The 64821-nt window shown below is 37.6% G+C and overlaps 1 pseudogene; it reads left to right on the top strand.

Moving 5' to 3' along the window:
• The first annotated feature begins 40498 nt into the window (after nucleotides 1-40498).
• Nucleotides 40499-41208, top strand: LOC116093335 (annotated as a pseudogene).
• Nucleotides 41209-64821: the final 23613 nt, after the last annotated feature.

A 64821-nucleotide genomic window follows, 5' to 3' on the forward strand; every position in this document is an offset into this window, starting at 1 on the left:
TCTTGTTGATTTATACAGTAGATTATCCATTCCTTTCACCGCATTAGTATTTCTGATTTATGGTCTCACTCTGTAGCTCAAGATTGCCTGTAATTCAATATGTAGTTCAGAGTGGTTTTGAACTGATGTCAGTCATCATATCTTAGTCTGCCCAGTGCTGCAATTACAGACATTCTCCATCACACATGGTTTGTGTATTGACATTAACATTTTGTTTTGGTCTTTGTATCTCTTAAATTCCAGCTCTCTATCATGTTACTTTGGCATTAACTTTAATTAACATTGTTCCTTCATATGAAATTAATAATAATACTTTGTATTTTTGGATGACCAGATTTTTTTGACTATTCTATGCATGTTAAATGCATAGTTATTTAGTTTAGTTCATCATTCAAATACCAGGTATTTGAATAATAATATGAGTAAAAGAATAATTTCCTCTACTGGCAAGTTGACTCAGTATTTAAAAAATGCTGTCTATGAAGCTGGACAAGCTAAGTTTAATCACACAGACATTCATGGTAGAAAAAAGAAAAATAATTAATTCCCATAACGTTTTTAATCTCCACGTGAGTACCATTCTCACACACACACACACACACATACACGTACACACACCAGACTCACAGAGATAGAAACACACACGTGAAGTAAATAAAGTCTAAAAGAATAATTTCCTTCACTGTGTTATATTTTAAGAGAAGAGAAACAAAAATTAAACATAGTCTAAAGCTGAAGATGTCAAAAGAAAACAGATGATAGACAAGTATATAATAATTACATATATGCATATGTGTATATTATATATTGGTATATATATATATGTATATATGTGTGTATATTATGAATATGTATATATATAGAAAACATTATACATATGTATGTGTACATACTATAATATGGCCATATAAAGTTTATAATACTTACAATGATTATAAAACCCTCTCTGCTATGATTAAAACATGAACTGATATCTCTACAAAGATAATAATGGGCTTTGTACTCTGGTTGACTTTTGGAAGAAGGTTCTAGGCAGAACTTGCACAGTGCTGGCATTTAGCTGTAGGCAAGGGTTGCTGGCTAATGATTGAGGTAAATCCTACATGACTAGACAAGTGTGAGTGAGAAGGAAAGAGTGGTCAGGAAGGTCTCGAACCCTTGGATGGTGAATAGGAGAGAGACATTCATTTAAACATATGCTATTTTTACTGATGACAGTGTGATGAACTGTTAGCACAGTCACTATTCTTTTTAACTTTGGTTTTGATTATATTTTTTTTTTTGAGTTTGACTTGTGATGCATTATCCTTTTAGCGTATGTACAGAACAATCTCCATCAGTATATTTATCTTTTTCTATACTGTATATATTTCATGAACTTCATATTAAAACTACTATATTATAGGCTTGCATTTTTTTTCAAAACCTATTTTGTTAAGTATACTTAAATGTTTTAACCTCCCTTCTAGCCCACCACCCACCAAAGGCAATGGAAAGGAAAGATAAATAGGGAAAGGAGGAGAGGGCTCTGTTTAGAAAGAGTTCTTTGAGGTGAAAACAGTCTGCACTGTCAAGATATCAGCAACTTAATTAATACAAATCAGCAGATGTGGCTCAATCCACTCACAAATACCGTTCATGAATCATCAAAGCAGTTCAATTCAGAAGAAACCTCAAGACTCTACCAATTGCCCTGGGTCTGTGGAAGTGGCAAGAAGCTGGCAAAACACAACCATAATTCCTTTGGTTCATTTCTCCCTACAAAGTCACGACAAAGGATGATCAGCAAAGAATGCCAAGGTGAACCAATACCACACAGCATTGTCATTGATGACCTGAGTCAGCAAAGCCCAACAAAGACCAGCCAAGAGTGGCAAGGGGAACCAATTCCACACAACATCACCTGTTGGGTTATATTTATACCCCTTTCAAATATCACATGTCCCCTCAAGCATCTGGTTTAGCAAAATATCACATGCCCTTTTGTCAGGCTGCTTCCAGAAAAAGCACCAGGTATTCCTTCTCAGCAAATCATCCTCCCATGTGTCTGCTTCAGCAAAAACTTCCTCTCATAAGACAGTTTCCAGAAAACTATCACACGACAAAACTGAATCTCCCAAGAAAACAGAAATTTCCACTTCATCCTTATCAATTTTGTTTTCCTAGGGTCAATTATGCTTTTGTTTGGTTTTGTTTTGCTTTTAGGTCAGTGGAAATTGAAAGATGATTTAATTGTCTTGTTTTGTTCTGTTTTGTTTTTCCTTAGTGATAAATATGTGCGATGTGTATTTTCTAACACTTAAGGAAAGGATTTTTCTGTTTATCGAGTTTTAAATAAAGCATAGTAGTAATTTTCTTTCTATTATTTATTTTGTAGCTTTTGCAGTTGTTATTTGATTAGCAGTTGCTAGATGTATCTACTATGTTTAGTTGAATGATAACTTGGAGAGAAAGAAAACATTCAGTAGGTTTTTCCCTTTGTTATTTTCATTTGTTATAACCCCTCAAGTGATGTCCTAATTACTACATATACCCTTCAGTTAGAAATGATTATAAAATATTTTGTTTAGGTATTTCTTACCCTGGCTTCCAGTTGATTTTATTTTTCCTGTTTATTTTTGTTGTTGTTGTTGAACAGAAGTTTACTTAGGATTTATGAGAAATAACAACAGATATTATTACTAATTCCTGCACAAAATTACAACAGGTATGGCTTTGTTTGTTAACTGAGAAGAATAGATTTTTTAAACTAATCAAGTTTTCAGGATGATCCTCATCCCATATTCACCTTACAATATAACTCAAAAGGAGTTTTGCTTTTATTTTTACTGGAAAGGAATTGGTAGAGTTCTAACAGATGAACTAACTTGGATCCCAGACCCTGCTCATCTCCTATATATCATTGTCTGTATTTGGTGCCTTGTGGTTACTATGATGTCTAATTCTTTGTCAGGGATAATAAGTAGCAAATTATACACTGATGTTTCACTGACATCATGTTTATGCTCCTAACAAGATCCTGTGGCAGCCTTGTTTCAGGGACAGGAATATGTATATTGGGGCTACTGTGGTCTGTTTATTGACAAAGAACCATTATGATGGCAGAAACCCAACCAAGCCCTCACTGAAGTTGCAGCCAGAGACTTGGGAGCCTTTGAATGTGAGTTGAAAACAATAGGCTCGTTATTTGTGCTCATGCATGCCCTGGAGTGGAGGACAGAGTTGAAGGTTGGTCTACATGTTGGGTGAATACAGGAAGGCATTCAGTGACCACAGTGTCTGAGGGGCTAGTAGAACCATTGCTCACTTGTATTTCAGATGCGGTTTTGCACCTGGTTCTGGAAATGCTGTCATTGTCACCATCTGGGCAGCAATCACTTCCATGTGACAGGGCTGCTTCAAAACTGCTGCTCTGGAGGCAGCTGTCAATTATGACCCTGGCCCTCATCATGGGGAGGATCTGCAAGCAAGGCATACTGTTGCTGGAAGATAGGTAGGGTGCTGTGTCATAAAGACATTTATCAACCAGTCTGGCCCTCTGAACCCAGAGGACTAGCAAGAAGTGGAGACTCAAAAGGATTCAATAAGTAGTCAAAATAGCACCACATAGGGACAAGACAAAGTTCCTATTCTTTCCTCTCTACTGCTTTGTGTGAAAAAAAATTACCAAAATAAAATTATTATATTCATTTTCTTTGTTCACTTTTTTTTTCTGTAAATGCACTTGAGTAGGTGTTTTCTGGGGTCCTTTCACTATATGGCTGAGAGAAAATTAAAAACGCACCACGAATTAAATTTGCTTCTGTCTTAAAATAAAACTCTCCAAATAAGTCCAAAATATTCTATAATCATCTCTAAAAGAAAGATGCATAGAATAATTAGGACATTGCTTGAAGGATTATGACAAATGAAAAAAACATGATTCAGATTTATGACACTGCTCTCTGATGTCATAGACTCTGTTGTAGTTCTACTCTTTGTAACTGTGTTGAAACAATCCCCAAGGGTTACTGGATAGTGAGAGCCATGAGGCTCCAAGTTCTTTGCAAGGAACTTAAATCTATTGTATGCATTTTATTCATGTCATTAAAGCAATAAATGTCTAGAAAATACAACCTTTATGTGGCTTCATGGGAACTTAGTCAAAGTAGTTTGCTGTGTATAAAAGAAGAACTGAAAGTACATATCACCAAACAAACACATTCATGTGGATTTTTTTTTGTTTGTTTATTTTTGTTAAGACAGGGTTTCTCTGTATAGCCCTGGCTGTCCTATAACTCACTCTGTAGACCAGGCTGGCCTCGAACTCAGAAATCTGCCTGCCTCTGCCTCCCAATTGCTGGGGTTAAAGGCATGCACCACCACTGCCTGGCTTCATGTGGATTTTTTAAACAGATTGAATCTACAAGGAAAATACCATTTTTTTTGTTGTTATTTGATTAGTAAATAGAACATATCCCTGCTCCTACCCCCACCCCTGCCAAAATCCTATGGGAACAAAGGGAAGTGAAATTATATTTTCAGAATCATTCAACATCTTTGAGGAAGATATATTAATCACTATGCTGTTGGGAAGGTAACGTGAAGGCCTTGAGACCTTGACTTCCATTAAGGAAATTTCAGACTATTAGGATTGGCAGTTCTTGGTTAGTGCTCAGTCACGTTTGTGTAGGCATTGTGCTATTTCATAGACTTTCTGAATATAGGTACAAATTCTATACTTGTTTCACACACTAAGATATTTAGAACCACATGCCTTCTGAAATGTCTTAAGTGTTCATACCATGAGAGAAACTAACTCAAAAGACTACTTGTATGTTTACGAGTTGTTGATCTAAGCAATGTGGTTTCAAGGAGGATGACATTGGGGAATATAAGAGATTGCTGTTAATGTAATCTGTGACAAGAAATCATAAAGAGAATCACTGCATCATATAAAAGTTCCATATGCCCAGCTTGATACTGAAATAGGCACCTTCATTGGTGTACACTTCACAGTTCCCCCTCATCCCCATTACTACCACCACACACACACACACACACACATGCACACACACATGCATGCACACATGCATACATGCTCATACACACATATAGAACAGCACTGATACTGGCCTGTTAGTAACAGTGTGCCACCTAGTGTTTATAGATATTGTCAATCACAGACATGTTTATGTTGTCAGTATTAGACAGTAATAAATTTACATATTGACATGAGTTACTTCTTCATCCTGTCTCACCATGACAGAAATGTTTTTTTAAATTATATTAATATTTAAATATAAAAATTTCTACTGTAATACAGTAAAGTATGTTTCCAAATACCTAGACAAATAGCAAGACATCATAATTAGAACTTAATGGCAATCATGTAACCATTGCTTAATTTTCAGTACAAAAAAGCAATTGTTTATGATTTCTGGTTCAGAAATCTTTAGGTTTGTACAATAATTATCTAGAACCTTCCCCTTATCAAGGAAGGAATGTGAACAAGTTCCTGAAGAAGTCAGTCAAAATACACCCATGTAAAATACTAAGGGTGAGATGCCTGCTGCGGGATAGCACATAATAGAGTTTAAAAACTGGGTGATTCACACAATACAGATCAGCTTCACTACCCCACCCCCTTTATTTTAAGGGATCTCAGTACATAGCAACAATGCCTGGGTGATAAAGAGTTGTTCAAATAAAATGAATCACAATAAATACTGGATTCAGCTAAAATATTGAGATTCTAACCCACAGATTTCTTCCTGTTCTTCAATATTCAAACCTGGTAAGGACATAGATAACCTTTTGTTCCAATTCTACGTGAAATTATATCAATTCAGACACATTTTTATTCTTCATTTATTTAAATGAATGCCCAAGAGCCGAGGACAAGCCAAGACCTCATTCTAGACATGATGGAAAGCACCACTGGATGCACATGCTTTATTTTTGCCATAATTCACATGTGTGCATTGTTTAGCCCAATCAGCCTCATCGCATTCTGTGGGCTGTAACCATGGCAAAAGTATCTTTACCCATATATGTGAGGTACATCCAATGAGCAGGCACAGAGTGCAATGGATGAATCTTGGGTGCCTTGATCACCTTCCCTTGTCACCAAGACTGAGGCATACACCATTAAATTAGCCTTTGTTATACTCATTCAGGGTGCCCTTGGTGCTTACATCTTTGATAAAATGAGCCTATTTGTGTATTAGTTAGAGAGGGACGTATGATAAATAAGAGTCTTTGACCTACGTACCATTATCTTCTCGTGAATTAGCCAGAAATATGGGCCACTGTTGGTGATTTATGTAAGTGCATAATAAAATAACTACTGAGAAGATGGAGTATTCAGAAAAGTTTGCACTGGATAATTCAGTATGCCTTCAACTTGATACTGTATTTAAGCTTGATTTTAAAGAGAATTGGATCATTCCACAAAGACTTAAGGGAAAGAGTGAGAGAAACAGTTACTTACATCAAAGTATCACTTCTCAAAAAGAACAAGCAAGATGTGCAGAGAAGTGCATCAGCCTTCCAAAGATGATGAAGTGAGGGCATGTCAGGGGAAGAAGCCATACTTATGATTGACAGGGTTGATGCAGCTTATGGAACAACTCACGATCCAATGTCCCCCACTGACTGAGCTTCTAGAACCAAATAATGTAAGTATGTAGTCTATAGAACTTTCCAGCCTGGATATTGTGTGTGTGTGTGTGTGGTGGTTTGAATATGTTTGGTACTCTTAGGAGGTGTGTCCTTGTTGGAGCAAGGGTGTCTCATCCTAGCTGCCAGGGAGCCAGTCTTCCTGTTTGCCTTTGGAACAAGATATTGAACTCTCAGCTCCTTGTGTGATATGTCTGCCTAGATGCTATAATGTTTCTGCCTTGATGATAATGGACTGAACCTCTTAACATTATAAACTTATAAACTCCTGTTAAATGTTGTCCTTATAAGAGTTGCCTTGGTAATGGTGTCTGTTCACAGCAGTAAAACCCTAACTAAGACCTTGTAGAATAAAGAATGGTGTGATTGTCTTGTGTTACTTTTTTCTGCTCTGGAATGTGCTTCATTCATGATAAAATATAAGTGATCACATATATATAGGAAGGGATAAGCTCAAGAATAAAGAGGCACCTTCATTCTATCATAATTACACAAGTAATCTTCCACTTAAGTTCAAATAGCAGGAATTATAGGCAGAACCAGGAAAATTCTTATGCTAATACTTTTTTACTTTAGGCTATAGCACTCAGTGTAGTCGAAAGGCTGGGAAATCTATGCGATGTTGCCTTGCACAGTTTCAGAGTCCCCAGCAGTGTATCTTCTGGATACCTCTGCATCTTCATGGTTAGGGTTCTAGGCTGCAAGAAGAGGCACAATATAGAAACAGATTTCACGAAACAGAATTCCTGAGACAAGAGCAAAACATTAATTACTATGTAGTTTCTGCAACACAAAGTAAATATTTTAGTGTGAGACTAATGGGTTAATCCACCCTCTCCATGACCTGGTGAGTGCCCAAAAAGGATACTTTATTCATATTTTCAGTTCTTGTGTTCTCCTTCTATGTTATCCAAGTAGATACAGAATGCTGGATTGTGCAGGCTAGTAAGACTCTTCTATACCTGAGTTTGTGGCTGGAGGGACTTAATAACGTACAGAATTCATGACTGTCTATCAGCAAGATGTTATAATAAGCCAGATCAATAAGAATAGTATAAGATTCCTTGAAATCAATGCCTTCTTACAGTTGGAAATTTAATTGACTATTGGGCCAATATTTTTAGAACTGTCACAGTATCAAAGATAAACCAGGGTCTGCAAAGTTGTACAGGAAGGCTAGACTAGAGTAACAGACACAATAATTGGCAAAGTATACAAACTAACTGTCACTGTATTCTTCATGTAGTCTGCTTTTTTGTGCTATAATTTTAGAGTTTCTGAAAGGATGGGTATATAGGCCATACAGCTTGAAGGTATTTCTCACCTCCTTAGATGGACATTGGGGAATATAAATATACATTATAAGGAGGATATACTTTTGGAAGAACTTACTCTAAAAGCACTCTAATAATGTTTCTTACTTAGAGGAGATTCAAAGTTATAGGCACAAATCTAATCTGAACAGAGAAAACACAAATGGCCCAACATCCACACTTCTTCTAGAAGATCATTTCTAGTAACAACTAGGAAACAAAGATAGTGTGCACAGTTAAGGTGCAACTTCAATTTTCACAATTTCTAAAGTTTTTTGGATTAAGCAGTTTTAGTTGTGTGTTTTGAGGAATTGCGCCTATGAATAAAAGCTTTGCTAAAGAAGAGTAAAGTCAACTCGCTCCCTTGAGTGGGCTCCTGACTGTGAATGATGCTGCTTCATTATAAGAAGCAGGATAAACATTTTTGGCTCAATAAGAACACAGTTATAGCCATATGTTTTCAACTTTGCAATTTCCAATTCTATACTAAAACAGATTGAACCAACATCTACAATAATAAAATGGGTAAGCTGTTTTGTGAGACATAAGTAGAATACAATATTTACAAAATGATGTCAGAAGAACGGCACCGCCAAGGTTAACAAATGTATTTTTATGGACGCAAGATGCCAGTTTTCTAATAACTGTAGCCTAGCACTTTACATGGTAGGTAAATAACACCTACTTTCTTTGTTCATATTGAAGGTGCTCTAGGAAGCTAGAGGAGCTTGAAAGTTCAACCATAATGAAACATTCCCAAACTTATCTGTGAACTCAAAAGTCTCTGTGTGGAGATGTTAGAAATTACCACGATCCATCTCACAATGTGGCATGCTCATGAATAAAGCAGCTCAATTCATAACTGCATTGACTTAAATTAAGTCATTAAGATGTCAATAACCAGAACTGTGAAGTTAACAAAAATAAACAAAAAAAAATAAAGAAAATAAAAATTCTATTCATAAAGAATTCAGAAAGGATGTTACCAATTTTAGCACATATACTTGTTAGCCACTAAAAGAAAGAAGCTCTAGAAGTTTAAAGAAAAACTAGGATCTTCTAAGAGTCTATAAGGAAACTCCAGGTAAAGATAAAGACAGTAGGTATTCAATATATAATCAGCAATGTTTACTTGCCATTGGGATCCCTATACAATAACAAATGGTAATTGTGGTGGTAATGATATTGGTCGTGGTGATAGTGATGATGATGATGACGATGACAATGAGGATGATGATGACGATGACGATGACGATGACGATGATGATGATGATGATTGTGATTGTAATGATGGTGATCCTGGTGGTGGAAGTGATGGTGATTGTGATAATGATAGTACTGGTGGTGAGGGTGATGGTGGTGTTGGTTGTTATAATGATGATGGTGTTGGTGGCGGCGAAAATGATGATGATTACCTTTATTAGTTTCACTCGCTTCAAAGCCTAAACTTAATCATCAATTATGCATACATCTGTATTTAAAATAAAGAAATCTCTGCAACTCCTTCCGTGGGTATTTTGTTCCCCCTTTTAAGAAGGAATGAAATGTCCACATTTTGGTCTTCCTTCTTCTTGAGTTTCTTGTGGTTTGTGAGTTGTTCTTCCTGTATTCCAAGCTTCTGGGCTAATAACCACTTATCAGAGAGTGCATACCATGTGTGTTCTTTTATGATTGGGTTACCTCACTCAGGATGATATTCTCTAGATCCATTAATTTCCCTAAGAATTTCATAAATTCATTGTTTTTAAGAGCTGAGTAGTACTCCATTGTGTAGATGTACCACAATTATGGAGCAGAGACTGAAGGAAGTACAAGCCAGCCTGATATAGCTGTCTCCTCAGAAGCTCTGACAGTATCTGACTAATACAGAAGTAGAGGCTCACAGCCATCCGTTGAACTGAGTACAGGGTCCCCAATGATGGAGTTAGAGAAAGGACCAAAGGAGCTGAAGGGTTTGCAGCCCCTTAGGACGAACAACAATATGAACTAACTAGTACCCTCAGAGCTCCCAGGGACTCAACCACCGACCAAGGACTATACATGATGGGACTGATTGTTCTGGCAGCATGTGTATAGTAGAGGATTGCAAAGTTGATCATCAATGGGAAGAGAGGCCCTTGGCCCTGTGAAGGTTCTGTGCCCCAGTGTAGGGGAATGCCAGGGCCAATAAGTGGGAGAAGGTGGGGTGGCAAGCAGGGGGAGGAGGAGGCAACAGGGGTTTGTTCTTGTTGGTTTTTTGTTTTTTGTTTTTGTTTTTGTTTTTGTTTTGAGGGGAAACTGGGAAAGGAGAAATCATATGACATTAAATAAAGAAAATATCTAATAAAAAAGAATCCTTCAAGTAATATGAAAACATAAAAAAAAGAAAAGAAATCAATTGTATGGGGAAGGAAAATAACTTCATACACCCATCTACTATGATTGAATGAAGATGATTGTTATATTATTTTTTATATTCTATAACAAATTAGCATAGAAGGAGGAGGTTAAGGTCACACAAATTTCTATAAGTAGACTCTGAGTAGAAGCCATGGAACAGGTCTATAGCAAGTCCCTTCTTCAAATTTGCCAGGTTTAATATCTTAGGAGAAGCACCAGTATGAGAACACAGGTATGTATACTAAAATATAGAAACTTTTCCAAATACCATTAGATCATTTGTTAATTTATAGAAAGTTGTTCATCTATAGTTGTCTTTAAAAGGGTCATGCTTGCTATTTGAAAGGTGTTGTAGAATTGGGAATACTAGCATTGTACTACAAGATCTTTTGAAAGATGTTTTGTCATCCAAGAACTTAATTCTAAAAATGAATAGTTTTGAAAACTGTAATACATTCAAAAACATAAAGATACAGAAAAATGCAATAATTTCAAGTGAATGATCAATAAAAAATATTTTTAAAAGCAGTGAAAACAGAAAAAGATATTAATAGACCTTGGGGTTTGGTGGTCACTCCTCTCTTACCCTGGGGTATGCATGTGTGTGTATGTGAGTGAATGTGTTTGAGTGTGTGTTAAGTTACAGAATTGCAATTATTAAGTCTTGCAATTTAGAACAGAGGCTTCTTTGAGGCCAATACTTTCTTCCTTAGAACCTCTTTGTCTATTTAATAACCAGCATATAGGAAGCACAGCAAGAAATCCTGCCCAGATGCAATCAGAACACCAGAGTTCTTTCATAGTATTGGCTCAAAACAAAAAAAAGTATAAAATGGCAAAAAAGGAAATAATAATCAAATCTTTATTTTGTTGTTGTTGTTTTGACACAAAGTATCTCTATGTACCTTTTCCTGGCTTTGAAATCACTTTGTTGACTAAGCTGGCTTTAAACTCTTAAAGGCTTGTCAATGCCTTGTGAGTGCAGATATTGCAACCATATATCACTGTGCCTAATGGGCAGGAGTCAACTCTTTAAATAATAACAAAAAGAATGAAGTGGCCTGGTCAATACATAGTAGGACTGTGGAAGTATGAAATGCCATGACTGACACATAGTAGGGCTGTGGTGGTCACAGGTGAGTACATACCTCATGAGTAGATAAAGATATATACTTACTTATGCTATTGAGTACATGTACTTTCAGTCATCTGGGACTTCGGTATCTCTAGTTAAGAGGAGTACTATCAGGCTGTAGCATTTTTCTTTGAGTACCTGTAGGTCAGTAATTCCAGAAAAGATTAGAAAAGACAGCAAAAATCCTTTGAATTCAGTTTTTCAGAACAAAAAAAAAATCACTTTTCAACAGTTACTTTCTTTGTTGAAGATCAACTTCCTAAATACTCAGACATTTTAGAAGTTTGAGGTCATTTGGGAGAGAAAGCAGTCTTCTCAGGACTTGTCACTTGCTATATCCATTTGACATTATGTCCTCTCTCCCTCCAAGTGGCATCTGAATCAAGGAAGCAGATGATAAGAGAGATTATGTCCTGCAATGATCAGGTCCTGACTAGGATTTCTCCATGTAGTTTGCTCAGCTTGGATAGCCCTCGCCTATGGGATGCTTTCAGCCCTTGCTGCTGTGATGAGACTAGGATACACAATGCACGCCCTGCAGGACATGCGACCTCTCTGTCATCTGAGTTCTATTGGAACTCAGAAAAGTTGCTTTTAAGTAATTTTACCTTGATGCATGGAGCCAGCACTTCCTCTCCAAAACATGTTTATGTTCTTATACTTGATAGTAGAATTAAGTCAGTGTAGGAAATCCTGGAAGCAGGGCAAAGATAGCCTTTAATACACACAGTATTCTGCATTTGACTGTAATTTAAGTGCAGGATTCTGTTTACCAATTAAGAATCATGTCTTAGGGGACTGTTTTCCTTTTTTTTCTTTTTTATTAGATATTTTCTTTATTTCCATTTCAAATGTTATCCCCTTTTTTCATTTCCTCTCTGAACCCCCATCCCCTGCCCCCTCCCTCTGCTCACTAACCCACTCACTCCTGATTTCCTGTCCTGGCATTCCCCTACACTGGGACATTGAGATGTCATTGGACCAAGGGCCTCTCCTCTCATTGATGTCCCACAAGGCAATCCCTGATACACATGTGCTGGAGCCATGGGTCTGTTCATGAATACTCTTTAGTTGGTGGTTTAGTCCTTGGGAGCTCTGAGGGTACTGGTTGGTGCATATTATTGTTCCTCTTATGGATCTATGAACCCCTTCAGTTCCTTGGGTCCTTTCTCTAGCTCCTCCATTGGGCAGCCTCTGCTCAGTCAAATGGTTGGCTGTGAGGGTCCACTTCTGTATTTGTTAAACACTAGCAGAACCTCTCAAGAGATCGCTATATCAGGCTCCTGTCAGCAAGCACTTGTTGGCATCCACAATAGAGTCTGGGTTTAGTAAATGAATATAGGATGTATCCCCAGGTGGGATAGTCTCTGGATGGCCTTTCCTTCAGGTTCTGCTCCACACTTGTCTCTGTGTCATCCATCCATGAATATCTTCATATTTTAAGAAGGACCAAAGTATCCACACTTTAGTCTTCCTTCTTCTTGAGCTTCATGTGGTCTGTGAATTGTATCTTGGGTATACATGAGTGCATACCATGTGTGTTCTTTTGTGATTGGGTGACTACACTTAGGATGGTATTTTCTAGTTCTGTCCATTAGCCTAAGAATTTCATGAGTTCATTGTATTTAATAACTGAGTAGTACTTTATTGTGTAAATGTACCATATTTTCTGTATCGATTCTTCTGTTAAGGGACATCTGGGTTCTTTCCAGCTTTCGGCTATTGTAAATAAGGCTGCTATGAACATAATGGAGCATGTGTCCTTATTACATGTTGGAGCATCTTCTGGGTATATGCCCAGGAGTAGCATAGCTAAGTCCAGTTTTTTGAGGAACCACCAAACTGATTTCCTGAGGGGTTGTACTAGCTTGCAATCCTACCTGTAATGGGGGAGTGTTCCTCTTTTTCCACATCCTCACCAGCATCTCCTGTCACCTGAATATTTGAACTTCAAGTTTCTGAAGAAAGAAACTGAAGAAGATCTCAGAAGATGGAAAGATCTCCCATGCTCATGGATTGGTAGGATTAATATAGTAAAAATTGGCCATCTTGCCATTCAATGCAATTGCCATCAAAACTCCAGTTCAATTTTTCATAGAATTAGAAAGAGCAATTTGCAAATTCATCTGGAATAACAAAAACACACAGGATAGGAAAAACTATTCTCAACAATAAAAAAACTTCTATGGGAATCAACATCCCTGACCTTAAGCTGTACCTCAGAACAATAGTGATAAAAACTGCATGGCATTGGTACAGTGACAGGCAGGTAGATCAATGGAAAAGAATTGAAGACCCAGAAATGAACCCACATACCTCTGTTCACTTGATTTTTGACAAAGGAGCTAAAACTATCCACTGGGATAAAAGATAACATTTTCAATAAATTGTGCTGGTTCAACTGTTGGGTTGGCATGCAGAAGAATGCAAATCGACTCATTCCTATCTCCTTGTAGAAAGTCCAAGTCCAAGTGGATCAAGGACCTCCACATAAAAACAGATACACTGGAACTAATAGAAAAGGAAGTGGGGAAGAGCCTCAAGCACATGGGCACAAGGGAAATTTTTCTGAACAGAACACCAATAGCTTATGCTCAAAGATCAAGAATTGACAAAAATGACATCATAAAATTTCAAAGCTTCTGTAAGGCAAAGGACACTGTCAATAGGACAAAAATGGCAACCAACCAATTAGGAAAATATCTTTACCAAACCTGTATTCAACAGAGGGCTAATATCCAATATATACAAAGAATTCGAGAAGTTAAATTCTAGAGAACCAAATAACCATATTAAAAATAAGGTACAGAACTAAACAAAGAATTCTCAACTGAGGAGCACTGAATGACTGAGAAGCACCTAAAGAAATGTTCAACATCCTTAGTCATCAGGGAAATGCTCTTTTTCTTAATATAACCATTCTCGCCCTTTGCTCTCTTGTGGAGAGAATCTGGATAGTTGTTTAAGCTTTCTTTATATTCAGTTTATTGTGTTTGCCAGCACTCAGGTCAAAAGACTTTTGTATAGTAATGAGGATAATATAAAAGTTATGTCATTAACAGCAGCTTTCCTGAGGGATGTGATATGCTTATTAGACGTGGAATCTTATTTCCTTGTAAGCATGACAAGTCAGTGTATATGTGTATGTCTGCATTACCTGGTGCTGACTACCAATGGGAATTTGATGCCCTATGCTCTAGAGCATTTATTCCAACAGATAGCAGTAAGGCATGGCAGATGTTAAGTTTGTAAAGCGCTTACTGCTCATCTATGAGTACCTCAACGAAAACTCCCAGCCCTTGAAAGTCAGATATTGTAGTGTTTTTGTAACCATGGCATTGTGGGACAAGGGGTTATATGTCAGAGAGACAGATAGATCCCAGGACTTGTGGAAATGTTAATCCATCTGAAACAATTAATCGCAAGTTCTATAAAGAGACCATTCTGAGAAAATAAAAATGTGGAAATCCACAAAAGAAGACATGTGACCTATACTTCTGACTTCCACACATGTATACAGCAAGCACACTCACATGCAAATGCACATGTACATATATATGCTACACACACACACACACACACACACACACACATATACACACAATTGTTTAAAAATTCAGAAAGAAAAACTAGGGAGTTAATATTACACAAATTACAAGGATGTTTGTGAAAGATATATCACACTAATCATAGATCAGGCTCTAATTACCTTGTTTCTTTCTCCTTTTCCCATAATGTTTCTGCCCTGCTACAGCTTAGTGGGAGCTGAACCAAAGCAGGTTTAACACTGTGCAATTTGTTTGGTTGCCTAGATCTTTATTTTCTTCAAGAAAAAAAATTCTCTTGGTAGTTTCATAAAATAGGTACATGTATTTCATGCAGACTCAATATTAAAGCAAACGTGCTCATTGTTCTTTTCTAATTATCTTCTAAACACCTAAATCTAGACATAATTTTTCACTGGAAATGAAATAAGATCAACAAATGGGAACCTACCAACAATAAAATGACTTTCTTTCTAGGTTTATACAGAGAATTAAGCATCCATCCAGTATCAGAGTCCCTAGGAATTTTGCCATTGAGCTGAAAATTATATAAGATAGTCCTATTTTAGGGTACAGATGAAGAGAAACAATGAACTTGCCTTAGCCCTATATAGGACAAGGTCAGCAGCACCTTCATCCCAGATTTTCTCCTTTGCTGTCATGAAATGACTCTGAGGAGAAACAACCACTTAAAGATCCCTTCATTATTCAGCTCTTAAGGCCTGTAAAGATAGTCCTGTACTCTGTGCTGGCTGCATGTGGGGTCTAATTTATGATTGACATTCTGATGGAAAGCTGCCTGCCAGCATCCTTATCTCTTCGTCTCAGTTGAGTTATTGGTGAGAGAACGTTGCAATTGCACTGAGTGTGCCATTCCCATTTAGGCTGCCCAGGCATGAGGCACATACTTATAATGATTAAACGGACAGTAGCAGACAACTGTGGGCTGAACTTTTACTACTGAATCACAGAGAGGGGATGACAATGCTTTTAATGGCACTATCTCTCTCTTTCCTGGATATTTAGGTCACAAGTGAGTACAATTTTGGCAGCTGCAGCCTTTTCCCCACTTAGACATAGAAAATGTGTCTAATTTGGCTCCCTAAAAGCTCAGTGGTGATTGGCAGCACTCCATCATACACCAAGCACCTCCCTGTGAGGCATTCACAACAAGTTCAAGGTTCTTTCTCCAACACTGTGACATCTGCAGAGAATAAACTATTTTTAATTATTTTTCATAGGAGAAAACAGGTCAGGGTGATTTTACCCAAGAGATGTAGACGGTAGGACAAAGAAAGGCCATTGTCCACCTCTATTACCAATCTGCTTTTGGTGCTGCTAAGTGCCTTCAGTCACTGACAAGACATATCTTGGGTTAAGATGGAGGAAATAGAATTTAGGAGCACATGTCTATGGCAATTCAATTTGATTGGACTCCAGTAAAGTTAATGCAATATGACTTGAAATCAGAGCAATTCAATTCCACAAAACAGATTCTCCAGTTTCTAGTGGTATCTTGGTCTCCACCACTCTTGAGGGCTGGCTGCACAGGGAAGTTTTACACACTTAACTTTCTGAAATTCTACTGAGACATTGAACTTTTTTATTTTAACTAACTGAACTACCAAATGGTTTCTTCAATGATTAAGCTCCAAAGACCTCTCCTACTAGCTTTATTCTCTGTATCATGATACAGATGTTGAAGAGAGATGATGACTTTTAAATGAAAAATATTCTTGTAATTATGCTTGTGATACATGATTCTATTTATCCTGCTTAAATATCTACTTATTATATAAAATTGTTCTAGAAGTTCTTTGAAAGGTTTATATTAATTTAAATGAATAGCCTTATTTATTCAACACATGTGAATTATTGCTAGTGAAAATCTGTAAATATTTTCTACAAAGGTCATAGTGATCTAAGAAGTTGGTCAATAAGGCTTTGTCTTTGGTATCTCTAGCCAGAAGGAACATTATATTTATTAACAGACATGCTGCTGACAGTTTCAACTTCACTTTATATGAAGGAAGATTTTCTCAGACTGTCTTGTTTCCTAGGTTTTTGCCAGTGAATGTTCTCTACATTTTGTGGGTGCACATAGAAAAGCACCAAGTAACCAAAGGAGCACCCAGGAGTGACATGACACGAAATGAATTAATGGTGTAATACAACCACATTAGCAGTGGTGGATGAGAAAATCTATTTGAATGCCTTTGTTGTAGAGCTTTGCTGTCTTGGAAAAATAGACTTCTTGGGTATATTGGGAATTTCTGAAGATTTGATTCACTTGTTAGGTAGTTCTCCAATCTACTCCCTTAAGTTTAGCATGTAGATAAGATTCCTTTTAGGATGGTATAATAGTATGAGCCACACAAGTGAATGACATGCATGCCATGAACTGAAGTCGGGTCCTCTGTATGAGTAGGAAGAACTCTTAATTATTGAGACTACTGAGGGCCTAGTTTTAAGCTTGGTACAAACACGATGCAATTGTTCACTTTTGAAAAAGGATAATGGATACTGGAAGCAATGTAGTGTTGCAATTTCAGTAAAGACTTTTGTTTCCTAAGAACTGGAACTTTTGTTTCATCAAAAGGATCACTTTACATCATGTCATGACAAAGGCTACTGTAAACAGTGCAGCAGCAGCATGTATGACCACTTGAAATAAAATGTCAGAATGTTAAGATACTAGGAAACAAGTGCAGTCCATACTCAGATAGTGCGGTATGCTTCATGAAGCCACGACAGCAGTTGTGGGGCTTCTGCTCGGGATTCTGAGTGGAAAAACACACGATGAAACAATATTCTATTGAAGTAGTAGATAATGACAATGATTAAAACCACTTTGTCATTTCTTTAATTAAAAAAGTAAAATAAGCTAATTTTATCTAAGTTTTTTGTGTATCAGTTTTGGACATCTGGGGTACTTACCTTCATCCCAAACTCCAGCCTTCATTTCTGTTTAAATCAATACCTGTACCATGGAATTATCTTTTGTGATAAACTGTTCCATTTTGTATTAAGTCCAAACAATGTCACAAATATGCTTTTGTTAAAAATTCAATGTTGCAATTTTTCTTCAGTTATAATATTTAGATTTTTTTCTTCACTTACTATAATTTATCAGTGACCAGAATTAGGTTTAAAAAAAGATGAACCTTTGCAATAACATAGTAATCATGATTAAGTTTTGAATATTTGGATTTGTGACCCTCATATTTTAAAATCTGGGCTATCATCATTTTTACCTCTTAAAAAATTTTTCTAAAGGGCAAGTCTATTTAACTTGAATGTCAGATGAATACTGCTCCTGTTTCCTCTGCAGCTCAGTGTGTCATGTGGTAACATCTTCAGGTCACACTAACAGCTTTCGATAAATCTGCTGCGATAACAGAAATATTGCTAAAACCCAGGCTCTCACCTCTTGAGATCGGCAAACCCCTGCCATTGGGACTACAGCAATAGAGATCAATTCTTGCTCTCCATTTACCCATGGACAACTCAGCTGCACCAAAGGCCTCAACCATGAGTTCATTTTCCTTAATCTCATCTACCTAACCTGTGCCTCCTCATGAACCAGCCTCAGAACAACAATGACTCAGATCCTACTTAATTCTTCTTTGCTACTCATGTCTACATTTATCCAGATTGGTGTCCCTCTGCTTAAAACTGGATAGTTCATATTCATTTAATTCCAGCAGTTCCCAAAATATTTAATATTTCACACATAAGTGAGCACACACATTCTCTTTTTCTCTCTCTCTTTCTCTCTCTCATACACACACACACACACACACACAAATCATACAATCTTCATATTATGAATTTTACATAAGCTACATACTGTCTTGTGCAAATTTCAACAGCTCAATTATGAGTGTAAAGACTGTTAATTTGGTAGTAATGAATGCATGTACAACTAAGTTTACTTTTTCTTTCTATGTAGGAAAGATCATCTGACTGCTTTTTCCTCCTTTTTCTATTGTAGTTCTCAGTTATACATGCTTGTGTGTGTGTGTGTGTGTGTGTGTGTGTGTGTTAGCTAACACATTCATATTTTCATATTATTTTTTTAATATATTTCGTTTTGCCTTTGGGTTAATTTTTTGCCTACAACTTATCCCATGCCTGCTTAAACATTTTCATCTCCAGTATTTGACCCTCTATTTTCCTATTGTAATTTTCCTTTCATTGAAATGTTCTCTTTATGTTTTCTCTCTCTCTCTCTCAACAACAAAGTTAAACAACAAAGTTAAAACAGCAATGTTAAAAGAAAACTAAAAGGAAAAAGAAAGATGGAAAGACAGGAAGGAAGGAACGAAGAAAGGAAAGAAGGAAGGAAGGAAGTTAATAACACAAAAAACAAAAACAAAACAAAAAGTACACAAAAACCATGGTTTTCATTTTGTGTTGTCAAACTACTTCACATGAACCCTGTTCTAGAATATGGTTGATACGTTTAGAGATATTTACTGGAGAAAAATATTATTTTCCCTTTCCCAGCAGTTACCATTTGCAAATAGCTTCTTAGTTTGTGTGTGACTATGTTTCTCTAGTCCCTCTTTTCAGTGCTGGGAACCTACATGTTTGAACCTGTACAGGTCTTGTATGTGCTGCTACAGTCTCTGTGAGCTCATGTGCACATTAGTACTTGGTGGAAAAAGAAAAGACATTGTTTCTTGAGCCCATCCACAACTTCTGGTTCTTAAAATATGCCCACGTCTACTTGAAATAATTTCATGAGCCCTGAAAGTAAGGTTCTAATAAAGTTATTTCATTAAGGGCTGAAAGTGTCAAAGTCTCTTTTCTTTGCAATTTTCCAGTTGTGATTCTCTGTGATACTACAATCTAGCATAGTAAGAAGCTTCTCTGATGATGGCTGAGCAAGGCATTGAACTATAGGTAGAACAGTATGTCTTTAGGGATTGTGTTATTCCTTTAGCAGAATTGTAGTAGTAGGTTTTCCCCAAGGCCCTTGGCCTATCCTGTCTTGGGTTCCTGTCAGGTATGGGTTCCATCTCATGGACTGGACCTTAAATCCAACTTTAGAAAATGATTGGTTTCTCTCATAACATGCATGCCATTACTCTACCAGTATATCTTGCAGGGAGATCACTGTTGTGGCTAGCAGGGTATTTAGCTACAAATAGTATGTGTTAAACCATCTCTACCTCCTTCAAAGTCTTTTCCATCAATGGCCTCCTCCAGCCTCTTGGGTTCTGCAGACATTTACTCTAACTTAAAATCAAATCTCAATTTCCAAAGCTAGAATCCACACAGGATAGGGACTATGAGGTGTTTTTCTCTCCTAGGTTATCTCACATGTAATATTTTCCAATTTCACTTATATTCCTCTTAATTTCTTTTTTCTTTACAGCTTTATAGAACTCCTCATTATACACATTAACCACATTCTCTTTTTCCATTCCTTAGTTGATGAGCATCTAGGCTGATTCAATTTCATGGTTATTGTGAATACAGTAGCTCTTGATATGGATAGTAGACATATGCAAGTGTCACGTGCTAATGAACAGGGTTCATTGGGTGTAGACCAAACCATGTTTTCACTAAAATGTGTGTGTGTGTGTGTGTGTGTGTGAGTGAGTGTATTGTGTGTGAGAGAGACAGAGAGAGAAAGAGAGAGAGAGAGAGAAAATAGAGACAGAAAGATGGTGTGTGTGTTTCTGTGTGTCTGTAAGTCTCTATGTGTGTCTGTCTCTGTGTGTGCATGTATGTTTGTATGCCTTCACCTGTATTACATGTATGAATTGGATGAAATAGCATGAATGGAATACTATGAACCAGAGATAATTTTGTCATGAAAATCAATATATTTCAAGTATCATAAAAATCCTAGATAAGATGCTTAAATATTTAAATGATTATTTTTTGTGGATTTTGGAAAAATAAGAATGGAAGATTATCCATAGTTTTAAAAGGCTGATGCCTGTATATTAATCTCCCCATTTGTCTACACTAGCCATGGAGAGATACTTGATGTTGGTGAGATTTTTTTTTCTGAGGTAAATAGAGTTGTCTATTTCATTATTTCAGTGGGAGATCATTTTTCTGTATAGGAAAATACTCCAGGAAGGAGATGTAGATTTTCCTTTAGAGTTCTAAGGCTGGAGCATTAAGCCCATATGATGTGCTCCCTGTTACAAGTGAATTCTGGATGTTTATAAAGTGAGATATGAACATGAACACAGTGGGGTGTGTTTAATACAATGAACAGGACCATTGAGAGGCCAGGCTGGTAGGCACACAAGGACATTGGCTGTTTGTGACAGAATTGGGGCAGAGAAGAATGAGGCTTATTATTTAATGCAATGAAAAGTAATGCCCAGCAAAATCTCCACAAAGTTATCAGATAGGCTATAACTAAACAATGCTCAATAATAAGCTACATATGCCCATGTATCTGTATACATGTAAAGATAATCTTTTCAGATATTTGATGCAGGTAATACAGTACTTAAAATATGATTCACAAGCACAAAAATGTACTTCCAAAATAAAAACACATTTATAGATATATACTATAAAATTTATGATGCAAATTTATCATTTATGTAATTATCAAGGTACACTATGGGTTTCTGCGTTTTATGCAGGGGCAAAGTTTGTATTATGGCTCCATCACCTACATTCATGCTTTATGTTACATGACAGCAATGATTGGCCACTTCACTGAACTTGTTGTCTTGCAACTTTTGAATATTCCAGGATAATGCTGAAAATAAAATCATAGCTTGTCAGAAAAATCTAAGCATGGTTTTGTTTCTGACGCTGAAGTGAAATAAGAATTTTATGTTATTAGGGTAGATGACAGTACAATCTAGGGAAAGCAAAGGCTCCTGAGAATATTTAGATGTGTGTATTATCTATTTTATATGAAATAGAAGGGCTTTGGATACACCAGCACCATCACCTCACAATATAATACTTTAAAAGTTAACTCTTACTATTATTATTGAAATTATCAAGGGAAATCTCATGGTAACTTTATAAGAATTGTTTAGTGATGCTATGACAGCTATGTCGTGTTGTTTTGTATATCACAAAGACAGTCATTTGACACAGCATGAAACAAAGTATTATTGCAGGGTCTATAGAAAAACACTATTATTTGTTTAAACTTCTTCCTTACAAGTGTTGTTTTAGAAGAAAGACCCATGACCTTCAGAATCTAATATTCTGATTGTAACACTTATACTACAGGGCTAGGTGAGTTTCAGCTGTTTTGATCATATTTGCTACAAAAATATCAATAATATTTTTATCTTTCAGATTTATTGTCTTTATAGAAGTCAGTGTGAGGTAGATTTTGCTAGCTAAAAAGGTTCATTGGTGAGTCTTGAGGTCAGCTGCCTCTTATTCCAGCCACAAGATATCATGGAAAGACTAACCTACTAAATCAAGGAGACAGTGGTATTCTTAGAGATGTGAATTTTTGTGCTAAATCAAAAACAAATAAAGACTATTTTCTCATATGGGAAAAAAGAACATTAAACTCCTATTATGATTCTTTTAACATTTAGAAAATATGGCAAAAACTGTCCAAGACTACCCTGTATCTCTCAGTAGGACATTTGAGAAAACATAAAATAAGTTTAAAATTAAATAATAACTACATGGGAGAGAAATTCCATATGGACTGTTGCTGTCCTTGAAAAGAATTTCAATGTATACATGCAAAAGAATGTCACCAGTAGTAGGGATCATGTAGTTAATTCTCTGTCCTCCCACTTCCACATATCCAAACCAAAGTGGTAGTATTTGAAGATGTCTGTGGTATGTCCAGGAGCTTGACTGTGTTTACTGCTTCAGCAAACACAAACACAAGCTAATAAAATACAAATTGAGCACAATTGTTGTGAATTAACTGGAAGAATCCCCCTCTCTGCTCCAACATGGGCAATGAATGGGTAGCCTAGTATACAGTGTGTCTTAATCACTGTTCCCTTCCTGTGAAGTGATGCCATTACCAAGACAACTCTTATGAGAAAAAACATTCAATTTGTGGCTTGCTTAAACTTTCAGAAGCTGAATTCATTATTATCATGGTAGATGACATGGTGGCATGCAAGACAGGCATGGTGCTGGGGAAGTAGTTGAGAGCTAAATCCTAATGCACAGACACAAAGAGCAAGGTTGGACTTGGCATAGAATTTTGAAACCTCAAGCCTACCCAGGTTACAGCTCCTAATCATTCTCAAGTAGTGCCACTCCACAATAACTACTCATTCAAATATTTGAACCTATGGTAGCCATTTTTATTCAAACCACCACATTGTCCTCCCATGCCCCTGTAGGCTTGTAACCATATCCTAAAGCAAAAATGGATTCAACTCAAGTCCTTTCATCCATTAATTAATTTCTTTATTCAATTTATATCCCAATCTCAGCCACCCTGTCCTCCACCCTCCCACATAGCCCCTCCTTTTATTCATCTGCCTCTTCAACTCTGAGAAAGGGGATGGATATCTCCCTCTGGATAGCCACCCTCCATGGAACTTAGAGTCACTACAGGACTAGGCACATCTCCCACTGAGGCCATACAAGGCAACCCAGTTAGGGGAACAAGATTCACAGGCAGGTAACAGAGTAAGGGTAAGTCCTCAACTTCTAAAGTCTTTATAACTTTTCACAGTTTCAACACTGTTTAGAAAGACAAATTTGACGTCGTAGGGTGGGCTTGTACCCAAGGGGGTCTTTTCCTTCTAGGGAGAGTGAGTAATGAGGGAAGGGACTGGAACTGGGAGGGGAGCTGTGACCAGGTTATAAAGTAAATGAATGAATGAATGAATGAAAAAGCCTTTTTAAAATGACAAATTTCAAGGACTTTTTATGACACTCACAGCAAACTCTAAACACTAAAACCATGCAAAATCAAGGTATATTATATACTTCTAACATATAGTGGCACAGAATATACATTAACGTTCCAAAGAGAAGAAAGGGGGCATCCTGAGGAAATAATGGAACAAAGAAAAACAAAACCCAGCAGGGCAAACTCTGAATTTGTCATCTCCACATCTAATGTCAAAGGACTCCTCAGCAGAGCTTAGAAGCTTTGGCCACATGGTTCTGGATTTACAGTCAAAGATACAAAAAGAGGTTATAGGATCTCGCTCCTGCTGTGTGCCCTCCCAGTTCAGTTCCATCTGTGGTTCAGTTCCATCTGTGTCAGGTTTGTTGTTGTTGTTTTATTTTATGTTTGTGTTTTTGTTTTCTTTTTTCATACTTTCTTTCATTGCTTAATCTTTCCCTGGATTATTTTCTACAACTTGGAAGCGTATCTTGGCAGGGTGTTACCCTGAGGCCATCACTCCCTTTATTCCAGTTAGCGTCAGGCTTTTCTTTAAATGTTTTATCTCCTTGAGCCTTGGACTCAGCTCAATTACACTTCTCCATGCTCCTTTTCTTTTTAAACTGTACACTTTCCGTTTGTCCCACTTTCTTATTTCCATACTAGATCTGCATAAGAGTGACTACTAATAACCACAGGAAATAGCCTTATTAGACTATCTTGAAATCTCCTCTGTCAGTGTCATTAATCCAAAACTCTTCAAATCAACCTCAGGAAGATTTTTAGGACAATGGCAAAAAATAGCAACAATCTTTGCCAAAATATCAGAAAAATGATCTGCAGGCCATTTACTTATATCTGTCCCTCTGCAGCAACTTAAGCCATGTTCTTCCAATCTGAAATGTCTTCAGCTGCCCCAGTGCTGTCTACTCTCACCTAGGCTCCTACCAGGATATCTCATCAAGTACCCCTAGAAGCTTCCAACCAATATTCTACTTCAAAGTCCCAAAGCCTTCCAAAAAAAATAGCATGGTCAGGCCTATCATATAAATATTCCACTACGACCTAGTAACAACTTCTTTCTTAGTTACTATTCTCTTTCTGGGAAGAGATGTCATGACCTAGGTAATTTATTCAAGAGAAATTTTTAATTAGGGCTTGATTACAGTTTTATAGGCTTCTTCCATTATCATCATGGTGAAGAACATGAAGACAGGCATAGCAGACATGGTGCTGGAGAAGTAGTTGAGAGCTACATCCTGATGCACAGACACAGAGATCAAGACTGGACCTACCATGTACTTTTGAAACCTAAAAGTCTACTCAAGTGATACAGAACATCCAACATGGCCACACATCCTAATCTTCCTCAAGTGGTGCTACTCGCTGATGCCTAATGATTTAATTATGCGACCCTCTGGGGGTTATTCTAATTCAGACCACTACACAGTGTTTATATAGAAAATCTCACATATTTAAATAATAGGACTAGAAGCAATAGAGAAAGTCTGAACAGTAGTAAAGATAGTAAGAACCCAGATATACAGACAATGAGCATCATCTCTATGTCATAGGAATAAACATAATCAAATATTTTTGAAAGTCATAACCATGAGTGGGTCAGTGAGAATTGTTTCCTTATTTTCATGGAGAGGAAAATGCAGCTCCAAATACTTCACAAATGCTATTTTTGTGTACATAAAGGAATGGAAGGAGAAATAACAGATGTTCTGATTAGATTTGCATTAAAATGCTGACAGTATTTCTATCAGAACTTCAAATGAAAGGCTTAATTTGATACTAGTGACATTTGCTTCTCCTCTATGGAACACAACCCAGAAACAGACTTAAGTTAAACTACAGAGTGCATTCTAAACACATGCCCAAACAATTTTCTTGTCATTACCAGGATCTTGCTAGAAATCCTTTGAGTCATTTTTTTCTCTATGGATATATATGAAAAATAAGTATCTTACAAGAATCTACAAAGTTAATGATGAAGAAAAATAAGGTTAAGTCAAAAACCAAAGAAAATATCAGCACAAGAAGCTTCACATCTTAGAAAAACCTTACACGTTATTAGTTTCAAAGAGAAGATGTCATCTGAAGCATTCTAGGTAAGACAGGCCTATTACACTCAGTGCCAGGCTGCATGTATCACTTCGTCTACAGTGGAACATGGATGAGCAAAGGCATCATCTTTCCACTAGAAATGGGACAAATCCTTTAATGGTTAAAGAAGGAAATGTTTGCCTATGTTGTGAGAAGAATACTGAAGGAATCTGCTAAGACTGAATAGAAGAATAGCTTATTTGCAATTCCAAAGAAGATCTCAAGTTACAGTTAGAATTTCTGGAAGAAGCTATAATTTAATGAGGCTTTAAAGATGCAGAACATTTGAGAGAAATAGAATTGGTTTTGAAATGCAGTAAGTGTAGTTTTCTAAATATTACATGTAATTATGTGCAAAGATTTACAAAAATTTCAGCAGAATAGCACACTGAATGATAATGCCATCATGAGATTCATACAACTAGTATAAAAAAATGTGAAACTGTTAAAACAAAAGTACCCATTTTATAAACACTAGAAAGTTTTATAACTTATAAACACAACTACAAGCAATGACCTGGTGTTTTTTCAGGGGTAATTGCAACTACATGGATGACACAGTGAGTTTGTGAACACTCTGGCCCTATTAGAGATACAGTAGAAACGTACAACTTTAGTCGCTGAAGGTCAGAAGTTTCACTGGTTCAGAAAGAAGATGAAAATTCATAATTTCATTATGAATTTTAAAATTTAAGAGCAAAAGAGTCATAAATGTGTTGAGTAAAGCAACATGTCTCATTCTGCTGCTAAATAGATATTCCAGTAAATGACCTTACCCAAAATAAAGTGATGGAGGATATGGAAAACTCTTCACAACTGATATTGCTTTCCTCAACCCAGAGAAGAAGGAAAGTTGTGCTGAAGTAGGTGGACCCTGCTTCTGAGCAGAGCATTAGCCGACAGATGGATGCTACAGGAGAGGCTGTTCCCTGAGACACCCAGTTCCACCTCCTCAGCAGAAATGGGCTTCATAGTGTGAGTCCAGATGACTTGATTTCCACCTAAAAGAGAAATTAAGCAAACTTCTGAAGAGCAATTCACAATCCAGTGTTGTTGCTTCCTATTATGAGAGGTATTTTTACATCATCCCAAAATAATTAGATGTTGAGTAAATATATGTATATATGTGTAAATATATATATATATATATATATATATATATATATATATATTGTTGGGAAAGTGACAGCTCTATATATGACTCAAAACATTAAGGATTATTGTACATTGATGTTAGAAACAGTGAAATTGATTTTAAAAGCAAAATTGGTACTTTAACATTATTATAAGAGAAAATTATAGATGTGGAAATGATGCTAATTTAAGCAAAAATACCCAAACTTTATTCATCAATCACATTATTATGATAAGGAACATTGTTAAGTAGAGTATGTGACAGAGCAATTATACCTGACTGCTAACAACTAGCTTCAGGTCTGAGGCTAGACTCAGAAGTACCAATGCCACGTGTTCTGCCTCATTTGTGCCTCATATGACTCTGACTTTGAGTCTTCAGGTATGTGTGTCTTTAAATTAGAGTACAGTAGAAGGCAGGAAAACATTAAGGAGCCATGGAAGTGGATTCATGGTAACTGAGATAGACTACAAATGGTGTGAGTGGGGAAACAGAATAATGGAACAAGAAGAGTTAAATAGGAAGAGGCATGAAGGCCAGATAGAGAATATAAGGAATGATAACTAAAGACATTTGAAAATGTGTATGGAACTCACTGCTACTATAGGTTTCCTAAAATATATATATATATAGTTGTATACATAAAGGGGTATCACTTAGTTATATTTTAATGGGGAACAATGCCTCTCCTAGACACCATAGGCTTTAAGATAAAAAGTGATATGGGTTGTGATCAATGGCATTCTGTAATGCCCTAAAATATTACAGGCTGTTGCTGCTGCTTTTGGTGACCATCTAGAAACTGATATATGTGTCCCAAGCACTCAGACATAAGAGCAGAAGAAATCAAGCTTGTAGTTTCTTTCATATTGAAAAAAATCCATAATGCCAGAATTTTCTATGCACACTAGCAGGGAATAAAAGTCAGTAACAGTCTTACCCAGTTATGACCCTGCTTACAATAATAACCTCTGCACTGGTAAAATCTGTCTACTGATGCAATAGTAACATAATACTATGGAACTAACCAGTCGCTTTCTGACTGGATTTAAATGTCTCTCAGCAAAATAAAAACTCTAATGTTAACTTGGCAAAGACTATCCCTGGCTGCCTAGGTCATAGGACTGCGCAGACAACTCAAGTGTTATTATTCTGCTAAGTGCTCACAGTAGTGAAATGTACCATGAGTTCTTGTTTTTACACCCATAGATAAGTGTGTCTCTAGCTCTCACCAGGTAACTAACCTTCTTCGTGCAGTTCCTGGTGGTTAGTATACATATCCAGAGCTGGCCATAATTCAGAGAATCTGGAAAGATTCTGGAAAGCTCAGCTCCAAGTGGAACATCTGCATCAGACATCAAATTCAAGGCTCAGTTATCATTGAAAGGGGAAGGGACAAAAATATTAACTGATCCAGAAAGACCAGGTACCTGCCATGAAAAAGTATTTGCCTAACGTTAAGCTACTGTTCAATTATGAACCCACACGGCTGTGACTGCAACCCATGAAACGGGCACAAGATCAAGCTACCAAATTCCCAATATGAATGTTTAAGGAGAGAGAAATCTTGAAACTTACCCATGCATTATACAGTATGCAAGTTATGAATGTCATCCTTTGTACAGTTTTAAGTTTAATGGGAGATTGAACTTAATGTAAAGGAATTAAAAATAAATACTAAGCAAGGATTATAAAGAAACCTCGGGTTTTTCTTATAAATTCTTCCATGAATGGTTCTCAGGGATCTCAAACCAGAGATGCTTGCCTGGTTTGACCATGACTGTGTTTAACAGAAACACAGAAAGGCCACAGGGCAGCCTTGATGAATTTTAGCAACAGGGGCCTTCTTACAATGCTAGAGATGAAATTTATTTACCATCAAAGCTGCTACAGCATGAGACAGAGACTTCAGGGAATGTGATGTGTATGTTCCAGGGCTTCCCCATGTCCTACTCCTCCAGATAACAGACCTAACTGCTAGCAGGTGATCTCAACCTCACTAGTGACAAGTCAATGCAACAACAGCACCTCCTTGGAATAAATCGGCTCTATAGTTTTTGTGAAGTGTGATGTTTTCTTTTTTCTTTTTTAAAGACTTCTTTCTTTCTTTCTCCCTTTCCTTCCTTCCTTCCTTCTTTCTTTATTATGCATATAGCATTCTCCCTGCATGTATGCTTGCAGGCCAGAAAAGGGCTCCAGATCTTGTTATCGATGGTTGAAAGCCACCATGTTGTTGCTGGGAATTGAACTCAAGATGTCTGGAAGAGCAACCAGTGCTCTTAACCTCTGAGCCATCTCTCCAGCCCCAAGGTGCAATATTTTCTTGTTCATTACTTGTTAGAATTAATGATCTACAGCGGATGTCAATGTAGAGTTAGGTTAAAGAAGTATACTCGGATGCTAAATCCTCACATGTTGTCAGAGAACAAATATATTTATTTGTGGGGAAAAATAAGAAAACATGTCAGGCCAAGAAGGGGGTACTCCATTAGTTCAGAGTATCGCAGAATTTTCTTAATGTTTTGTGAGCATCAAAATTTGTTTTAACACTGAGAGAAAAATCATCAAGCTGAAGGCAGAACACATTTTTGGAAGAAGTATATTTTTCCAAACATCCCTGTAGGTAGCTTAGGGCTAGCTTATGGACACGTGAAGATGCTTTTTAAAGAACTTTTTACTTCTTTTCTGACATTTCTGTCTCAGTGGCTAGTCCAGTAATGAAAATGGGGTGTTGTCCTTCTATTTGTGTTGCTGTAGGGTTCACGTCTCTATCACTCTCCTCCTGTTTGCTTATGTGCTTGAAAGTACCTCTGGTGGGTAGACATAAATTTACTCTGACATATTCTTGCTCTCTGGACTCTTTCACTATCACATGATCACTGTGTTTAATTTTATTCATAGTTTTGATCTGAAGTCTATTTTATTTGACAGAAAACATTTATTCCTTCTCTCTTTTAATTTCCAGTGGAGTGGATGTCCTTTTTCATTCATTGTCTTTCTGATAAGGTGTATCTATCCTCTTAGACGGTATAACAATCAGTTTTCCATTTCTACTCTTTCCTTTACGGCATGCCAATTATTTGGGAAATTTATACTGTTTAAATTAAAGTAATCCTATTTGGTGAGGACTAAGGATTGGCATGGTGTCATAGTGTCTCTTAGTTCCTGCTTGTCCTCATTCCTGCAGGTTGTTCATTCCTGTCATCTCCTGCCTTTTCCTTGTGGCTTAGTGATTTTTCTCTCTGCTGCACATTTATTCTTTGTGTTTTATTTTTACTTCTACTGTATATATTATTTGTTTTATCTTATAATCACCAAAAGGCTTGTTAAAACTACCTTGTGATTATGACAGGTTGTCATAGTCATGTAATTCTATTTCCAGGGAAAATAAAATAGTACATTTTGCTTCCATTTTCAAACTTGTTATTGAGGTTTTTTTAAAAGATTTATTTATTTATTGTATGTGAGTACACTCTCTTCAGACACACCAGGAGAGGGCATTGGATCTCAATGCAGACGGTTGTGAGCCACCATGTGGTTGCTGGGAATTGAACTCAGGACCTCTGGAAGAACAATCAGTGCTCCTAACCACTGAACCATCCCTCTGGCCCTTGTTATTGATTTTTTGTTATCACAATCTGCAATCTCTATCACTTCTGTAATAGATGTTTCTGAGCACTAACAATGTCTTCAAATGTTATTAAACAAAGTCAAGTAATGGCACAGAATGTAGAATCCATATAATCCCCACAGCACATTTAGACACTGTGAACGTTTAACTCCAAAAAGAAATTCTAGAAATAAGTAAAACAGAAGATGGAAATATTATATCACTTGACTTCAAATTCAAATACCAAACCCTTGTCAGGAAAACAGACACTGGATATTAGGGCAGAATACAGACTCTAAAATTACCTTTATACATTTACACTAATGTATGTCGTCTCTGTGTGGTTTTATGTATGTATGAATGTGTGTCTGTTTATGGATGTGTATATAAATATGTTGGTATGTATATGTGTGTACATGTTTGTAAAAGTGTGTTGGCATGTGCACGTGTGTGTACACATGTGTATCCATGTATGGATGTATGTGGTGTATATGAATTTGAGTATGCAGAGTATGCAGGTGTGTTGTGTGTACGTATAAGTATGTTTATATGTGTATATGTGTGTCTGTCCATGTGTATGTACACATATATGTGTGTACGTGGTGTGTGTGTATGTGTGTATGCAATATTGAAGACTAAACCTGTGAAGTGGAAATTTCTGGGTTTTTTTTTGAGAGTCAGATGTGTCATGTGATGTGTTTCTGGAAACTGTCTTATATGAGAATGTTTTTGTTGTGGTAGACCTATGGGAGGATGTTTTGCTGAGAACACACACTGATGTTTTTCTGGAAGCTGCCTGGAAAAAGGGCATGTGATATTTTGCTAGAATAGACCCTTGAGAGAATATGTGATGTTTGGAAAGGGTATAAGTATAGACCAACAGACATAATGCTGTGTGGCATCGGTTCACCTTGCTACTCTTTGCTGGTCTTCATTGGGCTTTGCTTCATTGGTTTTCACTGATGATGCTGTGGCATTAGTTCGCCTTGCCTTCTTAGCTAATCATCTTTTGTCATGACTTCATAGAGAGAAATGTACCAAGAACTTCTGGTGGTGTTCTGATGGATTCTGCAGCTTCCAAGGACTTGTAGATTGTCAGAGCCTGTGGTTTCTTCTGGATGGAACTGCCATTGCTGATTTATGAATGGTATTTATGAGGGGATTGAGCTACCACTGCAGATTCATGTAAATTGAACTGCTGATATCCTGACAAGAAATGTTGGAATCTCCTCAAAGAACTACTTCTAAACAGGGCCATGTCAGTTTTTGCCCTATTAACATTTCCTTTCCACTACTTCTGGTGGATGGTGAGCTAGAAGGGAGGTTAAAGCCTTTAAGAACACTTATTAAACTAAGTTTTGAAAAATATCAGCCATCAGCCTGAGACTGTTCCACGTTTGACAGGCTCTCTGCCACTAGCTTTAGTCTCATGACAAAAGATGATTAGCAGGGGAATTTTGTCAAGGGAGGCAAGAATATACACAGAAGGACAAATAGTTTGTCATTAAACAGTGCTCAGAAATTCTAGTATCTCTTACCAGCTACAGAATTAAGTAAAACTGATTAAAGAAATCTACAAATGTGAAACTCTTAGAAGAAAATTGAAGAAACCCCACAAGACATTGATTCAGGTAAGGATACTCTTTTTTTTTTTTTTTTTTGCTATGACTCCATAAGCACAGAAATCAAAATTAAGACATGAAATTACAGTGCTAAATACTCCTCCACTGCAAAGGAAGCTGAATAAAACCTAAAGTACAACTCAGAAGGAAAAAGAAAGGAAGTGAACTACTCCTCTGGGCAGGAGTTAATATAAGTTTAAAAGGAACTAAGACAATCTAATTTCAAAAAAAATCTCTAAATCATCTAGTGGTTCGGTGAACTGAGGAATTGAGGAGACTCCAGAAGACCTACAGATGGCTTGCAAATTGAGTGATACATCACAGAAGGACTTACAGATGGCAAGGACAACTGAAAAAAAAAAAAAGGACTCAGACTTACAGATGGTAACCACAGGCACAAAAAACTTCCCATCAACAGTAACCATTGAGAAACTGCAGACCCAAACCATGATGGACATAGCTACTCCCTGGGAAGAATGACAAAAGTTCCAAAAATCAAACACACATACACACACACACACACACACACACACACACACCACACAACTATATAAAAAGAAAACTCTTGTATATAGTTAATCAAGGAAATGTATATTACTGCACTCCTTATGGTAAATAGTATGAAAATCCCTCAAAAAACAAAAAAACCCTAAAAATAGAACTGTCAATATCACTCTTCATATGTACTAAAGGAGATGAAATCATTCATGGAGGAGACTCTGTCCTCTGTGGTCACCACAGCACCACTGACATATAGATATGACATATGAATGTCCATCAGCAGATAAGTCGATAAAGATGGCAGGATAGAATACTAGGCAACCAGGAGAGTCTCATGTAACAACATATTGCCTCATTCCTATACATTCTATAGCCTGATCTCAGGAGGAACTAGAACACAATGGTGCTAGGCAGAAACTGTCTTGGCAAATGGAGGAAGATAACTTGACAGTCAGATGAGCTGACCCTCTGAGACAAGACAGTGAAAACACTTTAAAATACTACCCTTGCAATTTGAATATTTTCACTATAAAAGAATGATGAAATTTTATGGTGATAGATGTGCTAATTACTCTAATTTAATTATTATTTATATTATTTAATCCACTCATGATACTATTGTCAAATTGTATCTCATAAGCTCTTGATGCCAGTTAATAAGATAATACTTGGATTTGTGTGTGTGTGTGTGTGTGTGTGTGTGTGTGTATGTGTGTGTGTGTGTGTGTGTGTGTGTGCTGGCAAATACATTTAAGGCAAGTGGCACAGCTCTAATCCTAGAACTCAGGAAACTGAAGCAGGAAAGTCAATGTAAGTTTGATGCTATCCTGGGATACGCAACAGGCCTATACCTTAGATAAAGTATGAAAAGACAATCTTAATGCACAGTATCATTTGTAATAGCTATTTAATGCTTCTGTTTAGATCTGAGAGCATCATAGTCACTCTTGTGGAGCAAATGGGATACAGAGGTTCTTCAGAGCCAGAGAGAAAGTGACAGGAAGTGGGGAGCATAGATGCTCTCAGAGGCTTGTATTCTCCTCCACTTTACCCATCTGCAAAGAGTCATATATGGTCTTATCCTTTGGGCATTTCAAAGAACATGAGGCAACTAATGGTGTCCACATGAGAACATGATGCTATTTTTGTCAGTTCTCCACACCATCCCTTAATGCAGCAGGATTGGGGTTTATAGTTTTGTAAAGAATTCAATTAGTGAATTTAGGTCAATCAGACTAAAGTGACATTTCAGTAGGATATAGGCTAATGCCTTTAAGTAAAACATTGCGTGAATATGTACACAATGAGATCCATGTGTCTGAGCTTTAGTTTGAAAGTAAATCTTGAGTCACAAGCATTTTCCCAGATGCCAAGCTTGAACATCACATTTTCTGAGAATAAATACACAAGCAAAGAAGTCCCAGTAAAATCAAGAATTAGGATTGGCTGCAGCAAGCTAAGTAAGTAAAGCTGATAGCAAAGGCTTTGTGAAGGCAGGGAGGAGGGCGGAATGAAACAGAATTAAGACCAGAAGACTCTAGTAAACTACAGAAAAGAGAGAAGGAAAAAAAGCATTAGTCCAAACATGAGCCTGGATGGACGACACAAACAATGAGAAAAAGGGAATAGCTGGCCTTTGGTGCTTTAACTAAACGCAGGGCCGTAATGTCTCCAAAGAGACCAACTAGGCAAAACATGTTTCTCACAAAATAATTCTGTGAAATTCTCCACAAACCAGTGAGAAAGTGGGAATCCATTCTCTGCTGATTCTATTCTTTCATTTATAGCCATAAGCGTAACAACTGTGCAGTCATGTTCTATTATGGCTCATTCCTTCAGTCAAAAGTCACCATGCATTCAGAAGATGTTAGGCTCAGTGCTTCCACTCTGGTTGCCCTCTTTAAGCTAACCATCCTTTGAAAGAGACAGCCGTGAGGCAACAATTTAATGAGCACTATGGATGTGGAACAAAAATCAACTCCTGGTTTGCAGGAGACTGGAAACATTCAATGAATAAATATTTAAAATTAACATGGGAGGAGATTAAAAAGAGCATCTGCTAGGAAATCAGTAATCCAGGAAAAGATTGGCAGGGCAGAGACCCAGCCAAGGGAACTGCATCCACTTGCTGACTGCAGACAGACACAGCCAGAGGGCTTGGACCACTTTTCTTATCATAATCATGCACACACACAAAAAGAACAATAACAATACACACAAATCGTAGGATCATAAGTCTGGATATGAAATTGCCAATATAACGCAACACATACGGCATATTCGAAGAGAAACTAGACTTGGAGATGATCCTTGTGGTCACTGGAGCTTGAAAGGTAGTTCGAGAATATTTCAGCTGCTTATTATCCCATCCTATCAGATTTAGGAAAATTGCAGGCTGAACACTTAGCTTGTCTGTGCTATTGCAAAAATTAATTCCAAATATAAAACCAGAAGAATGTTGTAATGCGGAGTAAGCATATATTGATGAGAAGAGACTCTGCAGTATTGCTTCAGTGTGATAATCAATGTCTAGTTGGCTCACTAATTAAAGGAAATAATCTGAGATACATTTGTTTCTGCAAGAGACCACTACCATGAGTAAATTGGCTGAGGAATAATGATTGTAAGCATTCTAAGCCTGTTATAGAATAAGATAATACACATCATTGCTCTAATAGATCTGAAGTACAATTAGTTGGCATAGGAGCTACCTACACAGCCTTAGGCCTTCTTCCTCTAACGGAAGTTGTATTTTTTTTAATAACATGGCATGTATGCTTGCCCAGTATACAATGCAGAGAGATAATAAAGTCTATACATTTAAGTAACCAAATGAACAAGAAAACTAAGCTTACTTTTACTTGAATATGGATGAACAATATTAATTGATGATAAGTCTGCCCACCCCGAGGATTTATAAACATTTCACATTGCTAGGAGGAGAGTCTTACAATGGCCAGCCCCTTCCCTGAAAATGTTTTTAGTGATGTAGCCAATGTTAAGTCACTCATGGTAAAAACTCCCTTGCTCATGCCCATATGATCAACCCTCCCTGAACTCAACAGGTCAAACAAACAAGACCATCCTGAAAGCAGAAGAGGATGAGCTGAAAAGGAAAGGAGACTGGTGGGAGTAGAAGGGAATGAGGGGGGAGAAGGAGGGCTAATTCAGGATCTAAGAGCCTACGTGTGCGTAAACACACACCAAAGTTTCTGTGTTCTAGCAATCAGGCTTTCCCCCATCTCATGCCTGATATATCAGGGAAAGCCACATATATCATGTAACTGTATGGACTTCATAAACAAACATGCTAAAATACCCCCCCAAAACTGGGAATTTGCTTTATTTTAATAAAGACTCATTCTTCTTTTCTGCTGGTATCTTACAGCATACATACACAGAGCCCCCAAGTACACATAAGAGACAGACAGATACACACATATAGTCTCCTCCACATAGAAAGACAGGCACACACATACACACACACACACACGCAGACACACTCATAAACACACAGAGACACACACATGGAGACACACACACACACAGACCCACAGGCAGACACACACATAGACTCACACGCAGACTCATAGACAGACACACACATATGCAGTCACACACAGAGACACATACAAACACAGAGACACACAAACACATACTCAGACAGACCCACACAGACTCATAGACAGAAACAGACAGAACCACAGACAGACACATAAACACAGAGACAATCATACACAGACAGACAGACAGACAAGTACACATAAAGAGATCTATACACAGGCCTACAGACAGACAGACAGACAGATACACACACACACACACACACACACACACCTTTATTCTAGTTCTGGTTTACCCACAGTAGTTAATTTGACACAAGGAATTACAGTTTAGAGCAACAGACTCCTTCCACACCATTTACATTCCTGGCTGTACATGTGTATGGCAGGACCTTGTACACTGGCTGAAACTACTCAGTCAAAGAATGTATTCTAAACCCAAGAGTCAGCACTGCTCATGAAGTACAGAAGTTGGAAAAATGCAGTGCAGCTAAATCACAATAGTGACTATATTCTAGACATTGTACGTACTCTTAGGTCCTGGAAGATGCCCAGTCATTCACTTCTCAACTTGGGATATGGGGAGATACTTTTATCAGCCACCATCCTAGAGATCCATTTTCTCAATGATGTTCATGCATAGCCAACAAATCCAGACCTGGTTTCAGGCTGACCGTAACCAGCACAATTTCTTAATTGGTGCTAAAGTTCTTGTAATTAAGCCCACACCATCTCTGCCCTATCTGCAAAGACTTTGGCTAATTAATCTCTGATATACTGCCTTGAAGCTCCACACGGTGTGGCTGATACATCGCTTACATACTGCCTTGAAGCTGTACACAGTGTGGCCAATCCGTCTCTGACATGCTGCCTTGAAGCAGCACATAGTGTGGCCAATCTGTCTCTGACATGCTGCCTTGAAGCAGCACATAATGTGGCTGATCCATCTCTGATATGCTGCCTTGAAGCTGTACACAGTGTGGCTGAACCATCTCTGACATGCTGCTTGAAAGTACACACAGTGTGGCCAATCCATCTCTGACATGCTGCCTTGAAGCTGCACACAGTGTGGCCGATCCATCTCTGATATGCTGCTTTGAAGCTGTACACAGTGTGGCTGATCCATCTCTGATATGCTGCCTTGAAGCTGTACACAGTGTGGCTGAACCATCTCTGACATGCTGCTTGAAAGTACACACAGTGTGGCCAATCCATCTCTGATATGTTGCCTTGAAGCTGTACACAGTGTGGCCGATCCATCTCTGATATGCTGCTTTGAAGCTGTACACAGTGTGGCTGATACATCTCTGATATGCTGCCTTGAGGCTGTACACAGTGTATTTTAAATTATTTAGATTATTTTAAAATATTTTTATTTGTTCTTTGGAAATTCTATTCATGTATACAATGTATCTTGATAGTATACCCATCCTTTTCCTCACTTTCAAACCTCTAAAATTCTGGGAACAAAGTTCCCAAGAGGTATAAACAGACACAGACTAGGAATCAGGCATGTGGAAATTGTTTACTTTGTAAAGTTCATTTTACTGGATCACCTGTCAACACCTAGGACTCCAGGTGCACTGATTTATTTTCCAAATAAAACCACTATGTCAAAATCCCACATGTTCTAGGCACACAGTAGGTATCTAAAATGTTCCTTCTGTGGGTTCCGAGAAACAGCAACTGAAGGCCTCTGAAAGCAGTACAGAGTAATTAAGGGTCTCTGGCCAGCTGAAGCATGACCAGCAGGGCTCTGGTGGGCCTTGCCCTTCTCCATATCCCCTGCCTTCATAAAAAATATTAGATTGCATTCCTAAAGCTAGCCACCAAGGTCTACTGCCTTTTTTAGCCACTTCCTCCTATTGAGGCCGACTACCAAAGTCCAGCTATCAAAGTCTTAAGGTGAAGCCATCAAAAGCCTCCTTTGTCTCACCTAATCAACATGCCTAATTAAAATGAAACACCTCATCCTAACGTGGGGGTTTGCCCTGTACCTTTAAATACCTCCTATGTGCCACATCTGTCTCTTCTCTATCCAGAGGTAGTTCTTTGCTCCCCTCTGGGACAAATATCTCTCTTCCCTCTTCCTTGTTCCCCTCTCCTGTTCCCTTGTCTCTATCTTGTCTGTATCCCTGCCCCTGTGTCCCTCTGGGGCAAATAAACCTCCTTTGTGCTGAGAACTTGGCCACAGGGTTCCTGAGCCAATACTTTCTCTAACAATAATGTTTCTGAAGGCTCTCCAAAACAGACAGCCAATGGAAAGAAGAAAAGTGGGATAGATGCTGTGAGCTAAGGCCTCTTAAGGTCTGAAGCATTTGTACTCACAGCTGCCACATGATAATGTTCAATTCTAAGTCATCTCAGGACACTGCCCTTGACTGGAACCAGCTGCCATGCTCAAAAGCAGGCTTCCTCCTCAGGGAGACTACATATAAATAAATCCTGGTTCACATGAGTACAGAACCAGCCCTCCCCACAAAAGATGCCCAGAAGAGTCCCAGCTGCAGAGCTCCAGCACTGGGAAGATACAAGCTCTGATGGAGCCCAGAGTCTCCTATGACAAGCTTCATTTCTATAACATGCTGTCTAACAAATTCCCCTTCTCTATGAACTTTCTGAGAGGTTCCATGAAGCCCATGCTGTAAGGACTAGAAGGAATAGAGATCAGTTTGGAACAAAAGTATGCACAAATTTAAGTAAATAAAAAAATATCTAAAATACCTAAATAATAGTAACATTTTGGCTTTTGAAGCTGTAATATGTATCAAACAAGCAAATGCTCTACCAGCTCATAGTGTACAGTTATACACAATAACAAACAGTTCTGACAATCTCCACCCACAGCACATTATTCCATTCCAGTGCATTTTTACATACAAAGCAATGTTGTGAAGTTGTGACTATTATTATCAAACTTTCCTGGCACACAGAACGTCATCCTTAGAAGGCTTAAACATTTTATTGTAGATTCATAGCCACTAACTTGGAGAACCATGTTACAATTGCAGAAGTCTCATTACAACATTGCTTTCTATCCCATTTTTACATCGTATTCTCAAACTCAAAGGAAAAGCTGGACATTGCAATTATCTGTATTTCTGTTGTTTCCCTGAGCATTGCTTGTATTGTTAGCATAACATTCAGAGAATATTAGAAGAATTCTTTAGGCAGTCCATGGCCAGGACAGGAGACACTTGGTGGTGAGTTCTGATCTTCTCTTCCATTGTGTGAGTTTTTCAGGTTGGAGCTTACAGTACACAATTAAAATATTGAGACAAAATATGTAGCTGTTTTCCCAGAATTAACATTTCAGAGATTGAGATCAATACTGGCAGAATGCAGATACATAATTGACTAATGATGGCCAAACAGATTAATCAAGTCAATCATCACAGAGACTCTGATATTCACATTCAACTGAAACCAACACCACCCAAGCTAAGGCCAAAATATTCTGGGACAAAATACTTAAGAGTTATAAATGTGATCACCTTAGTCAAGATTTCATAAGAGAAATAGAGTTGAACTCTGGCCGCTTTTCATGTATCTTTGATCTTTCTTTTCCAATTAACAGATAAGTAAACATAACAATATAACAGTAAATAAGACACAATGAAGAGCAAGACATCTTTCATCTGCCTTTAGTAGCAAATGCTAACTAGAATTTTGGAGGAAAATAACACATTTATTATTCCTCTCCAGTTTATTAAGTAGTATTTATTGCTATTTTAATATGATAAAAATCACTTCTTAACTTTAGATTATCTTTTATTTTAAAGTGTTACTCACAGGATCTATCATCCTCTTCTGGCTTCTCGGGTATCCTGCTGCTGCCCAGAGTCAGCGTAGTCCTGTTGCTAGACACGCTTTCTCTGGGGTAGATTCTGTGCAAGTTCTAAGTGGCTGCACAGCTTCCTACCTGAGGTGTAGGTCCCCAGGGAGGTTCACTGGGCTCCATCTTGGTTCTTGTAGCCGGAGGACAGCGCCACTACCCTGTGCTCTCTTCGTCTCCAGCAGGGCAAAGATCATGCAGCTGCTGCAGCTGCTGCAGCTGCTGCTCCACGCTAGAGGCTATCAGGCTTAGAACCAGCTCTATAAGGTAATGACATCAGATCTTCAGGACTGGTTTCTTCATGCACTACAGGAGCTCAGAGATGAAGCGGATTTTGGGGTGAACCATCTCAAAGCATTGGATCTGGGCATGTGTGTTCCAGGTTAGAGCAGGCAGAGCTGTGGGTTGTGGGGCTGCGCCCTGATCCATGATTGACAGATGAGCTGGGAGATCAGTAGGAGAATTCTGCTGCCTGTTGGTAGCTGGCCATGAATTCCTGTCCCACAAGGCCATCTTAGCAGCTCGCTCTCCGGTTTTCAGAGCAATATTTGAACATGAAATGGAGGAGAGCCTAAAGAACCGCGTTGAGATCCATGATATGAATCTGCAAGTCTTCTCGGAGATGATGGACTTCGTTTACTCAGGGAAGGCGCCAAACCTCTATACCATGGCCACTGGCATGCTGGCAGCTTCTGACAAGTACCGCCCAGAAGGTCATGTGTGAGGATGCCCTCTTCAGGAACTTCTCACTGGAGAATGCTGCACACACACTCATCCTGGCTGACTTCCACAGCTTAGAGCAGCTGAAAACGCAGGCCCTTGGATTTCATTATAGTCAATGCTTCTGAGGTCTGTAAGACCTCAGGTAGAACTCAATGATGGAGTCACATCTGCATTTGGTGGTTGACGTTTACAGCTCCATGTCGTTAGCACAGGATTTGTTCCTCGAGACCCTTTCAACTTTGAAGACTTTATGGTGAACCCGGAGAAGGACAGCATGTTGGCCTCTGTCTTAAAACCAGTATAAGTAAATAACTTGGACTATCTGGTGGTGTACACTGGACTTTGGCATACCTATCTAATATCTACCCCATTGTTGGACTGGTTTCATTTTTGTCTGAGTTTGAAAACTAGGATTCAATTTAGCACATTGCAATAGGGTTATTTTGTTGTAGTTGCTTTTGGTGTTTTGTTTTGTTTTGAGGGTTTTGTTTTGTTTTGTTTTGAGATACCTTCCTGCATTGGATTGAGCAGAACACATGAACAGGCAATCTAAGCAAAGGAGAAAAGAAACATTAACGTTCAGTTATAAGGAAAGAGGAAGAGAACCAAGACATTTCCCCTCATAATAATTCAGTTTGTGGTACCTGAAGTGATAACTCAAGTGGCAAAAGCAAGTGCTGCACCCCAAGAGGACCCCTCTTCAGTTTTTGCCCACATAAGAAACTGTTCAACCATCTGTAACTGGAGATGCAGAGGATCTGAAATTCTCTCATGCTAGACCAAATTTTATGCACATAAAAATAAAATGAATAAAGTTTTTAAAATAAACATGTTTCTCAAATTCTCAACAAAGTTAAAATTAAATCACCATTTCAAGTCATAATTATCTTACACCTTTAATCAGGCAAGATGGCATAGCTGAATAGCAGTCTACAGGGTATTTCTACCCTGAACACTGACTCTGAGCACACAATTAACAGATTCCATGCTTTATTCAATCACAGATATTACACTCATAAAAATCCATTACAAAACAACCAAACACAGTTTTGCGTCAAACACAACCATCAAGCTTTACACATCAGGCCATATACAGAATTTAGAGGAAATCTGTCTTCTGAAATAGAGAAAAGAAACAAGAGTGGTCCTTTTGCACCAGCTATTCACACCACCATGTTTGCATTACAGAGAAGAAAATGCTAACTCTGGGATATTTTGAGGTTTTCAGTGCACATCAATCATGTTAACTCTGGCAACTTTCTGAAACTATGGCCACAGCACTTTCCAAACACATTGTATGAGCCATTGTAACACTTCTGAAACAAATACTTAGAGAATAGCTTGTCTTATATGTACCATCAAGGTTTGAATATTTGAATAAATCTGTACTTGAAGTATTCCAGCAATGTATAACTGAAACATGGTTTAGCTTTGCAATCTATATTTAAAGTTGGAGACAAGTCTGACAGTTTGCTTCTGTCCTCCTATCAAGCCACTCCCGCTCAGTCTTCCTCTGCTAAGTTGAGTCCTGGCATAAACACCAAGGAGGAAAAATGAGGAAATTCAAAGGTTAACTGTCTTCACATTATATCAGGAAACCACACATGAGTAGGAAACACACCAGAGAGGAATTTAGAGCATCTGGGATAGCTCTGAGAAGAGGAACTGGCAAGTTCTGAGTATTCCTACGTACATAAGCAGCTCAAGGTATGCCCAATATTCTGACACTGAGACATTACATTGCCATCCACAAAGCTCACAATTCAGAAATATATATATATATATATATATATATATATATATATATATATATATATATATATATAAACTAACATTTTAAGGAAGTTTATAATTTGTCTTGATTGATCTACATTATTAGCTACCCATGTGCCCCATGGGTTAGAAAGGCTTAGGAGAGAAAATAGAAAATGCTCAAAGAAGTTTAAAGAATGAACCATAAGGAACAATGAAATAGATCTCTTGTTAATTCACGAGTTTATACTTGGGGAGAAGAAGGGATCTCACTGGAAAGGGAAGGATGGGAGAGGCAATGGTGAGGTCTGTCGGAATAAAGTCTGGTGGATCATGTATATGATGAAATTCAGAACAACATAGCTGAAACTGGGGAAGGAGTCATATGCACTCTGGAGGTGGGCAGGTGTCTGTGAAGACATACTTTCTCTGTTGTCTCTTTTGAAATTCTATGAGTAGGCCTCCTCTGTTACATGTCCCACAGTGAGAGTCCAGGTCCAGCTGAACCTCACACAATGGCTCTTCCATACTTGTCAAAGCCCACTGACTCTGCTCAGTCTTTGGATTCTCTTGTGCTTATCTTGCCTGTCTACAACATGGTTGCTCTGTTGAGTCTTCCATGGCATTAACCCAAGTTCATTCTCCCCGCTTCTTCTCTCTGAACTTTCTTATAAATTAATGCTTAAAATATATCTCTACACTATAAACACAAAACTGTTGATATTTACCACTATTGATGATGAGGATTTGGACATGTTCCATCTCACCTCTCTTCCTATGAATTCTTAAAGTGTTCCTCACATTCTAAACATTTATTACTCTTTGGTAATGGTAATGTCCTGAAAGTTAAAGCATAAATACAACATGTTTAAAATGTATCTCTTAGAGCACTCCCTTTATACCTGCATTTCATTGCCTTCCTTCCACATTGCCAATTCCTGGCACAAACTCCTGAGTTAGCATCAACTATTTTAAACCATACTGCCCTATGCAGCCATCACTTCTCTAAATGATTCTTCACATGAATTATGTTCTGTTTTCTGAACCTCTGCATCTACTGTTTGGAATCAGTCCTTGCCATACTCGGCTGCTGATTTTGAATATAGTGCTGCCATAGGTTCTGGTAATCAATATCCCTTCTCTGAATTTGGTCTTGTCCTTCCTTTCTTGGCTGTGTTCCAGAATCTTCTACTGAATAGGTTGCACTATAAGGCCTTGTGCAAATATGCTAAGTAGCCCCTGCACAGCTTCACAGCTCTTGACCCTAGAGGAAAACCTTCACCTGTCGAATGTTTATTCATGAACCATTCCCAGTCTCCTTAATCTTAGTCATCTTTGAATCACTGATAAATATCACTGTACATTGCATAATGGCTAGCAAGTGAATAGGCAAGGGCTTTCTAATGAATGCCTCCCACCTTGATTTAATCTCTCCCTGTGTGTTTGCTCATTTTACTGTGATTTATCCTCCTTGATACTAGCACTGCCTGATGTCTTTCACTGGGATCTGTGCTGACGACTGTCTCCTTAGTGGGTCATTAGGCCCTGGAAAGGACATAAAGCCAGAGAAGAGGACTATACAGGTTGTTCTTTCCAAGTCACAGGGTTGAAAAAGGAAGTCAGCATACAATGCCACGGACAGGCTAAACAAATCCCACAAAGTAGCCAGATCTATGTGATGGTTATTCATAGTTGTCAGCTTTACTGCATCTGGAATTAACCATGACTCAAGTTGCTGGGTATATATGTGGGTGTTTTTCTTGACTGAATCACTTAAAGTCAGAAGACTCATCCTACATTCAGAGTTTTGTTTTTGGTGAGAAGACTCATGTTAGTCTCTGCCACACCCTCTTCTGGTCACCTATGTAAAGAACACGAATGAAGGAAGACCTTCCTGTTTTTCTGCTTGCTTTGCCTCTACTGAGTAGGCTCAGGATTCTGGAATATGCTAACGACCATCTGAGACAACTAGTTTCATGGACTGAACAACTACTGGATTATTGGGCTTTCAATTAGGATACAACTTTTGCTGGAGTAGTCAGACCATGAACTGAAAACCACTCTAATAAACCCTATATATTCATGATATCAGTTTTGTTTCTCTAGAGAACCCTGACTAATATGCACATCATGTCCATGAAGTAATTTATCAATAAATGTTCTAAACTACAAGTAAACTTCAAGCATTGGCTTCCGGTATCACAAGTAGCTAGATTTTTCCAAACTTGGGTACAATCTGTCTAGTGCCAGGGCTATCTCTGACTGTGCCTTTTCCTTAATATCTCTGTTCATAGAAGTGCTATGTCTTGCAATGCCTCATCTTTTCTGTGGTTGTGCCCAAGCACTGGCTTCCTGACTCTGAAACGTTCCAGAACTCTTGGCTAGTATCCTACCCTCTGTTCTGTTGAATCTGCTAATATACCAACCCTGAAACCCCTGTGGAAAACCTCCAGAATTTTCTTCCATTCCCTCCCCCCTCAGCCCCATCTTTTCCCTGAATATTTTGGTCCTTATTTCCCCTTGGTTCAGCTTTCTGTTGTCATTTGACTTCACCACAGGAGTCATCTGTCTCTCTTCCATCAGTATACTGACAAGCCTTTTCAGGACTACAGCTGAAGTATCACTCAGAAATTCTACTGACGCATTGCTATTCTGTTTATTTTTCTCCAGGCAGCTATTGCTGCTCTACCCAAGCCAATCTTCTTATTGCTCACCATGACAAATAAACAAAAAGCCATGTCATTCAAGCAAGATGGCTTCATCCAAAAACCCTGTTGATTGAGACAGAGACTGTCATCAAAGCCCCCTTGCTCTTCCATACCAGAAAGATATGTTTAAGTTAATTTATTACAATTGTTTATTAGCAGTTAGTGGAATAAGTATGACCTATATTATGCATATGGAGGTCAGAAGACAACTTGGGGCAATTGGCTCTCTCCCTCTACCATATGGGTCCAGAGACTGATATCAAGTCATCAGACGACAGTTTCCATCTTTACCCACTGAGCCATCTTTCTGTTCTTTCATGTTTTATTTTATTTATTTTTTTTTTTTAATTTTTAAGGGTTGTATAATGTTTGGTTATGGAGTGTCTCCCAAAGGCTTATGAGTAGAAGGCATGGCTCTTGGTGTATTACTATTCATAGGTAGGCTTGTGTTTGATGGTTAGATTAGGAGGGCTGTGCCTTAAAAGGTGGGTTAATCCATCAGTGGAGTCATAATCTGATAACATTATTAGAGGAAAATGAAAAGTAGGAAGTACAGTTATGCTGGCTACTTTTATATGTTTGGCTCAGGCCAGGAATACCAGTGAAAAGGGAACCTCAACTGAGAAAACTCCTCCATAAGATAGGCCTGTGAGCAAGCTTGTAGAGCGCCTTTAAATTAGTGGTTATTGTGGGAGGGTCCAGCTCACTTGCATTGACAGCATTCTGGGCTGGTCATCCTAGGTGCTATAAGAAAGCAGGCTAAGCATGGCAGGAGGATCAAGTCAATATGCAGCTTTCTTCCAAGATCTCTGCTTTAGCTGCTGCTCCACCCCCACCCCCTGCTCCTGACTTCACTAAGTGATGGAGTGTACTCTGAGAGTTATAAGCTGAAATGAACCCTTTCTCCCCATAATGTTTATGGCCATGGTAAACATAACAATCAAAGGCCTTACTAAGACTGGGGTCTGTTTAGAAGAAGCAATCCAATGAGTTCACCTCCCTAGAATTTATATGTCAGCTCTCTGTGTTTCCTAGCTACCATGAGGCAAGCATATCTGCTTGTTTTCATTTCCAATAGGACTTTTTGCCTCACCACAGATCCACTGTGACCAACTGGCAAAACATTGGCAACTATGAGCCAAACTAATTTTTCCTTGTATGAGTTGATTTTCTCCACTAACATGAGGAGGTTTACAGATGAAAGAACAAAGGAATGCAATTAGAATATCATGAGATTCTGTCCCCTCCACTAGAGTATGCTATACCTGTTCAAGGTCTCACTAACTTCAGTATAGGAGGCTGTCTCGACCACACATTAACATACCATGTGGCTCACAACACATCCGACACATTTTTCAAGGCTCTCTTTGTGTCCCTTCCCTATACTGATATACTATTAAATAGACTCAAAGTTTTTGGAAGCCTCTATTTTAAAGGGCTAACAAGCTTTTCTATATGGAGTTAATGCTGCCATATCATGACCATTAAAATCTCAGCACCAACATAAAGAAGTGGCTGTTATGCTTCAAATGACTTCTATTGTAACTTAATTTGCAAATGACTGTGTGAAGGATTTTAATTTGCTTGCTATTAGAGGACTGAGCACCAATGATTTCCTGTTCTGGGAAGCAGTTTGAAGTACTTCCACTTCATGCTGTCATTTACCTGCAGTACCTCTTCCACAGCAGGAAACACATAGGTCCCATGGCATATACACATTCCAGACAAAGCAACATTTGATATCTCAAGTATTGGTGTTACGGGGTTCTCCTGGCTTGCTTGTTTGCTTGCTTTCTTCCTTTCTTTCTTTCTCTCTTTGTTTGTTTGTTTGTTTGTTTCTTTCTTTCTTTCTTTCTTTCTTTCTTCCTTCCTTCCTTCCTTCCTTCTTTTCTTTCTTTCTTCCTTCCTTTCTTTCTTTTTTCTTTTTTTCTTCCTTCCTTCCTTCCTTTCTTTATTCTTTCTTTATTCCTTTCTTTCTTTCTTTCTTTCTTTCTTTCTTTCTTCCTTCCTTTCTTCCTTCCTTTCTTTCTTCCTTTCTTTTTTCTCTCTCTCTTTGTTGTTGTCGTTGTTTTTTTTTTCTCTGATGAACACTACAACCAAAAGCAATGTAAGGGAAGAAAGGGTTTATTTCCTATTGCTCTTCCATGTCACAGTGCATCACTCAGGGAAGTCAGGACAGGAACTCAAACATGACCATGGCTGAACTTTGATTACTAGATTGCTCTCATGTCAGTTCCTTTTGTAGGACAGCATGGTCTATAGAGTGTTGGGCCCTGCCACTCCAATCAATAGTCAATCTGTCACAAACATGGCCATAGACCACTCTGTGCTGAGCAATCACCTAGTTTAGATTCCCTCTGATGTCTCTGGGTTGTGTCAAGTCAACACTTAAACCCAGTTATGATAGTGGTCTTTGCAAAAGTACAGATATATTTCAAAACTCCTTAAAGAAAAATCAACTCCTGACAATCAAGTAGGTTTAGAGGATGAGTTAGACATTATTCTTGGCATGACTTGCTAGCTTTTCCCTTGGAGAAGAATGGGTTAATGATGCATTCTTCATACATGGATCTTCAATGTCTGTCACATCTTTTTCAGAAGAGAACACTCATCATCCACTACACCTATGGGGTCAAAGATGACAGCTGCTCTGTGCATGAGAACATTTAAAAAAGAAATTATTCCTGAGTTAAAAAGCTGCAAGAGTGTTGAGTGGCCAGATAATGGTTATATGAAGGGATTCAGCCAACATAAGACACCAGCAATACACTCATGGTCCTCTTCCTACTGATTTCTCGGTCTTGCTAGATTAAGTCAAACATCCTTCATGCAGGTGTTGACTTCTGGGCTCCACATGTGACCTCCTTTTGCTTGGCCAATATAAATGTTAATAAAGTAATATGCAAATTGAACACACCCCAAGATCTTGTCCATATGATGCCAGCCAAGGTCTGCACACTGCATTAGAGGTAAATGCTATTCCCATTCTTCATCCCAGAATGCAGCACTCATCTGAAATAATCGCTTTGGTATTAATAATGGCCCTGTCATAGCCAACATGAGTTTTTTTAGCTGGCATCCAGAGAGATCCATGCCAGGGTAAACCTGCTTTGTAAATAATCATCAGCCATCCAAGGGGCACATAGCAAGCCAGCTCTTAGTCATTTTAAATGACCTGTTTGCATAGTTAACTTCCCTCCTGCTGGGGAAAAGTTACAAATTTTCCACAGTCATTTTGAATTTCTTTTTATTCCCTCATTTTATTTTGCATGGTATAAAACAGGTTTTTTAAATGAAGCTCCAAAGAAAACAGAAAAATAAAAGGAGTTCAATTATTGATCAGCATTGCTTATGGTAGAATAGGAAGGTGACTTGCACAGATTGCTTGTGAGGTATCTTTAATTGATTGAGTCATTATTTTCTCAAGCACAATCGAGAATTCTGAGAGAGCTCTGCTCTGCCTTTCATCTGAGGTGAGAAGCTCTGTTGGACTAGTTTCTTTCAGACTAGCTGTAAAGCATAGCAGAAAGGTTTTCTTTCAAAATATTTGTTTTTAGCTTTTCCTTTCAAAATGTGTTTAAACAAATGCCAAGGCACCCTTCAAGGAGTGAAATTACTACAAAGAGCAATGCATAAGCACAAAGAAGTATGGGTACTGACTTTCCATGTACTGAGGACAAGGCTTTGTGTATGGCAAGATACATGGTGATATTTGACACACAGATGCTGGGTCTTCTTAAGAAAATTCTCTTTTCTGTTTCCAAACTAATGCCAAGTGCATTGCTCCAAACATGTCAGCCAATACCAGCTAAAGGAAAGAAAAGATTCAAATCAGCTTGGTTGTGCTTAGAGCCTGGCAAAATGGCTGCTCTGGGGACAGGCACTCATGTAGAAGATGTTTCTAATGTGTTTCCTGTAGAATTTGGTACACATGAGCTTCTAAAGTACTATAGCCTGAGAACTTGATTAGGATGCCATGGTTCTCACTTATTCAAACTTCAGTTTAGTTGAATGAGGAAAAAAAACTAGGTACCTCTCAGCTCTCTTTGGCATGTTAAAAAGTCTTATTTCTCCAGTGTTTTCTTTTTGTGTTGCCCTGGGTACTGCCTTTTCTTTCTTTCTTTTTTTTTTTTTTCTGGATGCATTAATTTTAATTTCCGATGTGCCCCTTCCATGTCATGTCCAGGTGTTGTGCTTCATTTTCTTTTTATTCGGTAAAGTATTTCTTTAGTAGTAACTCTGGCAGTTATCTCATTTCTCTTTGTTGAGATGCCCCCTAACACTCATCACCCTTTCCTTCCACCCCTCACAGACATCTGCCTTTCTTTTCCTCCTTGTACCCCTTCATTCTCTGCTTATTGACCTAGAGAACCATTCAAGTTGATGTGAAGTCTCTACCTCATTTCTCTCCACATTCCTAATACTTTTTATTTTAGAAACTTAAATTTTTCTTTTATTACATTTAAATATTATTCTTTACATTCTATGATTGATTAACCTTTCATAGACTTTAAAAATCTTTTCTATTTACTATGCTTCTTTGAAATTAGTTTCTGTCCATCGCTGGCACACCTGTATCTATGTATTTCTGACATACATGAAGCAGCTTTTCTGATTGATTAGGGTTTCTGAGGCCGCTGTGTTCATAGAGAAATGTTGAGCTTTGAGAGTTTCCCTGTGTGATTCTTAGACACTACTCTCCTGTGTTTACTTCCATCTTCATTTTGTTTCATAAAGTATATTGTTCATATAGCTTTGAGTCATGTAGGGGACTCAGATACAAACGAGACTGGTCTCTACTGTCCATTTTACGGAGGGCTGCGGCCCACTCAGTGGTTTGTTCCCCTACCTGCTTCCAACTCCCCAGATCTTACTGCTTTCTTTATTTCCAGTACTGCCTCCTAGTGTAAGATTAGTAAGTCTTTAAGTACTCATGCTAGCACATAAGCACAACTGACAATTCTTGGCTTGGTTGACTGCACTTATTTAGAAATCCCGGTGAGCTTCAAGTTTTCCTGTAGATTTCCATTCATGAAGTTTTCTTTCTCTTCATATTAGTAGAAAATATTAGTAAAAATATTATTGCTATTTATCTTTAACTTTCCTTATAATTTGTACGTATTATAATATCCTCATATTTATACTTGAAACATTACAGGGTCTACTATATTTGAATAAAGTACTATTTATTTTTATGGCTTTTAAACAACAAATTTACATTATTTCATTATTTTAATAATACTCATTGGTTACTTCCACCTGTAGAGACCCTAGGAAGCTTCATGCTTGTCTTATACCAGTTGGACTCTGCTTGGATCTGAAGGCAACATGTATGGCCTCTCACTGCCCACTGGAGCTTCTGTGGTAGTCAGCTTCATGTTAGATCAAAGAGAAATTAAAAATCCCCATGATGAGTATTAGGATGTGCTGAATTTATAGTAGTTAATCCCTTAGAAATTGAGTAAAATAGAGCTCTCTTGCCATAAATACCTTACGAAAAGTAAAGCTGTATAGAAGCCGAGGTTTTTCTATGTAGAATCTTTATTTCCTCTTGGGTTTACATTTTATAATCAGAGATGTGGTGCTCTGGAAAAGACTCCAGTGGGTTGAACATAGATCTGAACCTACTTCCCACTGCCTCCAGCCCCTGAAGATCTGAGAGGCCCTGTTTCGGCATGCTAGTCACCTGAGCACCTCCTTGGATGTTTGTCATATGATGTTGTTTCCACTACTAATTCTCTGTTAGGCACGGAATAAACCCAGGTCTCTTCAAAAAAAAAAAAAATCCCCATGATGGGCTGGAAAAATGGTTCAGTCATAAATAATACCTGCAGAGGTTCTGAGTTTGATTGCTAAGATCTATGTTGCAGCTCATAACTATCAAACTTGAGTGGACCCAACATGCATGTAGGCATGAGCCTGTGTGGTACCCACTCACAAACATGAACACACTCACAGAAGTCATCTAGTGCTTCTGACAGAAAAGCTCTATACCCAGCTTCTTGGTCTTTTCGGTAATTATGTAAACTCTCTCAGGGGATATAGAAGGTATGCTCTCCATGGCTGATCATACAAGGTTGTGATTCTATTGTCCTGGTAATACACAAACCAGTCAATACAAGAATGGTATTTTCTTACGTTGAATCATAAACTACCCAAGGGAGTCTTCTTTTCTCTGATACACCTAATATCATCTAAGTTAAGGATATTTTGCATGTTGATCTAGAGCACAGAAACCCTCTCTCAGGTAAGTGTGTCAGGCTTGTGTCCCATGAGGTTAAAACACTATCCTCTTTTGCAATTAATTTAATCTTTCTAGAGGCTGATTTGTCTGTTACTTTGTCAAGAGAAGGATTCGTGAATGCCTGGGGAATACAAACTTGGAAATCAAGTGTGACTAAGGAAAGAATAGAGTCAAGACTTTTAACAATTATCCACAATGCTCAGTGATTATTATTACGTTTAAAGATGACACTGTGATGATCTGATTGTTTCTATTTAAAAGTTGTAATCACAAACAGCAAGCCTTGTATATCACTCATTAGATATGGAAAAGAAAATGCCTGATGTCAATCAGTAAATTTCCGCTATAAAAAGCCCTCTGAAGACACCATGTGCAGTAGAATGCTATCCCCCTAAACACCCATTACAGCACAGAGTCAGGTAATTTTTAAAAATTTTGTCCATTTGTTCATCTAACTTTATCACCTCCATGTCTTTGAACATGAGTGACATTCTTGCTACCACCCTGTCATGATTTGTGTATGTACCTCACATAGCTACATTTAATTTTAAGCTTAGGCTATTTAAATAAAATAAGTGTAAACTGATCTCCTGTGCTGGAGAGTGAGTCGAATTTGAAAGCAGTACTGGTGCATTCAGGATATTGCTACTTAAAGACAGTAATAATCACAGTGCAGAGGATAACACATGAAATATATATATATATATATATGGAAATATGTATTTAATTATAAATATAGACATAAATGAATACATTGTTTAGTGTCATTTGTGGTACACATTTCTATGTACATATACATATAGATATTTATACTTTTTATTTTCTGCTTTCTCCAGAACTGAGAGGTAACTTGTGGCAAAGAATTTTTCCTTTAACATCAGACAAAAATATCAATTACATAAAAACTCTGAAGTGCTTTTAATGTCTGACTCACCACCAGCTACAGCTGGATATCTTCTTATCTAACATTGTAAAAAGTTTTCAGTCATTTGATTATATCATATCTTATGTTATGAAGGTGAATTGACTGCTGAGTTAAGGTCATATTTTTAACAATCATAATTTCTACTGATGTTTACATTCAAAAAAGTAAATTTGGTTTGTAAAGTGTTTCTTATAAAAAATACTTTATATTTTAGTAAATGATTTCTCTGTATATCATTTCATTTCAAATATATATACATACATGTACATATGTAATATGGATACATATATATATTCATACATTGAAAGCTTTATTTTTTACAAAGTAGTTATGGGTTTCAATTTAATTGTCCCTGTCTGCAGTTATTCACAACTCTTGAGGGAAATACAGTAGTGGTTGACAATTGTGGCAACCAAAAATCTTATACTGCATTCACTTCTAAAAATAACATTTTCACAATTACAATTATATTATAAAAGAAAATCATTACTAATGAGTCTATTAAAAAGACATGGAAATTCTTTCAGTTGAACCATATATATGTATACACACACACACACACACACACACACATACACACACATATATATATTCCTTCTTGAAATCATATTAGTAGTTTCAAGACTAAAACTGCTTAATTCATTCTGAAGTTTTGTTTCATCTGCAAATGATTAGAAGTAATACACTAAGGCAGATAACATTGGGAATTCAGTAAGACTAACAAAGTCTCTAAAGTGTTTAAGACATGAAACTGGAAGTTACTGTGTTTAGATCATATGGTTGGATTACAGAGTTCATTGGTATTTTACAAAAACCAGAGAGTCCTATAAAATGTAATCTTTTATCTTCTCCACCTTGGGCTTAACTCATATATTCTTTCTATGCTTTCCCTGCCCTGTCTTCCTAGCTACCCATGGCTGCAGGCTCCTCCCCTTCCCCCTAGCTACCCATGGCTGCAGGCTCCTCCCCTTCCCCCTAGCTGTCCATGGCTGCAGGCTCCTCCCCTAGCCATCCCATCTGGAAGAGATACTACTACAGATATCCTAAGATCATTCAAACAATCTCTGATTAAGGCTCAGCATCTCAGAAGAGTGGCTTTGTATGCTTTTCCTCTGCCAGATCCAGACATTTGATGTTATACTTCCCTTTACTATATGTGATAGCTACAAATGTAACCCTTTCATATCTATTTAATCTCATTCTTGTTTTCCTGAAAGGCAGGCATATTGTTTGCCTGTTGTTAATTTGTATTTTCCTGAGAACCTGGTGTATAACTATTGGAAGATTTCAAAGTCATCTTTGAAGATTAGTTACTCTGAGGTTATACCTTCTACAAAGGATGATAAATTTAACCTGAAAGTTTGAAAGCTACAAATTCCTAGGGATGCTGGTGGGATTTTATGGAAAAAATGTTTAAGAGTTTGGGAATAAGATTATTTCAACTGAGGTTTCCCTTCCTTAAACTGAAACAACTCCTTTGACAGTGTTTGAGGACTACATGTAATACCCTCAAATTCATGAGTTCAAACCCTGACCCAATGTGCTAATCTATGTTGCATTAAAATAATAAAATATCTGAGTTACTACTTTATAAAGAGAGTTTGTGTAGCTTAAAGTTCTGGAGGCCTAAGGACAAGGGTAATGAATTATGTCCTTCTTGGTCCCCAGATGGGCCAGGACCTCAGATGGTAAGGATGGTATATACACAGTTGCATGTCTCTCTTGATAATAAAAGTAGTAACTTTATACCAATCTAAAGAATGCACAAGGCCTCAGCTCCAAATACCAAAGTCTGGCCAAGTTTCTAGACAGTTGAGGCCCACACTCTAGTCTGACCCAGACTTAACATTCTGTCTTCATAGCTGCCCAAAGATCCATGGTCTTCTAACAATACATAATTCAATCTCTCCATCCTGGATAATCTTAGGTTTACATATAACTTATAGCAACATTAAGTCAAAAGTCTAAAATCTGAAGTTTTGTTTGAGGGTCAAGAAAGATTCTCATGCTTGTGAACCTGTAAATTGAAAATAAGATTTCCATTTCCAAAGAAAGGATGGGAAGTAAGAACAAATATCTCCTTCCCAAATGCATAGATCCACATGGAGAAACAGACAAAGCAAGACCTGAATTCTGTAGAGCAGTCACTCACTATATCATAAGGTCTACTGGTACCTACACATACTTCAACAAGGAGGAGATTCTCAAAAGCTTGGGCTCTCTGACCTTGAAAACTTATGGACTGTCATCCACAAGGCCATTCTTTCTGGCTGATGGCTTCTTCTAGGATTGTGTGGTAGCCATGGCATGCTGCATCTGACTACATATCTCTGAGTCCTCCCATGAACCTTAACGTCCCTGGCTCTATGAAATCATGAGAATTCATTGCTGGAGCCCTCATCCTGACTCCCAGCTTACCTTGCGAGCCTTCCTTTAGCATTATGATGAAAAATGTCATCACTCATGCATTGTTCATGCCTGTAAGCTCAATAAGACACGGACCACAAACTCTACAGCCAAGGTGTAAAGGAATTTTAATCCAGCACCATAGTTGTCTGGCAAGGGAGCTTCTAGGTGCATGTGATCTGACTGAAATGCAAGCATACTCTGGATTTCAGTATAATCTGGCTGGAATACCAACATGCCCTTAGTACACTCATTTACTCCCTAACAATGAAGGTAAAGTTAGTTTTTGGAAGAAAGCAGCCATTTGAAAGTGATGTCTAATTGAAGGACAGACAAAGTGACCAATCAGAGAAAGATTTGATCTAATAAGTCAGGGATAGTATATGTCCAGCTTTGACAAAAAAATATAGCATAGGAAGAAGAGGCTATTTAAAAACAGCACAGGGAAAGAAAGAGGTGGTGTATGGCAGTTTTAATGGGATGGTTTTACAAAGACAGGTGGCCAAGAAAATAAACATGACACAGATGAACACAGAATGATCCAGAAAATGGTAAGTAGCCAGAAGATTAGAATATATTGCCAAAGTTAGTATGACTTCAGGCATAACAATTTAGTGAGAAGCCAAGAGAAGCCTGATTGAATCAGTCAGTTTTGAAGATTAGATTGTTTCCAAGCCTAGACACAGGGATAGTTACAGCGAAGAAAGAAAAATTCTAGGCTCAGGCCAGTCCATATATTTGCACAGCTTGTATATGGCTCTCATTTTGTCTTTCTGTATAATGAAATAAAAGTGAAATTTACACAGTGTGAACCACATCTGGACTTTTTTGAAACACAGCTACAACCATGAGGTCCAGAGAAATCTGACAACAGGAAAACCAGTACAAAGGACTCACAGCAGACAGTTTATAAATGATGCTCTGGGATACATTACTGAAATTATTCTATCCTGGAAGGGCTGTACTCCTCTGGTAAGAGGGGAGGACTAATAAATTTCAGATAGCCTTATAATTCTGTTGCCACACTTCTGAGTTTTAGTGAACTTCATATGATCAGTAGCTTGATCATTTTTATATGTCCAATATTTCATTCCTAAAGCAAAATAATAATCCCAATATTCAGGTTTCCTATTAGTAGGCAAAATACTTTATGTGTAAATCTCTTCTCACATTATTAAATCTTCAGTGAGTGAGAGCTAGTATCACTGGTGGGTGCTTCTGAGTACAGACATGAAGGTTCTACACATTATACAAAGAAATGTCTAGATGGCAAGATGGCTCAGCAGGTAAGAGCATTGGCTGCTCTTCTAAAGGTCCTGAGTTCAAATCGTAGCAACCACATGGTGGCTCACAACCATCTGTAATGAGATGTAATGCCCTCTTCTGGTGGGTGTCTAAAGACAGCTACAGTGTATTCATATGAAAAAATTAAAAATGAAAAAGATATGTCAACTCACTTAGAAATCATTTAACTGTTCTTCTTTCTACTCTATTCTCTGTGAATCCAATCATAACATGGCAATTTATTAGCATAATAGAAAAGGGCCTGAAACTATGCACATGGGCTCTTTGTGAATTCTACCATTTCATTGACTTGTCACAGCGAACAACACATTTACCATTTTAATCCATAGTTCTGTGTTTGTATCTGCAGTGTAGCAAGGTGGGAACTAATTAAGTATGAAATTACCTTATATATCTAAAGCAGTGCCCGCTCACCTTTAGGCATTTTGGGAATCCACCTAATGAGTTGTGAGTTTTGCTCCACAGGACAATCGCAGAGCTCATTAATGCTCATTAAAACATAAGTAGTATTCAATGGATTCAGCAAAAACTCACTGTATTTTAATGAGCAGCTGAGTTATCCAATGGTCCAAACCCTGTCATGGAGAAAATCTAACTACACAATGAAAGTGGATGTCTGTGCAGACACTAAGCACTGTGTGTTATTGCCAGTGGATACATCAGCAACAAAGGGAAAAAATTCCTCCAGAAGTATATATCTTCACAACAAAATCAAATCTGAGTGGATGGTTGAGAAAGAATATGAAGCAACAAAGAAGTTATTGGTAATGACCAATGTGAGCCAGACTTGATTAAGGAATACTAACAAGGTGAGGGAGCAAACTTGTGAGGGTGTTTCCAAAGCCAGTGTTATGTGACTGTGAGGGACAAGGTTGAAGGATAGATAGAACCACAGTGTGAATGGGGTATACATCTAACAGCTTGCATACTTAGAGGGAAGAACCCCACCAGTCCCCTGGAGTCTCAGAGAACAAGAGCAGAGGACAAGTCAATGTGTTGGAACTAGTTAGGTCTCTTGGTAGCAATAACAAATACCAGCAAAAAGCAATGTAAGAGAAGTATGTGCTTGTTGTTGTTGTTGTTGCTGAGCTTCTCTTATGCCCAGATCTCTGGTCTCCTTGGCCTATGTATCATGGGACTCAGAGGACTTCCAGGATTTCCCTCTTTTAGCCATAGGCTCAAAATGTAATATTTGTTTCTCTGATTCTAAGAGTTTTGTATTTGAACTAACCAGTCTACAGAGACAAGAGGGATCACAAGTCAAATAAATTGTTGTGTTAACCCATATTACCATCCAATGCAAGTCCACAAAATTCTTCATTGTGTACATGAATATACAGATTAAATATACAATGTTACTTAATAGAAATGTTGATGGATTCTGAGATAACCAATGTTGGTACTGAATGAAAGCCACAGAATACATTATATAAGTTATGAGCTTAGAATGTAAAACTACATATAGAATAATGTGAGAAAGCATAGTAGGTTCAACTCTACCTGCATCAGGTTGCTGACACCTGTGTCAGTGTGTTCTATAACAATGCCGTGGTACATAAAAAGGAAGAACCCTTCAATCCTACTGTATCTCTTTTGGCTAGAAGGCAATATTAGATCTTTAGTCTAATATAGCCATTATCCACATAAAGTTTTATATTTTAAATAGCAAGATTTTATTTCTCTTAGATAAACTTATATTAATACTGAAGTTGGGAAATATTCTGTAAAGAATATAAATTAAGTTGGGTGGTTCTCATGAGCCCTAATTTAAGGTTTTCCCCTAAGAGCCTCTTCCCATTTCAAAGCACAAAAGGCTACATCAATCTTTTGTTTTGAAAGGACAGGTCTTGGTTGATGTTTCTATTGAGGTTCAAAATGTGATCCTATTTGGGTAACATACAGACACTATTTTTTAAAGTGTTAAGTATTCCTCATAAGGATGGCTTGTAATTAGTGAAATCAATCATTTTGAAGCAATTGGACTTGGACTCTGGCATAATCTCTCTCTCTTTCACACACACACACACACACACACACACACACACACACAGATACACATGCATAGCAAAACCTCTTCTATTTCTTAAGAGACTTCCTCTGAATAGTCATTCATTTACAGAACTCCAGGATTCTTTGCACCTTACTGGAAGGAAGCATACTTATAAAATTTTGCAAACTATCTCTATCCACATGTACCAGATCTGTCTATTTCTTCAGAGTCTGTCCAACAGTGCACAGAACCCACCTGTGTTCCTCCAAACTAACACCATTTCTGGAAGGACCATTCCATCTATTCTGGTGCTCTGAAGCCTGTTATAGGTACATTATTATCAAAGTCACTTGCTTAGTTAATTATGAAGCCATATCTGCAGTAGTGACACTATTACTTTAACTTCCATGCAGTGGCATGTACAACATAGAAGAGTCCTTAGGGAAGTGTGGTCATTGTTAGGTTATTTTGATTTGTCAAACAGGTCTTCATCAATAGAATGGTAGTGATTTTATCACACAAGATCTTTGATAGGCTTAACAATTAGCAGGAGAGGGAGATCAAATCTAGATGCAGAATAAATATCTATGGCATGGGTAATAAATTACTGCTCCCCACTACGAATAGTAAGCCTCCAAATGCAACCAGTTTTCACAAACTTTCCCCCAGTGATATACTTCAAATATGACTGATCTGCAGGCATTGTTGACAAAGGTGAAGACAAAAGAGTGAAGCACAGTTCACATGTTCAGGAAAGTCCATGGAGCCTGTGCACCACCATGCACATACTCTTGCTGTATGAGCATCCAGAAGATATTTGCACTGAAAGAGGTCCCTGTCCTTACTGAGATTATGTATCTGAATATAATGATCATCCCTCTGTGAAGTTAAAGCATTTACGGTGGCATTTTTATGTAAGAATTAGCCACACTGAAGTCTGGGTCATTTTGAGTGAATTTGTAAAATTCAGCATATATCTACCACTTGCTTAGGGAACAAAACTGTGCTTACTTTTATTTATGAGAACACCATATGATATAAGCCCTAGAGGAGAAATGGACACTCAGAGTGCCTTTCTTTGCCAAAATATGTTGGTACTGCATTTATTATACAAAGGCATTCATTATATGGCAAACCAGATGACAAGAAATTGTCATGAATTTGTAATGAATTTGCTTTTTGTGGAAACATTTTCTGTCTTTCTTGAGTTTTTTGTCTGTTTTCCTTCTTGATATCTCTCTGTCTCTCTGTGTATCTCTCTATGTGCCTCTGTCTCTGTGTCTGTGTCTGTCTCTCTATCTCTGTCTCTCTCTGTGTGTGTGTGTATGTGTGTGTGTGTATGTGTGTGTGTGTGTATGTGTGTGTGTGTGTGTGTGTGTGTGTGTGTGTGTGTGTGTGTGTGTGTGTGTGTGTGTGTGTGTGTGTGTGTGTGTGTGTGTGTGTGTGTATGTGTATCCTGTATATGTGAGTTACATTACCAGCAGAGGACAGAAGAGGGTGTCAGATATCCTAGGCCTAGAAAAGCCAGGAACTGTGACCTACCCAAAATGGGTATTGGAAATGAAATTTTGTTTGTTGACAAGAAATCTGGATGCTCATTGATGCTGACCTATCTCTTCTACACCAATGTTTTTATTATAAACTTTGAAAATTCAATGAGAAGCCATTAGTCTCTTTTTTACAGTTGTTTTCAGGGTCAGATGATTCCTGGATTATGATGGTCAGTGTAGGATACTAGAAAGAGTAATAATGTCTAATAATAGGGATGAAGACAAGGTGATATCATTTATCATTAAAACATAATTTCTTCCTTTCTGCCACACAGTTATCTATTTTTCTCCCTCCCCTTCTTTCTGTTTTCAGTATTTTTGCTAAGCTTTCCCTTAAGTCACTGCAAATCTGAGGGTGTCCTTGAACTCCAGTTCAAGGAATACTCCAGTTAACTCCTACAGCTGGAGTTGCAGTCATGCACTACCCCAATTATGTGTCTCATGCTTTATTAGCAATTTAGTTAGTTAACGTCAAGCTTGAAACTGTACAAATTAACATAGATCCTTATCCTTAATAGGCAGATTGATAATTTTTTACAGGAAAGGTGGCCTATCCATAGTAGCTGGTCTGTTTTAATAGAATCATTATTCTTTGTTTTAGTATATACATATAATCCCTAACGATTAATAGTTTCTCTCAAGATTTTCTGAGTAGGATAGTCAATGATATCATGTTGCTCTTATTAAAAGTGTCTGTTACACCAGAGAAAGAATCTCAGGTACAATCATGGACACAAGTGTCCACCACCCTTTTTAGTGTTTCTGGTGCTAGGAATGGAGTTAAAGGCACAGCATTGATGGACACCCCCATAACCATGGAATTATACCCTGATCTCACTGAGTTCCTGCTACTTAGGTTTGATATTCCTGGGCTGCTAAGGTGGCTAAGTATGGAGAACTAACATCTTGAGATTGATTCCTGAGACTTACTTGGTGGAGGGAGTGAATAGGCTTCTGCAAGTTGTTCACATGTCCACTTACATACTCTCCAAAACATGGGCACACATACACACAATAAATGAATGTTAAAAATCCTCCTAGTATTGTGCTCTGTGATCCCTAATTAACCTCCATGGCTTCAGCATTATTGTTTGTTAAATGAAATGATATTAGTGTCTATTTATAGAGTCCAGAGGGATGAGAGAGAAAGAAGTTGTGAAGATGGTTAAAATGTCCTACTTTATGCTGTTGGATGGATTTCAATCAATTTCACCTATAGACATAGTAATAGGTTTGTAAATCGTGTAATACATCAGCAAATCTTATAAGTCTATAAGACTTTATAAATTCACCAATTGAAATGTAAATATATAATGGTGCCCAATAGAAACACTATGTATATAAGTCCATAACTCAAGATAAATCTTTACGGGAAATTAATTTGTGTACATGTAAGTCAATATAACTGTACAGGCAATGTTTAAAACTATGGAACACGAGATTTCCTTAGGGAATTTGTAAGAAAAAAAATAGTACTGAGTCTGAAGAATGATCTTAAAAAAACACCACTGAAGAAAATTTGGCAATCTAATGAAGATATTGGTGGCTGTAGAAAACTCTGTTGTATTTTAATTTTAAAATTGTTTAAAAGCATATTTTAATGTTTTTGATGTTTCCAATGGAGAAATGATTTGCACGTTGAGAGGAAACCTTGGAATCACAGATCAAGATTGGAAATAAGTAGGAAGTAATGAATAGTGTAAGGTGGTAAAATGCAGGATGAAGGCAAAGGTAATTGAACAGATGAAGAAATAAAGTGTCCATAAGACAGTAATAATCAAATAAGGGCACATGCAGGTAACTCATAAGCTCTAGGTAAGATGACATTGTAAGAACAAAATCAATGTTAATGAAAATACAGAAATCAAGGAATGGATTATTACACATACATGACTTTCCATAAAATACACTAGAGATAAGTTTCACAATCTAAATATCCAAATGATTGAAATGTTATCCTATTTGTTTACTATGAAAAAGGAAAGCATGAAGAAATTTCCCCTGGTTTCTGTATGACCAGAGTATTAATAGGTTACATTAGACTAGCTGAATCAGGTTTAACAGGGTCTCTATCTGACAAGAGATTCTTATTACACTGCTCACTGTAGAACAAAAATGAATTAGACATCAGATGCTATCGTCATCTTACAAAAAGGCATGATATTGCAGCATAAAGGGGTAAATTATATTTAAATAACCAGACATTCTTAATATGATCAGAATTATGTAAACTCCAACAACCATCAATTTTCTAGGAAATTTAGTCTCCATGCTAATTCACAAAATCAAGCACAATATATTTGCAGCTGGCTCAAATCTCAGCTAATCTTTCATAAGGAGATTTTGTTAAGATATGTACTTCAATTACAGAAAAGCATATTTCATGGAACTAGGCATTGCCGAACTAATGTGGTTCCTTTAACTAAAAAAAAAATTGGCAAAATCCAGTATGATCATAGGACACTCAACTCTCTGGCATCTTACACTATGCTCCACACAATCAACAGACAGATCTACATTTGATAGATGAGACTCAGACTACTGATAGGAACACCGTTTCTAGAATCCTATGGCTGAAATTTTCAGAAGCCTTAATACCAGTGGTTTGCCTAGGTAAAGAACTCCTTTAATTTAATTGTGTTGTCTCCAAAGATATAACACAGCAGCCATGTATATGATGGGAGTTTGATGAAGGTTTGGTACCTGTGTTCATTTCAACTTTCTTGGATAGTGAGTATCTATATTTGTCTAGATCATTTTAGCAGGGATGAAAAGGAAGAGACAATTCAAAACCAAGAAGAGAAGACACAGCCCTGCGTCAGTGTCATTGAGTTTAGCACTTGAGTATAGTAACAAAATGACATGAAGTAAATATTGAATAAAACAGAATGGATTTTTCATAGTTTTTGGAGCTGAAAAGCCTAAGATCAAATTTCCTAAAAATTAACTGCCTGGTTAGGGCTATCGTTCACAAAGATGAACCTTCCCAATGTCTTTGAATGCTGACCAACAGCAGAGATCTCAAAGAATGAGGTCACTTATCAGTTCCATTCATAATAATATAACAATTGTGATCTGATCACACCCTCAAGATCTCAACTCTTAATATTGGTATCTTACAGATAAAGGTGTCAATATTTGAAATTTTGGGAAATGTACTTTGGAGTGTAACAAACTCTAAGTAGGCAGGAAGACATATAGCCTGGAACACAGAGGGCAAGTAGGGAGGCATGATACAGTGAACCTCCTGAGATCAGGATAGCTACCAATATTAACCATTATTAGGCAACTCAGTTTGCTCCACAAATGCCTACAGGTCCTGATTACACTCTCAAATATGTATAGAACTCTTCTACCTCTGAACAGATTTTCTACTTATTATATTTAAACAACAGTGGTAGTCAAAGTACAATCTTATTCCCTTCCTACACGTGCATGACTTTTGAAAAAATCATATACAAAGTTTTCAGTTAATTTTCTGTCTAGAATGCAAATATTCAACCACAGAATGCACAGTGACATGGTGTATCTGACAAGAATCAGCATAGCAGTTTGGCTGAGCCAATACTGCATAATGGGGTAGATATTTTTCAAAGTGCCTTTTATAGCCATTATGCCAATTTACACCAATCCTTCTGCTATCTATGAAAGTGCCCACTGATTCCAAGGCAGCTGTTAGAATGAGAAGAACATTTGAAAGCCAGCATCCCATGTACACACAGTAGAGATCCAAGTGAAATCTTGAAACCATGAATGTAAAAACCTTTTATTTACAACCAGCCTCCAGCTTATTATCTTTGATGTTAATTTTTCCTATATTTTCACTCTATAATGAAGAACTCTGAAAAATGATGGTTAAGCTTACTTATTGGCATAGAAAATAATTAAGATCCATGGGTAAAAGAAAAATCACAAGCAAAATGGAATTCCTAATTTACCAAAACAATTTCATTTCAAAATGTGGTAACGGAACATGTGATTTAAAATAAACTGAGAACATCTATATTATATTACAGGAAAAGATAACAACAACAATAATAATAAAGTTATCACAAATAAGCAAATACTTTTTTCATCTTTGAAAAAAATTTCATGTTATTTGGTGATGACAATAAACCTTGGCTGGATAAAGAGTCTAATGAGAAGTGATAGAGGGCATATTCTATTAGGCGACTTATTTATTTATTTATTTATTTATTTATTTATTTATTTATTTTTGTTTTTTTCGAGACAAGATTTCTCTGTATAGTCTTGGCTGTCCTGGAACTCACTTTGTAGACCAAGCCGGGCCTCAAACTCAGAAATCTGCCTGACTCTGCTTCCCAAGTGCTGGAATTAAAGGCATGCACCATCACCACCTGGCTATTAGGCAACTTTCAAATCCATACTGTGAGAACTGTCAACCACAACTGCTACTTCTATGAACTCATCAAAATTCAAATAGTGAATATCTATGGAAGCTGAGTGATATTTTTATTTATTTTATATGACTTTAGTGAGACTCAATATCCCATAGCAGATATGTATCACCTCTGGGAAGTCATTTTTAAAGTATAAATTCAATAGAAAGCAATAACCTAATGACCCAAAGATTGTTAATTCTGACATGCCTATATTATATAAAGGTTAATAACATGAGATGGGGCTGAATAAGTGGTTGAGAATATTGGCTGCTCTTGTAAGGAACCTGGCTTTGGTTCCCAGACACAAATGGAGGTTCACAACCATATTGACTCCAGTTATAGGGTATTTGATGTGCTCTTCTGTACTTCATGGATATTGAATATACATACTGTGGTAAATATACATGCAAGCAAAATGCTCATATAATAAAATAAAAATAAATTAATCATTTAAAATATCATAAATTGGAGATAGGTTTAGGAGTGTCTATGTGAGTATATGGGGTGTGTGTGTGTGTGTGTGTGTGTGTGTACATGCTTATGAGTATTCACAGTCTGAACCACACTATATTAAGCTGCTTTAATAG

Source organism: Mastomys coucha, unplaced genomic scaffold (assembly GCF_008632895.1).
Source record: "Mastomys coucha isolate ucsf_1 unplaced genomic scaffold, UCSF_Mcou_1 pScaffold16, whole genome shotgun sequence".
Taxonomy (NCBI): domain Eukaryota; kingdom Metazoa; phylum Chordata; class Mammalia; order Rodentia; family Muridae; genus Mastomys; species Mastomys coucha.